Source organism: Podarcis bocagei, assembly GCF_964188305.1.
Source record: "Podarcis bocagei genome assembly, chromosome: 5".
Lineage (NCBI taxonomy): Eukaryota > Metazoa > Chordata > Lepidosauria > Squamata > Lacertidae > Podarcis > Podarcis bocagei.
In genome coordinates this window covers 18,720,488-18,792,576 of record NC_138129.1, presented here as the reverse complement: position 1 = coordinate 18,792,576, position 72,089 = coordinate 18,720,488, and the positions used below count along the sequence as shown (strand labels likewise).

At 45.1% G+C, this 72,089-nt stretch overlaps 1 long non-coding RNA gene across 1 annotated transcript; it reads left to right on the top strand.

Annotated features, from left to right (window-relative positions):
- The first annotated feature begins 48,242 nt into the window (after positions 1-48,242).
- LOC308586636 lies at positions 48,243-53,826 on the top strand. Its single transcript, XR_014007987.1, has 4 exons — positions 48,243-48,602; positions 50,991-51,059; positions 53,414-53,643; positions 53,767-53,826. It is a non-coding gene; the product is annotated as an uncharacterized lncRNA (long non-coding RNA).
- Positions 53,827-72,089: the final 18,263 nt, after the last annotated feature.

Genomic DNA, 72,089 nt, shown 5'->3' with positions numbered 1-72,089 from the left:
ACTACATGAGAGTAGGACGATCCTAACATAGCCAGCAGCCTAAAAGTTCCTTATCTCTCTTGGCTACCCTCTGAATTTAAGAACATAAGGATATAAGAAAAGCCAATGGCCCATCTAGTCGAGCATCTTATTCCCACAGCAACCACCCAGCTGCCTCTGGGAAACCTTCAAACAGGGGCCTAGCACAAGAGCGTTCTCTCCTCCTGTGGTCTTCAGCACATGGCATGCTGTGAGAATAGGATGCTGGCATAAATGGTCCACTGACTTTTCTTATGTTCTGAAGCTCAGACAGTGACCAATCCGAAACCTCGGAGTCAGTAATGCTTCAGTTTGAGAGGGCACATGAAGGACTCTCTGTAAACAGGAACCAAATGCCTACCTGAATTCCTGGTGTTCCTGCTGCTGAACTGATGTTCCCAAAATACTTTTCAGATGGGATTCAACAGAAGAAATTCAACCATGTTCATCATCACTGTTGTTTTGATTGCTTCCATTATCCCACTTGGTATGGCACTGGGTTACTTGATCGAGCAGCTTGTGCTGGTGAGCCCTCAAAGTGAGCAGTATCTGCCTGCCCTCCGTACCCCCAGAGGTAGCGCGACATGTTAAATGTGAGCCGGTAGGTATCCTTCCTTACATTTCCACAGTGGCATCTGGCCCCGTGGCAGGAAGGTACCTTTCACATCACTGTGAAAGTACGGTTCGCACGCATCTTGCTGACAAACATCCTCAGCATCATCACGTCAGCCGTAACAGCAACAAAATCAGATCGATCATTACAGGTATTCAGATTAAGTGGTGAAGAAGGCAAGAGAAGGCAATGAAGAATGCTAAGACCTCTGCAAAAATACCCATGATAAAGGGGGGAAATTGAAAATGATTCTAAGGAGTAGCAGTAGTGAGAAAAAAGAAAAAGAAATTAGGAACCGCAGGAAGAGGGGGAGGGAAGTCGAGTTTCAAAATGTTAACATGATTGTAAAATTGTTGAAATGTATAAAATTGAAAATCATAAATAAAAATTATAAAAAAGAGAAAAAAGAAAACTTGAATTGCCTGGGGTTTCCCAGGGTAGCAGTGTTGGAAAGTAGTGTTCCAACTATATAACTCAACAGGGAAAAGAATGGGGCAAACTATAATTTATTCCCTCTGCCTATCATTGTCTGGCTCCCTTCTGCCTTACCTGTCTCAGTTAGCATCAGTCGCCACTGACTAGCCATGGAAAAAACCTAGATATAAACCTTGGGATTTTTTTTTTAATAGAAAGGCCTGGTTAGTATTTATCAAAATTGGTTTTGCTATAGAAATGCTGAGGTGAGGAGTAGCAGCCTCAGCAAAAACACAGCTATATCTCTGCATCGGTGATAGATGACCCAGTCTAATAAAAGATCTTGACTTGCGTGTATGTTAACAATTAATGGGATGTATCATACACTGTATATGGGAGGTAATAAAGAGGCGCAAATGAGAATTACACTGGTTAATTGGTGTCATTAATGGCTCTTTTGTTTTGCTGGAATAGCAGTATCTTATTCTGAAGATGTCGCAGAGCTGGCTGCAGCCATCGAGCTAAAAGTGCACAGGACTCAGAAATGCCACCTTAACCGTAAATTCACTTTCAAGGAAATCTCTTGACACAAGGCCTTCCATTAGAATTTAGCATTAACTCCTTTCCGGCTTTGTGTATGCTTAAAAAAAACATTTGGCAAATTATCTACCATTTGGATCCTTCCTTGCCTGCTCGTTACACAGCAGCAGGTCATATGCAGCCAATTACGCTGCAACACCGTTTGTCGAGAAATGTCTCAATCTTCCATTGTGCAAATAAATACTTAAGATGTGGTGCAACGTTACAGGCTAGGACACAATTCTGGCGGTTTGGTTGTTAACCTGGCATTTGCAGAAAGTTTTATTGATCCAAATACTGTTGCAGTGGGGACGAATGTAAGGTCAAAAAAGATTGCCCCATTTTCTCCCAAAATACATTCTGTCCTTCCCCCCCACATACACCTGGGATGCAAGTGATGGGGGGACACATTAACCTCTTCTGGGGGTGCTTGTGGTTCAGCTAGTGGTACAAACCCATTACAGTGGTACCTCGGGTTACAGATGCTTCAGGTTACAGATGCTTCAGGTTACAGACTCTGCTAACCTGGAAGTAGTACCTCAGGTTAAGAACTTTACCTCAGGATGAGAACAGAAATCGTGCGGCGGCCCGGCAGCAGCAGGAGGCCCCATTAGCTAAAGTGGTACCTCAGCTTAAGAACAGTTTCAGGTTAAAAATGGACCTCCAGAACGAATTAAGTTCTTAACCCAAGGTACCACTGTAGAGTGGTACCTCAAGTTACAAACTCCTCAGGTTACAAACGCTTCAGGTTACAAACTCCGCTAACCTGGAAGAGTTACCTTGAGTTGAGAACTTTGCCCCAGAATGAGAATGGAGATCGTGTGCTGGCGGCACGGCGGCACAGCGGCAGCAAGAGGCCCCATGAGCAAAAGCACGTCTCTAGTTAAGAACAGTTTCAGGTTCAGAACGAACAAATTAAGTTCGTAACTAGAGGTACCACTGTACTATTGAGGATGGGGAGTCAGGCTACATTGAAGATCATGCAACAAGGTGCTGCTGCTAAGATTGGGATGCCCCAGAACATACCTGAACAAGTGAGTTAGGTGCCTGGTCTCTAGAATCCATAGCAGAACTCACACTCCATCCCTGCATCCTTGTGTGTAATGAATGCACTGTTGCGATAGCTTCCCTTCTCCAAACAGTGAGATATTCCAGGTGTGCAGTGCCTACCCGGGTTCAGATTTATGAAGAAGCTTTTGGAGTTTTGTAATATTTGAGTTTATTTAGAAATATACAGATTGAGCCTAGGTAGAGGCGCAGATTAAACACTCCAATGGTCAACCAGAGCCCATTCTTCCCACATCTAATCTCTGTAGAGTGAGCAGCCCAAATTGCTCTTAGCATACAACTCAGCTGTCTCGGTGTCTCTTTTAATCTGCCTTCATACCACTTCAAAACTGCAGCCTGTCCCATTTGTTTCCTTCTCAGGCACCTAGATTATATCATCTTTAGGTGCGGTGGGGAAAGGTCTGCTTCTGCCCCATTCAGAAGACTTAAGGAAGATCGTCTAATGATTAGTTCCCATGGAAACACATCGCCAGAATATCCTGGGCTATTAATTCTCCTTTGTCAAATCCAAATCTCTGGCCAGGTATTGCCTCAGGACAACCCACAGTATAGTCCTATTCAGAGGAACCTGATAGAAAACCTTTAACAATATATATATGCCATATGGAGATGTCTGGCTGTAAATACAAATTAGGCAGTCAGAAATGGAAGGTGCCTAAACAATGGGACCTAAACAAGTTAAAGGATATCAATCATTGCTACATTTTTTCAGAACGGACAAGGCCTTTCTTGGGGTGGGGTGGAAGTGAGGAGAAAGAGGCCTGTATTGCAAGTGTCAGGGAACTAAAGCCACGTCCCCTAAGAGATGTACCCAACAAAGGTTTCACATTTCAGTCCCCTTCAAACTGATCCATCAACCTATTCATTGACTTTCAAATGCAGATTTTGCGACCTGAAGTAGCCTGGAATTTTCATTGTTTCAAGCAATTCCCTTTCTTCTATGGGATTGTGATAAACAAACATGCTTTCGATTTGGACGAGCAATGTTCTCTTCTCTGTTTCGCTTACTGGTGTGACCTTGTTCTGTAAAGGCAGAGGAATGCTGTAATCTGTATCATGAATCATTGCGTGGACAGGCGGAGTCCCCAGATCCTGCACGGTCCCCCCGTCACGTGGAATAACGACTCAAGACAACGTGCTATGGGATTAAATTGGCCACAACTTTATTAAATTTCAAATGTGGGTAGACCTTGGCTCAGGCATTGGGTGTTCTCCCTCCCCGGTCCCCGGCCGGGGACCTAGGGAGCATCAGGGTTATCCAGTGTGTGTGGGGGGGATGGGCCAGCTCTGGAGAACATATGTTCAAGCAGAGATGGCCGCCCCCGTAACGCCGCCGCCGCAGGAGAGAGCAATGACGACCTTTCGGTGTACGGCCAAAGCCTCCCTTCATAAAACCCCTTTAACGGGGAACCCTGGTATCGCCGCCGCAAGAGGAAGATGGACAAAAGGATTCCGCCCAAGGCCTGATACCGCCAAAGTTGTGACGTTTTGCTACGGGAAAGGCGAAACCTGCCAATGCAGGGAAATTCCTTTCCGGCCCTTTAACAGCGACCTTAACGTAGCAGCGCCCGCATACCTGTGAAGAAAAGTTAACCTGCAAAACCTGTGAAGAAAAGTTAACCTGCAAAATAAGACATTAACTAAGGGTGGGTAGGGTGGGAGAAGCTCTGGAGCCAAGTGAGAATTCCTAGGTGAGATCCTCCCTCTATTGTGTGGGCAGGTAATCCCTCCCCTACCTGGCCTGGTCTCCTTGGCAACGCTTCCCCCAGGTGGGATTGGACAGCTGACTGAGGTAGGCGGAGACCTCCAGGTATCCCACCTGAGGGAAGGCAAAGCCAAGCCTATGCTGTAGGAGCCGCTCCAGATCTAGGGGCTGCGCGCGTCCACGCAAAGGGCACCCCCCGTTTAAGCGGGGAACGGTCATTGCGTGGACAGGCGGAGTCCCCAGATCCTGCACGGTCCCCCCGTCACGTGGAATAACGACTCAAGACAACGTGCTATGGGATTAAATTGGCCACAACTTTATTAAATTTCAAATGTGGGTAGACCTTGGCTCAGGCATTGGGCGTTCTCCCTCCCCGGTCCCCGGCCGGGGACCTAGGGAGCATCAGGGTTATCCAGTGTGTGTGGGGGGGATGGGCCAGCTCTGGAGAACATATGTTCAAGCAGAGATGGCCGCCCCCGTAACGCCGCCGCCGCAGGAGAGAGCAATGACGACCTTTCGGTGTACGGCCAAAGCCTCCCTTCATAAAACCCCTTTAACGGGGAACCCTGGTATCGCCGCCGCAAGAGGAACATGGACAAAAGGATTCCGCCCAAGGCCTGATACCGCCACCCGAGACCGCAAAGATTGCGGTCTCGCCGCCAAGACTACCTACATCTGAAAAACGCCTTTGCCATCCTCCAACAAGTCAATCAGGCCATGCCTGATGTCGCTCAGCCAACGCTCGTTACCAAGGTCCAATAGGTGCACGCCATCAGGCCGAAATAGCTCCTGCATGCAAACTTTAATGTTGGGGTGTTTCATGACCCGACCTCCCATGCGAGTGGTTGCAGAGCGCACTGCCCTATTGATTTTTCCACGGTGTAATTAAGTCTAGTGGGTTTGATGTTGCCACGCCAATGCCAGCGTGGCAGAAGTTCGGACCGGAAAATCGTGATATTGGGGAGAGTGGCATGTACGCTTTCCAGGTCTGCAATCACTGTTTTGATCAAAATTATGCATGTACACAGGACCAAGTCATTTACGCTGAGGTGGAGCACAACAGAGCTTGGCGGGTGGCGGAACGCAAGTTCGTGACGCAACCGAGGGAGCAGGGCATCCCACCGTGGAACGCAAGTTCGTGACGCAACCGAGGGAGCAGGGCATCCCACCGCGGAACGCAAGTTTGTGACGCAACCGAGGGAGCAGGGGATCCCACCGCCTTCCCCGTTGTCCGAACCAGGCAATGGAGATCTTTGGCTGCAGACCCAGATGTTCTCCGCCTGGACCAGTGGTGGCATGGATGGCCGCCCAATGCACTATGCTGTGGCCGAAGATCCACACATGTTTGGGGGTTGAGCCTGAAAGAAAGGATTATATGGTATCTGTCAGTGCCTGCTGGTTGTATCTAATGTAGCCTTTGAATGCAGTAGAACGCCACCGCCCCTCGGATTTTGACTTGTCAAGGTTGATATCAGCCACAGACAAGCCCCTGTGATGAGGTGACAGTGTGCCCCCAACGCACTCTCCGATACGGAGCGCACCAAAGAAGGCCAGGGAGAAGGCCGCCCTGATGAGCCTAACCTCATAGTTAGACCAGCAAATGCTGGGGAGCGCAGCCCATATCATCCGGAGGATCTCAATGGTTACTGGCCTCCTCTTATCTGGAATGGGCAGGTGGGAGCGACGCCACCCTGTAATAAGTTCCTTCCGTGGAAGGTGTTACGGGGGTCTGGGAACCAAAAAACAGTTGCTGAAGTATGAGATAGCGGCCTTGTGCAGGATGATGGTCCTAAGGGCCATGCCTCTACGCTTTAGGTGAACCAAATATTTTAGAACATCATGCTCCTTGGCAGCACGTCTGTGTCGTAAACCAAACTTATCTCTGAACCCCTTGAATTGGGGCCCTGCTCTGGTGTAGGACATGCAATGTTGATGGTGCAAGGGCGCTCAGTACTCCTGCTGTCACTTCTCTCGTCCAAGTTCCCAGAGGTCCTCCGGAAAGGCTTCTGGGAGTTGATCGGCCTTGGGTGCTAGGTCGCGAAAACGCTCCATCTGAAAGCGAGACAGGGCATCTGCAATGTCGTTATTGAGGCCGGGGATGAACCGTGCGGAAAAGGAGATGTTACCTTTCAGACATTCCAGCACGAAGAGGCGGAGCACGCGAATTACCCTGTTGGATTTTGCAGATTGCTTCGCAATGATTCTTACCACCGCCTGGTTGTCCGACCAGAAGCACCCCCTGGTGTCCTTGAGGAGGTGCCCCCAAACACGGAGAGCCACTAGGATAGGGAAGAACTCAAGAAAAGTTAAATCGCGTGTAATGCCCTCCGCGTGCCAAGATGTCGGCCACGGCTGCGCACACCAGTGACCCCTGAAGTAGACACCAAAGCCAAAGCGACCAGAGGCGTCAGAGTGCACCTGTAGCTGTTCCTTAGGCAGCAGCCAATCTTGCCAAAAGGACACCCCATTGTAACTTTCCAGGAAGGTCAGCCATATTTTGAGGTCCTCCCTTATGGTGTGGGTGACCCTGATGTGGTGATGGGGAGCAACACCACCAGCCGTGAGACGGGCTAGGCGTGCGCAAAAGGCGCGACCGGGCGAGATAACCCTGCATGCAAAATTGAGGTGCCCTAGGAGTGTCTGGACCTGACGCAATGTGGTCTTCTTCTGGGCCATCATGGTAGTTATCAATTCCCGCAGCGTGGCGAGTTTGGCCGGGGGCAGGCGAGAGGTTTGACTGACAGAATCCAGTTCAATACCCAGATATGAGATGACAGTGGTTGGACCTTCGGTCTTGTCTGCTGCCAGCGGTATGCCCAGTTCAGCCGCCAGCTGAATGAGGTATGCCAGCGCCCTAGCGCATGCGTCTGAGCCCGCTGGCTGCACCAAAAAGTAGTCATCCAGGTAATGGGAAATGCGGTGGGACCCTGACCTGCGTTTCATGGCCCATTCCACGAATGTGCTGAAGGTTTCAAATGCAGCGCATGCGATGGAACAGCCCATGGGCATAGCTTTGTCAAAGTACCATTGGTCCTGGAATTTGAAACCTAGCAACCAGAAGTCCCTGGGGTGGACTGGTAACAGACGGAAGGCTGATTCGATGTCACATTTTGCCATGAGCGCGCCCGGGCCACACTCCCTAACCAGCCTGATTGCCTGATCAAGAGATGCATATTTGACTGAGCATTGTTCTTGGGGAATGGCATCATTTACTGACCCACCCTTTGGGTAAGAAAGGTTATGTATTAATCGAAACTCACCTGGTGCCTTCTTAGGTACAATACCTAGTGGAGACACTATGAGGTTAGGAAATGGAGGTTCTGTGAAGGGACCCGCCATTCGCCCCAGCAAGCGTTCTTTGGTGATCTTCTTCTCGGCAATGTGTGGCATATCTCGGACAGACTTTTGGTTGGGGGGATTGGTGCATGAGGGGGTGCCTACCACTGGGATGCGGAAACCTTCCTTAAAGCCCTCCTCAATGTATTTTGCTGCCTCTTTATTGGGGTACTGGTGTAACAAAGGCAGCATTGCTGATAGAGATATGGGTGAGGGGGCTAGGGAAAGGAGAGCACTATTTGCGGGCATTGTTTTTGCTTTGCTGAGTGCCAGAGGAGCCTGTAGAGGCTCCGGCCTCTCTTTTGTCTTGAGATGTGCCTGCGCCTGATCCGCGGGAGCCTCGAAAAAGCTTCTTCCCCCGAAAACATTTCATGGTGGGGTGAGATCCACTACAGCGCTCGCATTCATGAGCAAAACGACATTTTTCTCTGAGGCAAGAGCCGTTGTTATACTCCCAGCAAGATCTCTTGGGGGCCTTGGATTGATATTTGGCCTGTTTCACATTGTCGGGCCCTTTCTTGAAGAACGGGGAAACCAGCTCAGACCACACGTCATCATCTTTGATATCCCATCTAACTGTGTCGTCCTCTGCCGCCCGCTCCCTAAATGCCTGGTCATAGGCGAGTGCCGCCTCCCCCCCAGACATGGCTTCAGCCTTTAGGATGATGAGTAGGTAGTTGGTCAGGTGCCAACCCCTGTCAGGGTAACTAGCGACTATAATACCCATGTAAGTGGTGTATGCAGTGAGCCAATTTCGAAAGGTACGTTCAACACTCACTTTTTTATCTTTTTTCCTCTGCTCGGCGGATTTAGATTTTTGGGCTGTCGAAGCGGCAGGGGATAGCAGATCAAACAAATCCACGAACTCCCCATTAAGGATGCGTTCCCGCAACTTCTCACGCAGGCGAATGCCTGGGGGCTGATCGGTTCTTTTGTGGTTGGATTTCCTAATTCTACCTCTGGAGTCAATGCCCTCCTCCCCACACGGCGCGATAGCACCATGTTCACGCCTGTGCCTCCGGTTGCGGCGCCGCCAGACCCAGTGCGGCAGCCCTGGGGCGTCGGGGCCTGTAACCCAATAGCCTTTGATGCTCCCCCCTTGTTCACTATCAGTGGAGCTGGACCTACCTGAGGAACTAGATGATCCAGACGAGTCCCTCTTGGACTTGTGGCCCCTCCTCCTGGATTTGTGGTGTTTCCTCCCGCGATGACGCGATCTGCACGACTCAGGGCTCTTGTCACTCCTGTACCTGTCAGAGGAGCTGGAACGGGGGGACCTACCTCTGCGCCTGGTGGATGCGGATGATGAACGTGACCCACCTTCCTGAGTACGGCGGTCAGAGGAGCTGCTACTGTGCCCTCGCCTGCGGCCGTGAGGTGACCCGGAGCTCCCTCTGCGCGAATCCCGCTGCTTCAGGCGGCGCCTCAGCCGGGCGATGGTCCTGTCCCTACTGTCTCCATGCACCAAGTGCGAGAGACTGCTACTAAGAGAGGAGCGGGTGGAGGAGGAGCTCTCTGTACGTCTCGGCTTGGCAGCCGACCCCCTGCCGGCGCGGCTTGCCAAGGCTAGTGGGCTTATGGGCCCAGAAGACCCTCTAAGTGCCGCTGCCCCCCTGGGCGCAGCTTTCTTGGGCTTGGGCTGCTCCTCCCTGGTTGCACGCGCCTTTCGCTGACCGGTTGCCTGTCTCTGGGCAGGCTTGGTGGGCGCACCCCTTACAGTGCCCCTTCTGGTGCGGGGAGGAGAAGCAGCCTGACGCTTTGGTGGCATGGTGTGGGGCTAATAGAGTGGGGTATGCTAAGGAATCCGTAAGAAGGGGGGGGCAATGATTGGTAGGAAATGCCCACTACTAATTTGCAAATACAGACTAGTGATAAAGGTAAGGGTACAATCAATGGGAGGAGAGGGGATAAGGCAAGAACTGAGTCGGAGCAGGAATCGCTACTGAAGGCTGCAAAATAAAACGAGCAATACTTTAGAAAATCACTGCACAGGTTTCAGTTGGGGTCCCTGGGTCTCCCCTTGTTGATAATGAGCGCGATGCCTGCTGTCCGCTGCACCTGCTGGCAAGCCATGATGGCGAGATGTGAAACCAATACGTACCGGATGAGGCCATAGGTGTGCCTGAGAAGCACCGAGGCATGACCGCCGCCTTGCAGCCAGATCCAGGATGGCTGCTGCCATGCAGACACCGGCACGATGGCTGCCGCCATGCGGTCGCCATTGAAATGACTGCAGACATGGAGCCACCACTAAGCAGGCCCTGCCATGGTTTATGGGGGTGTGGGGCAAGCAGAGGCCCATGCTGCCCCCCGGGGCCATCCTGGGGGGGAGGCGGATATGCCCGCCAGCTGCAGAAGTCCCCCCCTGCCGCCCAGGGGAGGTTCGAGGGTCGCCAGAGACCTGGCGTGGGCTGTGTGAGGCGGCAGGACCTCCCTGTGCCCCTAAAAGGCCGGCCAAGAGTGGGGGAAGGCCACGTGGCATGGCCTGCGGCCCCCCCACGGAACGTGGGGGAGGCAGGAAGGCCCCTGCCACCCTGGGGAGGCTCCAAGGCCGCCGAAGGCCCAACCAGGCCGCAAAACATGGCAGAGCCTCCCTGCGGCCCAGCCAGACCTCCCAGAGCCGGGGGAGGGCACGTGCCATGGCCCGCGCCCCCCCCCGGCGATCGCGGGTGTGGCGGGAAGGCCCCCGCCACCCAGGGGGAGGCTACAGGGCCACCGGAGGCCCAAGTGGGCCGCGGAACGCGGTGGAGCCTCCCCGAGGCCCAGCCAGGCCCCCCTGAGGCCCAGCCAGGCCTCTGGAGCCCAGGGAAGCCGCACGGCACGGCCCGCGGCCCCCCTAACGTTCGCAGGGGGGCGGGACGGCCCCCACCACCCAGGAGAGGCTCCAGGGCCGCCGGAGGCCTGATAAGGCCGCGAGACACGGCAAGGCCTACTTAAGGCCCAGCCAGGCCTCCCTGAGGCCCGGCTGGGCGTCCGGAGCCGGGGGAGGCCGCGCGGCGCAGCCCGCGCCCCCCCCGCCATCGCGGGGGTGGCAGGAAGGCCCCCGCCACCCAGGGGAGGCTCCAGGGCCGCGGGAGGCCCGATCAGGCCGCAAAACGCGGCGGAGCCCCCCCGAGGCCCCAGCCAGGCCTCCTCGAGGCCCAGCCGGCCTCCGGAGCTGGGGAAGGCCGCCCGGCGTGGCCCGCGGCCCCCCCAGCGATCGCGGGGGCGGCGGGAAGGCCCCCGCCGCCCAGGAAAGGCTCCCGTGCCGCCAGAGGCCTGATTAGGCCGCAAAAGGCGGCAAGGCCTCCTCGAGGCCTAGCCAGGCCTCATCGAGGCCCAGGTAGGCCTCCGGAGCCGGGGGAGGCCGCGCGCCGCAGCCCACGGCCCCCCGGCGATCGCGGGGGCGGCGGGAAGGTCCCCGCCGCCCAGGGGAGGCTCCAGGGCCGCGGGAGGCCCAACCAGGCCGCGGGACGCGGAGGAGCCCCCCCCGAGTCCCAGTAAGGCCTCACAAAAACGTGGCGGGCCTCCCTGCGGCCTAAACAAGGCCGCTTGGTTGTCTCCGAGGCCCTGGGGGGTGACCGGGGATCCCCCCGCCACCACCCGCCGTACCCCAGGGGCCGCCAGGCCTGGCGGGGGAAGGGAAGGGCCGCGTGTGGCATTGCCTCCCTCCCCCGCAGCCCACACGCACCCCGCAGGGATGGGGGGGTAGCCAGAGGAGCCCCCGTGCCACCGCCCAACACCCCGGGGCATCAGGGCCCGCCTAGGGAAAAGGATCCCCTTTAAAAAGGGTATCCTGAAATCCATTACCCCCCCCCCGCTATCCCTTGGGAACCCTGTCGCGGGGGGGGGGGGAGGCCAAAGGCCCCAGGCTTACCTTTTGGAGCGAGGAAGGCAACGTCCTTCCAGGAGAAGCTCTGGAGCCAAGTGAGAATTCCTAGGTGAGATCCTCCCTCTATTGTGTGGGCAGGTAATCCCTCCCCTACCTGGCCTGGTCTCCTTGGCAACGCTTCCCCCAGGTGGGATTGGGCAACTGACTGAGGTAGGCGGAGACCTCCAGGTATCCCACCTGAGGGAAGGCAAAGCCAAGCCTATGCTGTAGGAGCCGCTCCAGATCTAGGGGCTGCACGCGTCCACGCAAAGGGCGCCCCCCGTTTAAGCGGGGAACGGTCATTGTTCTGGTGAGTCAGAAACTGGTGCCTTAACTACCGAGCTCCTAGTTCCAGTTGCATGAAACCACCGTGTCCATTTTCACAATGCCACCCAGCTAAGCCTAGGGTTGGCTTCATGTGTCGTGAGAGCCTGCAAAATGCTAATTTGGGTTAGTGAACCAGGCCACTATCTCATGCAGAAAGACCAGGGTCCAAGCCTTCCTTCTTCAAAGGATCCCAGAAAGCAAAGCTGGGAAGAACCCTTTGATTTTTGACCTTGAACTGCTGCTTCTAGTCAGTGTTTAGACAGTACTGAGCTTGATGGGCCAATGGCCTTACTCAGTGTAAGGCAGCAAGTTGTGATATGGATGCAATCGCCCCTGCCTTGTGGTCTAATCAGGGATGGACTTAGGGGGTTAATGCCAGTGGCTCTACTCTGAGTAAACACTACCCAAAGTAGACAAATCTGTTCAAGCTGGGCCAATAGACAAGCCTGACATGGACGATTTCTTAGCTTTTGGGGAGGGAAGGATGCTGTGCAGGAAAAACATGGTAGGAGGATATTTTGACCATTACACCATGCAGCTGATCCGTAAAAACTGAGTGAATGAAGATGTGGCAACAGCCTTGTTATACGGCAACTTTGAATAGCCATGTATCCAGATTACTGTGATGCACATACTATGCAAAAGTCTTTTTGTTGCTAGAAAGTGGAAAGCCAAATTGCTGAGCCACTTACGAACGTCTCAGTCCCAAAACTATATCATTTAAAGAGAAGAGCAAAGAACTGAATCTACTTTAGCTTCCATTTTTCAAAAGTATTTTTCTTTTTCTTTTTTTTATTACTGTCCTGCTAATCTCTTGAATAGTTTGGGATGCATTAACTGTACCCTTCATCATTCTAGACATCTTTTACTTTAAAAAAATAAAAAATCTGAGCACTTCAAGTGCTTTGTTTCTCCTGAACAAGTTGTCTCTTAACAGCAAACAGATGATAGAAAATGCATTTGGAAGATCATCATTTTAAGGGGTTTCCTGAAATGTTTTTAGGGAAGCAATTATAAAAAAAGAAGAGGGTGAAAGAGAATGTGCTTTTCTCAAATGTCTGTGACAGATTCACTTTCTGTTATCTTAGTGCATTCTGAACAATCTTTATCTATCTCTCACTACATTATAAAGAGTTCTTTGGAAAGTAAACGCAAGGAACTTGTAGTGAATGCTATGAGACAGAATGCAGGTCTTTATAATCCCATAGCTGTTTTGATTCATAATCTGAGTCAAATAGAAAGTGTTTGAATTGAATTATTTAAGGCTGCACCCCTGTTCTCCTTACCTGGGAGTAAGCATCATTGAATTTTATTTATATTATTTAATGAAAATTGCATGCTGCTTGATTGCAAGAAAATCTCTGAGTGGTCTATTTAAATATATAACATAACACTGAAACAATAAGTTAAAAGCAGGTATTTAATAATATTCGAAAGATGATTAAAAACAGCAGCAGTTAAATGAAATAAAGCAGATGGAACTGCTACATATTTGGATAGGCCTGCCTAAACAAAAATGTTGTAAGAGTACAGTGAAGGTGCCTGCCTAATCTCAATAGGCAGGGAGTTCCAATGGCTGAACTCAGTTGCATTTACAAGGACAAAGCTAGCACAGTGGTACCTCAGGTTACAAACACCTCGGGTTACAAACACTTTGGGTTACAGACTCCGCTAACCCGGAAGTAGTACCTCGGGTTAAGAACTTTGCCCCAGGATGAGAACAGAAATCGCTTGCTGGCGGCAGCGGGAGGCCCCATTAGCTAAAGTGGTACCTCAGGTTAAGAATGGTTTCAGGTTAAGAATGGACCTCCGGAACGAATCATAACCCGAGGTACCACTGTAATGATAATAATGTGGAAGATTATGTTGGGTGGGATGGCACAGATTGGGAGGAAAATTGGGAGGAGATTGGAAGGAACAGAGGAGCTGATTTAGTCTGGGACCGTAGGATGATAAAATAAATGGTGCGGATAAATGATGCTGTTCCTTATGTTAAATTCTTACATTACAGTTGGACTGACCCCTTCTCCCCACAGGGCCAAATGGAATTTTTAAAAATCATTTATTTGTTTTAGTATTTCAAGACCATAACCTGCCTTTGGTGCCTTGGCAGAATGGTGTAGCAATGCGATAAAGATATAATCATAATACAACTCACATCCTCCTTGACCATAGCCCATGTTGGCTGAGGCTGATGGGAACTGGAGTCCAACTAAATCCGAAAGACCACAGATCACCCCATCCCCACATCAGTCCTTCAAAATTATCATTAAGCAACTTGGCAAGCTTGTGGAATGCCTTTCCCAGTACCCAGACGGAATCCTCTGCAGACTTAAAATGTAGCCTTGTCTAGAGCAGATGGAGGAGGCAAATACATTTAGGAGATCCTTGATTTATTTCCCTCTCTGTTTCTGTACTTGAATCCTCCTACTAATGCAAATGGGAATTGTACGGATGCAGAGAGGCTACGATGTGCCTGTATAAAATTCAGGTAATAGAGTTATCAGTATCCTCTCTAGATAGGTCTGAGTGCCCGTAATGAGGAGAAGCTCACATATTTGATCGTATGCAGATTAGTTCTGTTTCAAAATAAAGAACATCCAACTGCATAAGGCTGGGGGGGGGGAGGGGAGAACACTTGCCAAGATGAAATGGTGCTTTGTAGCTATACATGTGGAGCAAAAACAGTGTTTGTGCCAATGTACTTTTAATGGCCTGGCTCTGTGGTGGATCAAAGAGGCCTGTGCTATTAGCCTCACATACAAAGCAATGGTATCTACAGATGTCTCCAATTGTGCAGATATCCTATATATCTGAGCATCACTCTTAGATCAGTGGTTGGACCACCCTTTGTTGCAACCTCTAGGATAATCCAGGAACAGGTACAAAAATGGTATTATACACTGGTAAGGTTATATCATATTACAAAATCTGGAAGTAAGGATTGCCGAAGGAAATGTGGAGTAATGGGAAAGTACAGTCATATGTGGTGGGAATGTCCATTAGTTAATGAATTTTGGGAACAGATTGGTATAGAAACATCGGGACTTGTGGGAAGGAATGTGGAAATAACTAAATTGATGGTTCTTATTTCCCTGAGTAGTATCGAGTTAAAAACAAAAGAGGAATGCAAATGGGTAAAATTGATGGTAATTACAGCCAGACAGGTTATAGCAAGTAATTGGAAAAATGCAGAAGAGCTAGGGGTGAACCAATGGAGGAAAAAACTGAATAATAATATAATTTTAGAATACCTAACTGTGAAGATACATAGAATGAAAGGGCTTAAGGTCAGTGAGAAAGAGGAGGATTGGTTTGAGAAAATATTGAATTATTTGGGTAGGTTTGAACAATTTGGGGCAATTAAAATGTTAAAAGTTAAATAAACCTTGTGGAGAGAGAAGTCTTAAGGTATATAGAAGTGTACATATGGTTGATTTGAATATGTTATTGTTGAATATTATTGAATTTGTATATTATTGGATATTGTATACCCAATGTATCAGCCGCATGGGGGTTTTCACTGTTTGCGTTTTGGTGGTTGGTTATATCTATATCTATATCTATATCTATATCTATATCTATATCTATATCTATATCTATCTACATCTACATCTACATCTACATCTACATCTACATCTACATCTACATCTACATCTATATCTATATCTATATCTATATCTATATCTATATCTATCAGTGGTTGGTACTACTGTTAAGTAAAGCAGTGAGTCTTAGGTGCTCAAGCAGCAAGTACCTGGAGCAGAGAAAGAGGCATGTGATACAAGGAGCAGAAGCAAGCACCAGGCTGGTAGGTGATCAGTCAAGGACTACTTCCACAGAGAATGAGCCTGGTGGTCTCCCAAACTGAGGTACCGCAGCTGATCTCAGAACATTATAGAAGGAAGCAGTAAGCGATTGGCTGTCAGGCACCACATGATTCTAATGAGTATTCTGTTGATATCCCAGTTCAAAGTCTCTGCAGTTCTCTTCTCCAACCAGTAGCCGTAGTAGCACAGACCAGGACATTTTAGAGAAAGTGCCATGGGCACCAGTCACAAAAATGGCTGCCGTGGGGGTATGCCAGTTAACATAAAATGGCGGCCACATACAAAGGAGCAGGAAAAAGACAGAACAAAATGGTGCAGGGATGATTGCCCGTATGCGGTCCCATCAATGGGGTAAAGGTACCTACATCAGCCAGCACAGCACACAGTTGCAGAGATTCTATGGGGGGATTGTTTCAAAATCAGGGGGCCACCACTGAGAAGCCCTCCACCCAGGACTAACAACTGCAGTTTAATGGTGAATTTTGGACCCAAGAGAGAGGTAAAAGATTTGGATTATTATAAAAGATGCAGGAGGAAATGATTAACAACAGGACCCACAGAGGGAAATCCAGGAGATTCTTTGGAATCTTGTTTCTGTGTTGTATGTTGGGTATGTGACTGTAAAATTTTAATTTGAAAAACCAAATGTGTGTGTGAGAGAGAGAGAGTGAGAGAGTGAGAGAGAAGCCCCCCACCTATGAGCTTGATCATTGATATTTTTCAGTTATACACAGGGATATAGTGTGATATGCATTTCTTTTGACACCAAGATCCTAAACCATGCAGGACTTTGCTGGGCAAAACCAGCACTTAGAACTGAGCTCAATGAGCGCTTCAAGGACTCTGCCCTCCCTTCTTAGGTTCTTTTAATTTAAACCAGGCAGACTGGACAGAGGGGGGGGACTTCAGGCCCAGAGGTTGCATGTGGCCCTCTAAGCCTCTCTACTTGGCCCTAGGAACTCTTCCAGGGCACATCCCTTACCAACCTTGCTGTATATCCTGAGTGGTTTTGGTTGGCTGGAATTTGTCCTTGAAGATTGGTAATGCTTCTTTTGCCTGAATGGAGCACGGGGGGGGGGGGCGGTTATGTGAATGTGTGTCAATGCTAGCCTACTGTAAAAATCACCTTCGTGGCTCTGCCCACTTTAGTCTCTGGCCCCACCTACCATTGGCATGTGAGAAGGCTGCAAAGAAGGAAATGAGATCCTAGGTTCAGTATCTCAGAAATAGATGGTGCCTTCAGATAGAGGAGTGTCCTTTGTACATTTCTTTTATTTATTATTTAATTATTGGATTTATATGCCACCCTTCCTGAAAAGATGTCAGGTTCACAAGATAAAAATATAAGACGAAAACACAAATAAATAGTCCAAACAGAAACAATGAAACTACAGTCCTACCTTGGGTTACAGATGGTTGTTACAGATAGGTTGTGTTTTTTGGGGGTTATGGACCGCCGAAACCTGGAAGTACTGGAACAGGTTACTTCCGGGTTTTGGCAGCCGCGCATGCGCAGAAGCGCTAAATCGTGCTTTGCTCATGCGCAAAAGCGCCGAATCGCAACCCGCAGACGCGACGCTGCGGGTTGCGAATGTGCATCCCGCACAGATCACGTTCGCAACCTGAGCATCCACTGTATAACTCCCCCTCACACAAACACAGTTAAAAGGCTGTATCATATTATTCAGCAAAAGGCCTGGTTGAAGAGGAAACTTTTTTGCTTGGTTGCAAGGTCATCTTAGCAAAGGAGCTCCTTGGGAGGTGATATTGTTACCTGACAACGCTGGCAGGAAATCATGTTCATCTAGCACTGTACAGTACAAGAACGCCATTCAATTGTGGATATCATTGCAGAAGAGGGGGTCCCAGCAACTGCTTTTTTGTTAGGGAAGCGGTTTTCAAACTTTTTCCTCTGGGCCTCACTTTCGGGATAAAAATGTGCTCGTGCCACACCAAATTCTTTATTGATAAGAAATACATTAGAAAACAAAAAGAAACAACTTATAACTCAGAACACAACTACTTTATAATAAGATCATGGGACATCCAGAAAGTATCAAACAATGCGTCTACATAAGAACACGAATCATTCCAAAAATATAATATGGATTGTCCTTCCTTGAATCTTTCTGCTACATTTGCCATTCTCTCCTGCCACAAGAGTGTGGTACACAAACACCCTTTGAGAACCACTGTGTTGGGGTTGCTACTAGTCTCAAGGTCTTCCGTATCAGAAGTTCAGGTGTCCAGTAGCAAGGCATTTCCGGTAGCATTTCTGAGTTGGGTCTCATCATTTTGGAACCCACCCCCATCACAGAGAGTCATCAAAGTCCAATCTTGACTATTTTCCCAACGTATTTGAACAAACTCATATTATGGCTCATTTTCCAGCTTAGCAGCAGTCTTCATGCTGCTTTCTTAGAGCTGGGACGTTCCTGAGAAATGTATCAGGAATTCTTCAGGCTTTATGGCCAACATGCAAAGATTGGTTCCTCGGTGGGCAAATTGATGTGGAAAAAGCTCCACATCAAGTTTGGACGAATGGAAACCACAGTGATAGATGAAAGGCTTTTTATTGCCTATTAAATTTTTACTTATTTTAATGAGATACTTTCTATTTGCTTTATAATCTGCAATTTTACCTGCCCAGATCCGTTGTGAAGGGCTGGAATGTAGCTTCAAATAAACATGCATTTTATTCCACTGCTAACCAACCATTCCATACTTTCCTTCCACCCCCCCCCCCATCCCCTGCTGTCTGGAATAGCACACAGATAGAAGAAAAATGGCTTAAAAACATATTTCTTTCTGCCCTCGTTTCTGATTTCAGCAACAAACGATCAAGCCTTAATTGTGTACTGCATCACTCCTCTGCCCAACATATAACTTGGTTGCAAACAGATAGAAGAGGCATCTGATTGATTTAATCTCCTTGCATTTCTATTTTTATTGAGTTTTATTTTTAAACATAAAATATCTTTAAAAAGTAGTTTTATGATTTAGCCTTTATGAAAGACTAGCTTTTTAAGAGAATTGTAATTTTTTTAAGGGTATTTCGCTTCTATGAGTTATTTCTTGTAGATTCACATAATGACATTATAAATCTTTCTGTGCAGGCAATTACTAAGGCAGAAATGGCCTATTCCCCATTGGCTTTTAGGCTCAGCTTACTGACATATTACAAGCAGGCTTACCATGGTCATTAAAAACTGATCTGGGATTTATTGTGCCTCTTTAAACTCTCAGTACTTTGAAAAGTATTGAACAGAAAGGAATACAAGGTGAAGTTACAAAGAGATCCAACAAGGCAATCAAGGAGAAAATAGACTTAATTTATCCCACCAGGCCCTTCCAAAAAAAGAAACTCCAAACCTACTACAAAAAAATATTTGAAATTAAAATCTGGGTCTCTCCTACAGGAAAAAAAACATGCAATAGGTCTAGTCATAATGAACAGAATTGCTCCTAAAGAGGTTATGCAATTTAGAGGACATCCATTTCAAAACTACAGCAAAATCCTGCAAAATATGTAGCAAAATGTTCCCTTTCCCCCCATGGAATTTACACCAAATAAGTTAAAGTCTTGCCTTGTCAAGATAACTATGACAAGTGAGACAGACAAAGGCAAATAAAATATTTTTTTAAAATATGCTAATTGTTTTGTTTTTCGCCTATTATCCAAATTAATGGTCTGCCCACTGCATGTGATATCTATACAGTGGTACCTTGGGTTACATACACTTCAGGTTACAGACTCCGCTAACCCAGAAATAGTGCTTCAGGTTAAGAACTTTGCTTCAGGATGAGAACAGAAATCGTGCTCCGGTGGCGCAGCGGCAGCAGGATGCCCCATTAGCTAAAGTGGTGCTTCAGGTTAAGAACAGTTTCAGGTTAAGAACGGACCTCCGGAACGAATAAAGTACTTAACCTGAGGTACCACTGTACCTGCAATCCTGGGAACTGGAGTGAGCCCCAGTGGGTTCGGTGAGGCTTGTGTAGATATGCACAAGACTGTGCTGTAAAACGGGGGAAAGGTCTGGGTCATTTGGAAAAAAAATCACAGATGAGTTTAAGATTACAGCAGCATGCATTGGATTTCACCTGGAAGGATGCGTGCGGGCTTGGTAAATATACTGAATCTTTGTGTATGCATTCTTGTATACCACTTGAGATAAAAATCATCAGCTGGAATTTTCCTACCCCGCTTTCTCACTGGACAAGAGATCTAGTGACCACAGAAATATTGTGATAAAGGTCTCACTTGGTCAGCACCCTGACTCGCTGGTGAATTCAGGGATTATTATTCCAAGATAGCTGGTCGTGGAAACAGGCTCAGAGTAACACACATGTAATTAGAAAAGGAAAGGGAAGAAGGCAATAGTAGCCTCAGTAGAGGTTCTCTTTCTGCTCTCTGTAGTTCATGCAGAAAAGCAAGAGGCATTAGTTTGTGGAGGTTCAAGGATAATAAGAGAAGAATCTGAGCAAATGCCACAGTTTATTATTTATATTTATTTAACAAAATGTATATGCCACTTGATTTTAGGAAAAGCTCTAAACCAGGGATTAGCAAACTTTTTCAGCAGGGGGCCGGTCCATTGTCCCTCAGACATTGTGGGGGGGCCAGACTATTTTTTTGGGGGGGGGATGAATGAATTCCTATGCCCCACAAATAACCCCGAGATGTGTTTTAAATAAAAGCACCCATTCTACTCATGTAAAAACACACTGGTTCCCAGACCGTCTGAGGGTTGGATTGAGAAGGTGATTGGGCCAGATGCGGCCCCCGGGCCTTAGTTTGCCTACCCATGCTCTAAGCAGTTCACAACAAATATTATCAATAAAAACAGTTAAAAACAATTAAAAACATTTAAAGGTTATTAAAACTAACTGTACAAAAGATTAAAACATGTCTCAGTTAGGCACGCAATAGGCATTGTGCCAGTTGGGGATGAGATGAAGCCTCAGTTATTCAGGGTGAATCGTGGCAACTAAAATGTGGTTGGAAATTGGTCCCCACTTGTTAGGGGTCTGTTTGTTTGCTGAAGTGATAAAAAGTTTGTATTCTTACCATGACATGAGCAGTGGCACTTCTCACTATTGTGGCTGGCCATAGGCTCAGAAATCCCAATTAGAATTAAAAGTATTATTTTCAAATATATTTCCTCCGATGCACCCAGCCCCCCCCCCCAAGACCCTAAAGAGAATTCTAGGGTGGTGTGTCTGTCTCTGGGCAAAATACATATGCCTCACGCCAAGGGGTGTGAGGTTTCTGAAGCTATTTCATCAATCCAGCCTCCTGCTAGGCTTGGGATATCACTTGTTTCAAAAGTAGGGTCTAAAATATGAAAACAAGGAGGATGTGGGTTTCCTACAGATGCTCTTTAGAATGCTGGATCTTTGACATCTAGTGGAAACCATATTTTAACAAATTCATTACATCTAAGGATAGATGAACCTGTCAATTTTGGTTCCACTCAGTCTCTCATTGTTTGAACCTTAAATTCATTTCCCCCCATTTCCACATCAGTTTCCATAAAAAAAATAAGAATAAAAAGCTCAAGAAAATTCACCAGTATTTTAATGTGAATTTCTCCTAATATACACACTTCTGTATTCTATTTTTTTTGGGGGGGATCTAATATGCACATTCTTTACAATATATAATGTGATTTTGTATGGTATTTTCACATTTTACATCTCTATGCACTGTCTACCCTGATGCATGCATTTTGGTCTGCACTGCAAAATTCAGAAAACTGCAAAATTTGAAGAATGGCAACATTTCGGTTTGCAAGTTTTTGGAAACTGCAGATCAGGATGGAGCATCTTTAAATGCAAACTGAATCAAATTTCTCCCCCATCCCTTATTACATTTATGCCCCACTCTGCTGGAAACCATCCAAATCCCATTCAAGTAGTTTATGGGGCAAACGTATTTAACTTCAGCAGTAGAATGCCTTCAGACCATTCTGTGAACTGATCAGCCTCTAGCTAAGATGTTCCATATTCTGATGCTAAACTGTATTTTAGGAGGTTGGATTAGGTGGTCCTCAGTGTCCCTTCCAACTCTGCAATTCTATGGGTCTATGGAAGTTTCTTCACACAGCTTTCCATAAGTAACGGCTAAGCTAAGTTGCTGGACTGTATTGTAAAATACTTCTCAGAAACTTAGCTCATTGCATGGAGAGGAATGAGAACACACAGCTTTCCCCCACATACTTGGTGCACCATCCCTACTTGCACAAACGCAGAAGAAACACCCAAATGCAAGTTTTACGCATATAGTTCAACATACAAAAGTGAAAATTTGTGTGGCTTTTTCATTGCAAGGGAGGAGGCGCACATGCTCAAAAAAGAATTCAGTAACATATATATCCTATAAACAAATACATATCCTATAAGCGATAGAGCACTATTAAAAAGTATATAAGTGACCTTTTGTATTTCCAATTACAGTGGTACCTCTGGTAATTCGTTCCGGAGGTCCGTTCTTAAGCTGAAACCATTCTTATCCTGAGGCACACTTTCGCTAATGGGGCCTCCTGCTGCATGTGAGATTTCCATTTGCAACCAGGAGCAGCTACATCTGGGTTAGCGAAGCTCGTAACCTGAAGCGTTCGTAACCAGTGGTACCACTGTAGCTGAAATGATTAGATGCAGAATTTTGTGTATGTGAGCAGTCTGTGTGTGACTGCCTCATTGCACGTCCCCAGCAAGATGAAAGAATCATAAGCCATGTTGCCACACTACCACCAACGATGAAAGTTGGCAATTATTCATGTGTATCTGAATTTTCAGTTACGGATACACATCCACATTTGGGGCCTCCTACACCAGCAATCAGTGAGTCTTTGACCATTACTATAAAGCCCATATCTTTTACTCCAGATGGAGCAGATACAAATGCACTTCAAAGATCTCAGGATGCACTTCTCTCACTAATTCTACACAGGAAACACCCACTGACATCAGCGGGACTTGTGTTTGAATAATAATAATAATAATAATTTATTATTTATACCCCGCCCATCTGGCTGGGCCTCCCCAGCCACTCTGGGCGGCTTCCATAAAAACCAAAAATACAGTAAAATGTCACACGTTAAAAACTTCCCTGAACAGGGCTGCCTTAAGATGTCTCCTGAATGTCAGATAGTTGTTTATCGCTTTGACATCTGCTGGAAGGGCGTTCCACAGGGCGGGCGCCACTACCGAGAAGGCCCTCTGCCTGGTTCCCTGTAGCTTTGCTTCTCGCAGTGAGGGAACCGCCAGAAGGCCCTCGGCGCTGGACCTCAGCGTCCGGGCAGACTGATGGGGGTGGAGACGCTCCTTCAGGTATACTGGACCGAGGCCGTTTAGGGCTTTAAAGGTCAGCACCAACACTTTGAATTGTGCTCGGAAACGTACTGGGAGCCAATGCAGGTCTTTCAAGACCGGTGTTATATGGTCTCGGCGGCCGCTCCCAGTCACCAGTCTAGCTGCCGCATTCTGGATTAGTTGTAGTTTCCGCGTCACCTTCAAAGGTAGCCCCACGTAGAGCGCATTGCAGTAGTCCAAGCGGGAGATAACCAGAGCATGCACCACTCTGGCGAGACAGTCCGCAGGCAGATAGGGTCTCAGCCTACGTACCAGATGGAGCTGGTAAACAGCTGCCCTGGACACAGATTTGACCTGTGCCTCCATGGACAGCTGTGAGTCCAAAATGACTCCCAGGCTGCGCACCTGGTCCTTCAGGGGCACAGTTACCCCATTCAGGACCAGGGAATCCTCCACACCTGCCCGCCTCCTGTCCCCCAAAAACAGTACTTCTGTCTTGTCAGGATTCAACCTCAATCTGTTAGCCGCCATCCATCCTCCAACCGCCTCCAGACACTCACACAGGACCTTCACCGCCTTCACTGGTTCTGATTTAAAAGAGAGGTAGAGCTGGGTGTCATCCGCATACTGATGAACACCCAGCCCAAACCTCCTGATGATCTCTCCCAGCGGCTTCATATAGATGTTAAAAAGCATGGGGGAGAGGACAGAACCCTGAGGCACCCCACAAGTGAGGGCCCAAGGGTCTGAACACTCATCCCCCACCACCACTTTCTGAACACGGCCCAGGAGGAAGGAGCGGAACCACTGTATAACAGTGCCCCCAGCTCCCAGCCCCTCAAGACGGTCCAGAAGGATGCTATGGTCGATGGTATCAAACGCCGCTGAGAGGTCCAGCAGAACTAGGAAACAGCTCTCACCTTTGTCCCTAGCCCGCCGGAGATCATCAACCAGTGCGACCAAGGCAGTTTCAGTCCCATGATGAGGCCTGAATCCCGACTGGAAGGGATCCAAATGGTCCGCTTCTTCCAGGCGTGCCTGGAGTTGTTCAGCAACCACTCGCTCAATCACCTTGCCCAAGAATGGAAGATTTGAGACTGGGCGATAGTTGGCCATCGTGGCCGCATCTAAAGATGGTTTTTTAAGAAGCGGTTTAATAACCGCCTCTTTCAGCGGGTCTGGGAAGGCTCCCTCACGGAGGGAAGCATTCACCACCCCACGAAGCCCATCGCCCAGTCCTTCCCGGCTAGCTTTTATAAGCCAGGATGGGCAAGGATCCAGGAGACAGGTGGTTGGTTTCACTCGTCCAAGCAGCCTGTCCACATCCTCGGAGGTAACAGATTGAAACTGATCCCACTCAACTTGACTAGACAGAACTCTAGCACTCTCCCGCCCCGGCCCTGCTCCCACGGTGGAGTCTACTTCTTCCCGAATCTGGGCGATTTTATCTGCAAAAAACTTTGCAAAATCATTGCAGGAGAACATGTGGCCCGTACTGGGCCCCGATGTTGCAGGTGGTTCCGCTAAATTGTGAACCACCTGAAAAAGTCTCCTGCTGCTGTTTTCTGCAGATGCAATAGAGGCGGTGAAGAAATTCTTCTTCGCCGTCGCTATCGCCACTTGGTAGGCTCGACGTTGAGCTCTAACCTGTGTCCGGTCAGATTCGGAATGAGTTATCCGCCACCGGCGCTCTAGCCGTCTCAACGATTGTTTCATTGCCCTCAGATCCGTGGAAAACCACGGGGCTGTCCGGGCTCCATGCAATCGGAGAGGGCGCTTCGGAGCCAAACAGTCAATAGCCCTGGTTAACTCCACATTCCAGCGGGCCACCAGGGAATCGGCTGAAAGGCCATCAACATGGGATAAAGCATCCCCTACCACTCTCTGGAAACCATTTGGATCCATTAAGTGGCGGGGGCGGACCATCCGAATTGGTCCCACCTCCCTGCAGAGGGGATGGGTCGCAGAGAAGTCCAGTTGCACCAGGAAGTGATCTGACCATGGCACTTCTTTCATTTCGCTTTTACTTAGTGTCAGATCACCAACATCCATAGAGGTAAACACCAGGTCCAAGGCATGTCCACGACTATGGGTTGGGCCAGACTTATTCAGGGACAGCCCCATGGAGGCCATGCTTTCCACGAAGTCCCGAGCGGCCCCTTGTAAGGTCGTGTCGGCATGGATGTTAAAATCCCCTAGGACGACCAGGCTAGGTGTCTCCAGGAGAACATCCGCCACGACCTGAAGCAGCTCGGGCAGGGAATCCTTGGTGCAGCGGGGAGGTCGGTACACCAAAAGGAATCCTGTACTGCCCCTATTGCCCAACTTCCAGAACATGCACTCAGAAAACTGGGTCTTCCCAATAGGACGCCTGGTGCAAACTAATGACTTCCTAAAAATCACTGCAACCCCCCCTCCCCGCCCACGTGACCTGGGTTGCTGTGTGTAAGAGAAACCTGGTGGACAAGCAGCGGCAAGGACAGGCCCATCTGCTTCATCCAACCAAGTCTCTGTTACACATGCCAGGTCAAATCCTCCATCCATGATCAAGTCATGGATGGCAGTGGTCTTACGAATCATTGACCTGGCATTGCACAGCAGCACCTTCAGGTCACGTGGGTATCCCTTGCTGATTCTAGTATCCATCCGGACAGGACCAGACCCGGAGGCAGGGATAGTCCTCAGACAACGACTAAACCTGCCTCCTCTGTAATGACATGGTCTGGTCTTAGCGTAACTCCTCCTCCTACCCGTGATCACTGAGATCGGTTGTCCCAGTGCATCCCCCCCTGTGGAACATGCCCCAGCCATTTTGTGGGCTGGGGCCCACTCCCCGGCAGCCCTGAACCCTCCCCCTAAAAACAAAATAACACCTTAAACAAACAAACAAAACCAATAAAACAATACAAACAAAAAATATAAAAATTACAAAAACATCAAAATAAAAAAATAATAATTCCCCAAGCCCAACCAAACATCCATCCCACCCCCACCCCCCACATACAAAAAGTCCAAAGAAAATTTTTAAAAAACATTTTAAAAACACTCTGTGCCTCTCCGGCAGTAACAACTGTCCTAGTGAGGCCTGTCAGGCCCCGCCCCGGGCCAGGTGGTAAGTGGCAGGGAGGAGCAGGGCCCTCAGGCACTCACTCAGGGAGTCTTCCTGGGCAGCAGGCAGCAAGCAGCACGCAGTCCTTATGAGGCTTCAGGCCCCGCCCCAGGCCAGATGGTAAGTGGCAAAAGCAGGGCCCTCAGACACTCACTCAGGGAGTCTTCCTGGGCAGCAGGCAGCAAGCAGCACACAGTCCTTGTGAGGCCCCAGGCCCCGCCCCAAGCCAGATGATAAGTGGCAGGAGCAGGGCCCTCAGACACTCACTCAGGGAGTCTTCCTGGGCAGCAGGCAGCAAGCAGCACACAGTCCTTGTGAGGCCCCAGGCCCCGCCCCAAGCCAGATGATAAGTGGCAGGAGCAGGGCCCTCAGACACTCACTCAGGGAGTCTTCCTGGGCAGCAGGCCGCAAGCAGCACGCAGTCCTTGTGAGGCCCCAGGCCCCGCCCCAAGCCAGATGGTAAGTGGCAGGAGCAGGGCCCTCAGACACTCACTCAGGGAGTCTTCCTGGGCAGCAGGCAGCAAGCAGCACGCAGTCCTTATGAGGCCCCAGGCCCCGCCCCAAGCCAGATGGTAAGTGGCAAAAGCAGGGCCCACAAGCACTCACTCAGGGAGTCTTCCTGGGCAGCAGGCCGCAAGCAGCACGCAGTCCTTATGAGGCCCCAGGCCCCGCCCCAAGCCAGATGGTAAGTGGCAAAAGCAGGGCCCACAAGCACTCACTCAGGGAGTCTTCCTGGGCAGCAGGCCGCAAGCAGCACGCAGTCCTTGTGAGGCCCCAGGCCCCGCCCCAAGCCAGATGGTAAGTGGCAGGAGCAGGGCCCTCAGACACTCACTCAGGGAGTCTTCCTGGGCAGCAGGCCGCAAGCAGCACGCAGTCCTTATGAGGCCCCAGGCCCCGCCCCAAGCCAGATGGTAAGTGGCAAAAGCAGGGCCCACAAGCACTCACTCAGGGAGTCTTCCTGGGGTAGGGCTAAAGTCTTAAATCTCTAATTGTCTCTACAGAATCTGGCTCCACAAGTAATCTAAAATTCTTTTTTCCATTAAGACAAACCTCATTCAGCCTTACATTCCATTCTTGGAACATGCACACAGTGCATTGATTTACACTTTAGCAGTAATAACTTTTGGCTATTAGAGAGCTCTTATTATCCTTTTTTAAAAATTGGCTTCAAGCATTTGGAGACTCATCTCCACGCCTTGTAGAAGGGAAGGGATCCCATGGCAGAGATTTTGCATGAAGGCTAGCGTAAAGCCTTCATCACTTCCCATAACATTGCACATATTTCTATAATATACTTAGGAATACATATTACCTTAACAGCCTTGTGCTATTATTCAAAACGCCGAGACAATAAATTCTGTTCAAATTCCAGGAGTGTAATTTTGCTGTTGGAGGGATCCAAATCCTTAAGTAATATGATTGCTTTTGACTGCTAATGAAATATTATCCCAACCTTTTGGCAGGAAGGTTGCATTGTATATCTGCGTCTCTGAGATCCTTTATGGTCCTTAGCTAATGCTGTTCGGCTCAACGGGTGATATTACATCTGATTAAAAAGTGTTGTTGGTTTAAAATAAGAGGGAGGTGGCATATAGCATAGCTCTATGGGAGCATTTCAAGTTGCAAATGGGGAGTGGGAGTGGGTTGCAATGCTCCACCGTGTTATATCACACATACTAAAAACATTTGGAATGATTTTTGTCCCTGCTGTGGAATTGTTGTTGTTGTTGTTGTTGTTGTTGTTGTTGTTGTTGTTATATACCCTGCCCATCCGCATGGGTTTCCCCAGCCACTGTGGGCAGGCAGCTTACAGCACATTAAAAAATGTGGGATGTAGCATCACTGTAGCAGTCACTGTAGCATTTCCTGTTTGCCCACACAGGAGGATGTTACTGTTTGTGGACACACAGGAGGATGTTACTCCAGCCAGGAGGACTTCCTGTCACACCTGTCTGGAGCATCTTCCCCCTGCGTGTGACCAGGTAGATGGGCATGGCCCTGGGAAACACCATAAAAGGGCTGGTCACGAAGTCATCTCCTCTTTGTTTTATTCCATCTTGATGTATTTTGCTGTCTGCTGGCTCTCAGCCAGCCGCACATGGGCTCAATCCCCATATGGGATGAACTCACACTCTCTTCTGTAACTACAAGCTAAAGCCTGCCTTTCAGGATCATACTGTGAACTGAATGTAAGTAAACTTCTTATCGCTACTTTTAAAAGAAGACTGTTGTGTCTTTGTTCTATTTAAGAGGGAACAAAGGAGATTTACCAGGAACAATCCAATCTGGACAAGCCAGACTGGATTGCTTAACTCAAGAGATTCAAACAAATCTACCAACTAGCTTCCTGCAATATACAGGGGAATGTCCTCTGCTACTGACTCACTACCAGGAGTGAGGAAGGATAATATTTAATCAATATATCCTCTCCTACTGTTCACAACATTCCCACAAAAAGGAACATAGGAAGCTGCCTGAAAAAGTCAGACTATTGGTCCATCTGGCTTAGCATTGTCCACACTGACTGGCAGCAGTTCTGCTGGGTTTCAGGTGGGGTCTCCCACACCCCTACCTGCAGATGCCCAGGGATTGAACCTCAGAGCTTTCACACTCAAAGCAAATGCTGTATTTCTGAGCCACAGCCGTCCCCCAGACTATGCTGGTTTTTTGCTTACAGGAAGGTGTTTTTTAAACACACATAAGGGAGCATTCAACAATGCAATCCCTACCAACTGCAGCTTGAAATGCTACCTATCATTTTACCATTTCATTCAACCGCATCTTTAGACATCTTTAGACTAAGCCTCAGTGTGTCACCATTGGGTCTTCTCCAGTGTTATGCTTCTATGAATAAAGGAGAGTAAGTACCATGGACTGCAAGAAGATCAAACCTATCCATTCTGAAGGAAATCAGCCCTGAGTGCTCACTGGAAGGACAGATCCTGAAGCTGAGGTTCCAATACTTTGGCCACCTCATGAGAAGAGAAGACTCCCTGGAAAGGACCCTGATGTTGGGAAAGATGGAGGGCACAAGGAAAAGAGGATGACAGAGGATGAGATGGTTGGACAGTGTTCTCGAAGCTACCAGCATGAGTTTGACCAAACTGCGGGAGGCAGTGGAAGACAGGAGTGCCTGGCGTGCTCTGGTCCATGAGGTCACGAAGAGTCGGACACGACTAAACAACAACAAAGTAAATGAAGTGACCTCATTATGTCACAAATAGTTAAAGGTCAATATTTCATCAGAAATCTATACACATTTCTTAAATAAAAGATTGGCAATGACAGACAAGACTCTATGAAAGACAGCTTATCCATTCCAGTCTCCAGAGATGACTTACCCAGTAGAGCAAACAGTGTCTGAAGATGGTGCCATCTGCTCACATCCTGGCTTAAGGACCTCTTGGTTGGGGACATCTTATGCCCAGATCTGGAAGGAGGAGGAGAGGATGAAGGCTTGGTATTTTATATTGGCCTAGTGATGGACAGGGCTAACTTTTATTGTATCTATTACAGGAAGGAATTGATCTCACTTGTACATCCACATGTTTATGTTTTGCTTATTTTATGCCAAACTCTCTTTTGTCCTTTTCTGTTCTGATAAGTACAATTATTTTTATAATATTAACTGAAAATATTGGACAATTGATTTATATGCCTTAATGGCCAATGAGCAAAACAGGTCAAAGTAACACCAGCCAGGAAGGTGGTGGCGGCAGTGGCTGTATTGTCATGGCAATGGGGTCATTGCCATGGCCAGGAGATCTCAGGGAACATATTCTGTATGCCACACTGGTAAAGGGATGTGTGCATCCTAGTCACCAATGGGACTTCCAAACCTGAGGAATGGTGAACATAGTCTCTGAAGGGAGACAGCATGAGAAGACATTTTGAAGTGACCACTGTTGACGGGCTATAGTGATTTTTCCAGCAGATCAGGAACAAGGGAACCTTTTGTGTATAGGACCCAATGCAATGAAGCCAAGTACCAAGAAGAAATCTCAGCAGTAGTTCAGCAGTAACTTACTCATTCCACTGACCTATTATCAAGCTCAGTGGCAGCCCCTTCTGAAACATCCAACAATAGATGATTTAAAAAAACTTTATTTCTTTACAGGCTTTCCCAGAAGAATGAGTTAACTCACAGGCAGTATCTGATTCCTCCCTTCCTTCCTTCCTTCCTTCCTTCCTTCCTTCCTTCCTTCCTTCCGTTTAATCTGTTCTTTCTACCTGTATTTTAATCCCCCTCCCCCCGTTTTACACCTTTCTGGAATTTTGTACTGTTTAGCTGTGTATAATATTCCAAATAAAATATTTCAGAAACTAAACAGGAAAATAATAGAAAGTCAGGTTTAAGAATGGCTTCCTAAGCTCCTGTAAATTCTACCCATGATATTACAACACTAATAAAAAAAATTATTTTCTTTTTTGAAGTTCCTGGTGGAAAGAATAGGCTTAAAAACATCTCTTTGGTAAAGTTGTAGTAGGTGTTGTGTATGTGGAAAGGCCTAGTTTTTGGTTTGCAAATGTTGCATGTGTGTGACAATGCATAGTGTCTTCCATAAAATTGTGAGTCTTGCACCTTCCATTCCCTCTATCTTGTCTGAGATCTCTAGCAAAGAGATGTGAATGGGTTAAAACTTCACAGATGCTTCAGGGCAAAAGTACCCAGTTAGGTGCACAAGATGAATTGCAGTAGAGGACAAGAACATCTGTTCCCCTACCCTTCTCGGATTGGAGGGTTTAAACTCCTATGTTCATTGGCTCAGATTGCCAGTCCTTACATGGAATGTACAAAATCCCATTCAGGCAATGGAAACATGAATTTTTGATCCAATAAAAGCTTTAAATTAAAAAGCATCCCATTGTGCATAGACTGTGCATAAACACGAATAGATGGCATCCAGTGAGTTCAGATATATATTTGAATTATTTGCAAAGAAAAAGGAATATTGGAGACTGGAAAGGGTTTCAAGATTTCTTAGGAATTTTGTGTTCCCCTAGAACGCAAGATTTTGTTCCCGCCTGTTAACGCAATCAGCTAGGTGTGGACAATGTTTCCTTTTTGAATCTCTTTATTTCCCCATTTTTTCAAATGCCGTGATATTTCCAATTCCCTTAGATCCACTTCTATTTTTATATAGAGAGAGCAGAAGATTGCATCTGAAGGGTTTAAGTGAACACCCCTCCGATTGGCATACTCCACATTGGCATACTGCAGTGCCTATCAACTCTAGCCAGCATGGTCAATTATCAGGGGAAATGGGAGTTGTAGTCCGAATAACCGAAGGACATCAGATGGGAGAAAGCTCATTTAACCCCACTCTCCTTAGCTACCCTCAGCCTATTTCCAACCTGGTGCCATCCAGATACTTTGGACCATCCTCTTTTGACCTGGGCCATGATGGATGGAGCAGATGGGAGTTGGAGTTCAAGACATCCAGAGGGTAGCAGGTTGGATATGTCTGACTAAGGCCCCATCTGCACATTTAAAATTGGAACATACCACTTAAAATAGTGATGGCTTTCTCTGTGAGGGGAACAAAGGTCTCATTCTCAGTACTTTTAAACTGACATAACACTTTAAATGTATAGTGCATTTGGGCCTTTGTTGTTGTTTAGTTGTTTAGTTGTGTCCAACTCCTCGTGACCCCATGGACCAGAGCACGCCAGGCACTCCTGTCTTCCACTACCTCCCGCAGTTTGGTCAAACTCATGCTGGTAGCTTCAAGAACACTGTCCAACCATCTCGTCCTCTGTCGTACCCTTCTCCTTGTGCCCTCCATCTTTCCCAACATCAGGGTCTTTTCCAGGGAGTCTTCTCTTCTCATGAGGTAGCCAAAGTATTGGAGTCTCAGCTTTAGGATCTGTCCTTCCAGTGAGCACTCAGGGCTGATTTCCTTAAGAATGGAGAGGTTTGATCTTCTTGCAGTCCATGGGACTCTCAAGAGTCTCCTCCAGCACCATAATTCAAAAGCATCAATTCTTCGGCAATCAGCCTTCTTGATGGTCCAGCTCTCACTTCCATACATCACTACAGTGTGGACAATGCTTTTTAAGATGCTGTCTGTCTAGGTTTGTCATTGATTTGGGCCTTAGGTTTTACCAATATTCCCTAGTTCTAGGGAGTTCCTTTCTACGTGTGTGTATGTGTGTGTAAAGAATACCTAACAATACAGTGGTGCCTCGAGTTACAAACGCCTCAGGTTACAAACACTTCAGGTTACAAACTACGCTAACCTGGAAGAGTTACCTCGAGTTTAGAAATTTGCCCCAGGATGAGAACGGAAATCGTGCGCCGGTGGCACAGCGGCAGCAAGAGGCCCCATTAGCGAAAGCACGCCTCTAGTTAAGAACAGTTTCAGGTTCAGAACGGACCTCCAGAATGAATTAAGTTCGTAACTAGAGGTACCACTGTAATTGTGATTCAAATTGTAATGCTTCCTCACAATTTCTGTTTATAAAAGTGGGGTACATTTCCTAAAAGTAATGTTCTGAAAAATCATAGGTGACCTGCTCAAACACCACAAAAGGTTGTCTTCTGGAGCACTCTATAATTCACCTTGAGGAGAATAGCAATTTCAAAACCAAAGAGACCATTATAATAAGGCCCAGAAATAAAGCCCCCATAATTTCCCCACTATCTTCCCTTGCCTCCCTCTATTTAATCCATCTCTGTCAAAACTTGGACTGAAAGCTACCAAGGGAAGAACTCATGCTCTTCTGCCCAGTACTATGTGCATTGATGGTGCAATATAATAATAAAAAATACATTTTCGTGGCAATAATAGGTGGGGTTTCTTTTTGTGGGAGGTGGATGTAACAACTCTGTATATATATATATATATATTTTTGGGGGGCGACCATCTTTTATTTTCTTGATTCATTTTCACTCCTTGATGGGATGAATCTTAGGCCATCGTATTTTACACTTTAAGACACAACATGGCAGCAATAATTGAAGTACCGTAAGTGTGCCATTTTTAATCTCTGAGTTAACTTTTAGGTTTACATCAGGGCTAGGCAACTTATGGCCCTCCTCATGTTGCCGTTGTACTACATCTCCCATCATTCCTGATGATTGGTGATTCTGGGCCTGATGGGATTTGGAGGCTGGCAACATCAGGAAGGCCACTGGTTTACATTATCTAAAAAACAACAACAGAGCTCACCTTCCCAAACAAAAGCACTCAATTTGAAAGCAAACTGATCCTTTATTAGAAGAAGCAAATGACCGTTATCTGGATAACTTGTTTAAGAGATATGGGATTATGAAGCAGTCATGGGGTTGCCAAATGGGCTTTGTGAAATATGGCAGTAGTCTCTCCCCCCCCCCCAAATCGGAGGTAGGGAGATGAGGGAGACCAAAAGGTATCATTCTCATTGGTTCATGCTGAAAGAAGCTGGTTCTCAAAATTTCCACTTGAATCTGCATTAGCTCCTGGCCCTACATTTGTGAAAATGAAAGAAACCAAGGACAGTTTTCTTTGAAATGCCCGGTGCAACTAGAGAAAAGTAGCACCCGCTCTCTTTCATCATGGAATTGGTAACTTCCATTTGCTCTTAAACCCCCCCCCCCCAACACCAAACCTTTCACCCATTCAGTTTAAATTTAAACATATTAGTGGCATTTATCTGTCTGTCTGCCTTTTATTTTGTCTGTCTTCCCTCTGTTTGTGTTTTGTGTGAAATTTCAGGAGATGAATCCCATTTTCTATTAATTCAATGGCTGTCATCTCGCATTACCTCATGCAGCCCAGATCACAACAATGAGATCTTAGGGTTTTAAATTAATAATATTGCAACACATCACTCCGTTAAAGGGTTGTACTCATCCATATCACGCCTGCTCTCGGGTACCTTGCCTGCGGTCTGATGCCTTCCGCCGCTAGAATGGGTTGGAATTGCATGAATCTAGTTGCAAACAATCTATAATTGGTAACTTGAATACTTGGAGGTCTCGAGGGGGAAGGAACATTAATTTAATATGGTGTTGAGATTTTAACAAGGTGATTTTTTCTTTAAGAAAAATAAAATAGTTGGGAGGGAAAGCTTTGGGGAATTGGAGATCTGTGCTCTCTGAGTGGCGTTTTCCACACCTACAAATACATACTGACAGATAAGTGTATTGCATTGCAATTACCTTACATACAATGTCAGCTAAAAGCTACATGTAAAGTCAGATTCTCAGATCGCCGAGGCATCAGGGAGCAGGCTATGGATTCCATTAACTATTAAAAGTTGAAATTAAATTTTATAGCTGCTAATTCAGAAGAGCCAAGGGGCAGAGGGAGGAAAAACGAAATTGGTGTATGAGTAAATCATCAAAACTGCTACAAATTCAGGAAGGAATAAAACATTATGCCTAGAGGAAAATAACACACAAGATCAAAACTGCATCCTATCGAACATTTACCATTGTTATTCAGGCATCTCTCTCCTTAGTTTCTTCTTCTCGTTTCATGTTGAAACAAATGCGCTAGTGAAAATAGTCATTTTAGCTGGTGAGAACGATGTGTGTGTGTCTGTGTGAGCACGAAAAGAAATACGCCCATATTCCTAACATACGGACGGCACGACATTTAAATGATAAAAAGCAGGAGTGTCTCCTGCCTGTTTTTAATCCTTGCCTCAGAGCCCCTTTGAAACGTTCGCAATATTAATAAGACTCTTATTTATCCATAAGTCTAAGATGCATTCAGCAAACAGGCAGTGAGATTTGAATATGGGATTCATTAAGGGCGGTTGCCAATTGTCAAATTAGTTTCAGACCAACCTGCTGAGTGTAAATGCAAATTTACCACCTTTGGAGCTGCCTCATTTTACAGCAATTGATTTATATTTGAACGGGAGCTTTTTTTAGTTTTTTTTTTTAGAAAGAAAGAAAGAAAGAAAGAAAGAAAGAAAGAAAGAAAGAAAGAGGAAAAGAAGAAGTTGTCTTTTGAAGCCTTGCTATCTATGCACGGGCTCCTTTGTCCCAGTGTCTTGGGGATCTCGTGCGGCAATTTTGATCTTTGTGTTCCAAAAGCCTTGGAGAGCCAATCCAGGTAACTTAAAAGTGCGATATAATCAGAAAGGATTTGGAAATAAAGTCTTTGCCTTGTCACATTAATGCGGCCCTATCAAGTGGCAGTTTATCAAGAGGCAGCTCACAAGGTTTTAATGAGCATGCTGCCTGTTCTTGTACAATACTAATTAATCCCATTTTTTCCACACTGGTGTGATTGCTTCATGAAACCCGCATTGTTTTATGCTCAGCAGCAAAGCGGGTTCTTGCTGATTAAATCTCCTTCCCAGTGCTGCAGCCTGACAACTGAATTATACCTTGCTCAAAATAATAATGGGTATCAGCTAATAAATACGGTTTAACACACACAAAACTATGCAGCCAAAATCACACTACAAAATAGGAGTTTGACTTATAGGCACAGCAGTGTTTCATTAAACATCTGTATTATAATTCACTGGTTTTCCAACTGATGTAATAACTTAATTGATGAGAACAAAGACAAGCTTATTTATTCACCCAATTGCTTGCTTCTTGACTAACATTCTCCCCCCCCCTTCCCCCTTGGCGTTATTGTGGAAATAAATATGCAATATTCTTTTTATAGAAGTCTAATTTAGGCCCCCTTCTCCCCCCCCCACCCATCGAGGAATCAACATCACAATCTGTTTCTGACAAGTTCTTGCTACAGAGTAGCAAAGCCTCATTATGATAAGACAGCATTGTGTTGTTTACCCTAATGCTGAGGCATTCCAGCAAAGGTGAAAGAGGAGCTCTGCTTCAGGCAGTTAATAAGGAATAATTGTCTGCAACTTCCCATTCGAAGATTCAGAAAAACGAGTATTGCTTCTTTTCTTCATCCACTCATATGTTCAAGTGATTTCAGTCCTCTGGATGCTAAGCCAATGAATGGGTAACAGCCATATTCCCAGGGCAGGTAGGCAGGTGAGCATGGGGGAGAGAGAGGTCTTTTCTCTTAGCTCCAAGGATGGATACAGGTGGCTATTTTACCGAATCAGCTCCTGACACATGCCAAAATTCTCTCTACCACTTTGCAGCAAGATGCAGAGAACTAATACAGGCACCCCAGAGTGAGCGCTTTCATCTGAGCTAAGTTGGCCATTGGTATCCTCTGTCCAAGTGGCAAAATTCTATGACTCATTTAGTTACATATTATATTTATCGGGGAAAATAATTTGTATTCTGCCTTTTTTAAAAAAATATATATATTAATTTGATATCCACATGTGCAATCATGTAAAGCAACCATACAAAATCTGATTTATAAATCAATCAATCATGGAACAGAATCGTAGAACGGTTGAGTGGGAAGGTACCACAAGGGTCATCTAGTCCAACCCCCTGCAACGCAGGAATCTTTTGCCCAGCATGGGGCTCAAACCCACAACCCTGAGATGAAGAGTCTCATGTTCTACCGACTGAGCTATGGGTTTCAAGCTTCCAGAAATAAATACAGCATTGGGGGGGGGGATGATATATGTATAAATAACATCCTCAGCAATCAAAACACTGCACCTCTGAAAGTCCCTTAAAAGCCATGTTTTTTATATATACCAGAAAACAGACATTGCAGTAGACAGGCTTCTTTGAAAAGAGCCAGCCCAATATATTGGACCGCCTGAGGTGAAGCAGCAAGGTGCACAGAATATAAGAATGTAAGGTCAGATCAAAGCCTCATCTCATCCAGTATCCTGTTCTCACAGTGCTCAACCAGATGCCTATGGAAAACCCCAAAGCAGGCCCTGAGTGCAATGATATTCTCCCTACTTGTGATTCCCAGCAGCTGGTGTTCAGAAGCATACAGGCTCTGACAGCAGATAAAGAACATAGCCATTGTAGCTAGCACAAATCTGTTGAAAACCCCCTTTCATAGAATCACCCAGCCCCCCCCCCCTGCAATGCAGGAATCTCAGCTAAAGCATCCATGACAGGTGGCCTCTGCTTAAAAACCTCCAAGGATGGAAAGTCCACAACCTCTTGTTCCACTGCCAAACAACTCTTAATGTCAGAAAGTTTTTCCTGATGTTTAGTCAGAATATCCTTTCTTGCAACTTGAAGCCTTTGGTTTAGAGTCCTACCCTCCAGAGCAAGAGAAAACAGGCTTGCTCCATCTTCCATGTGACAGCCCTTAAGATATGTGAAGATGACTATCATATCTCTCTCGGTCTCCTATTTTCTAAGCTAAACATACCCAGCTCCTTCAACCGTTCCTCATAAGGCTTGGTTTCCAGAACCTTGATCATCTTGGTTGCCCTCCTCTGATGTTTTCAAAGCCATCTAAGTTGGTGGCCATCACTACACCTTATGGGAGTGAATGCCACAATTTAACTATTATCTGTTAAAGAAGCACTTTCTTTTGTCTGTTGTGAATCTTCCAACATTCGCCTTTATTGGATTTCAACAGGTTCTAGTTGCCTCTATTGGTCCAAAGGTTAACACATATTAAGATTACCATGGAAAAATTCTTTTTGGGGTTTGTGTGTGGCGAATCTTAGAGAAGATTTGCCCTTTCCCTGCCCCCCGCTGCTGGCAAACTTGGGTCTCTTATTCATAGGCCATATGCAACAAGTCCCAGTCAAAAATTATTTGGACTTATGCTTTGTGTTGCTTAAGAATCTCTCCCTTGCATGTCAACAAGGCCTTCCTGGTTGGACATGCTCCAGGGAAGCCAATAAACGAGAAAAAGCAAGCCTTAATGTTGACTGTAATAGTGATTTATACCAGGGCTGGCTTCAGATGCAATGAAAGACAGCTTTTATTCTTTAGTTCCCTCTTTCCATGATGCCAACAGCACAATAGTTGCTTCGCAATCAACGAGGATGGATAGGGACTAGAGCTGTATCAGCCCAGTGCTGCCCTGCCTCTATAGCTACTGGGACAGATTTCCCTGCCATTGGGCAATGGCGCAGCATGACCAAAGACCAATGCAATTTGTGTTTACTGCTCCTAGCAGTTTACTGGCCTGTGAGTGCTCCAGTTGGAAAACAGCCTTTACCAAAGGTGTCATGGACTTTGAAGACACTCAAACCCAGGACAAGAGGGAGAACATGCTAAGAGGAAGCAACGCTTGGCAAATCCTCAGCATGATCAACTCCCGCCTGGAAACCTATGTCCCCACTGTGGAAGGACGTGTGGATCCAGAACTGGCCTCCACAATCACTTACAGACTCACAGTTAAGACCGTATTCATGGAAGACAATCTTACTCGGCTAAGAGTGATCACCAAAGAAGAAGAAGACTCTTTAAAGCATGGACTATTAAAGGAGAGGGGAATGCTGGAACAGAAGGCAAGCCAAGTCTTGTCTGAACAATCAACAAGGAGAGGTCTTGGTAAACACAAGGAGTGCCACAAAGGAGTGGTTTGCACAGTTTATCAGGGGTCTCTGCAGCATCAAATGGTGACAACCCTCTCTCGGGTACTTGTGTGGAAAAGAATATGGCTTCTAGGCCTATGGGGGCAGGTAACTTCTTCCTCCTTAGAATTTATCCATGACTGAATTTCAGATAAAACTATCTTCTGTGCTTCCTATTAAATAAACCATAAGCAAGCAAGCAAGCAAACAAACAAACAAACAGACCCCGACATCATTAGCAGCAAAACATTTAGCTTAGTTTGGCCCTGAGTTCACTATTCGAGGGACATTGGTATTATTAGCCAGTCTACCTGGGACAACTCTTCGGGTCCTCAGACAGAGGTCTTCCACTATCCGAGCCCCTTAGCAGAAATGTCATGCACCAAATCTGGGATTTCAAGGTATGGTGATGAAAACACTGAATGATGAGATTAACTCCATTTCTGTAGCTTGGAAAGTAAACAAAATTGGGACCATTTGAGCTCGCATTGGCTTTGGGCACCGAAAAAGGAATCAAGTGGTAAAGAGCTAGTGCTTTTATGCAGTCGAAACTCACCAGAACTCAGTTCCAGCACCTCTCAGGTGGGTACCATTGTCATTGTAAGAGGACAAGGGAGGGGCTCGTGTTGAATTTCAGCATCTCTTTTTCTAGAAAAATAGCGCTGTAAAGAACTGCATGTGGTCTATATCATCCACAGAAAAATAAAAGATGGCTATTTATGCATGGATCAGGAAGAGGAAATACATCCCCGGAAAAAAGAAAGAAAGAAAGAAAGAAAGAAAGAAAGAAAGAAAGAAAGAAAGAAAGAAAGAAATACGCAGATTTGCATAAAATGTGCATTATTTTCCATCTGTGCAGTACTTTCCATCTCTAGATGCAACTTTCAAAATAATTGCAATATCTGGCAATGGGGGGGGGGGGGAGACTATGCAACCAAGTGCAATGTGTGCCTGTTCTGTCTGCCACTCAGGAACTAAATGCTGATGGACAACTTCAAGGTCCCTGCTCTTCATTCTTAAATTCCAGCCCTTCAATCAGAGCATTGTCCTCTGAAAAGTATGATACATGGCCACCTCAAAAAGAGGACTGTGCTCTATAAAGTGGGACATATGTTCACCCACCATAGAGAACAGTGTTCAGGAAGGTTAAAATGGACAGCAGGTAAAGATCCCAGCGGAGGTTTTGGTTAAGTTTCAAGTGGAATAAAGCATATTATGGTCTTAGGGGCAAAGCAATGTGAATGGTGGCTATCTGTCTGGGAAAACTGCCAGAAATGTCTTCTCTTGTGGCAGTGGGAATTAACCGACCTTCCAATATTCCAGAAATGAAAGTATGGGCATGTATATAGGGTGCTCACATGTAACATTCAAGGAGTGTACCATCTGTGTGCACAAAGAGTTGAGGTGCACAGATCACCAAGTGTACAGTCTTTCACACACTTGAACATGTGTCAGGACATGTGCCCGTGTTCAATTTAACATGTAAATAAACCTTAAGGACATCCGCAGATCAAGGATTACTGCATAACTCCCTGTTACAAACTGCTAGAGGCTTTACTCCATTTACTCTTCCATAGGCAGAGAAAGTCAGCTTGAGATTTGAGGGTCAGATCTGGGCAACTGTCATTCCAATGCCCCACAGGTACTCTGCTTTGAGTGTACCTGCTCTAAAGGGAGACCTGAATGCAGTTGGCAGTGGTGTGCCCTGCCAGGAGTGATCCACCCAAGGGTGCTGTCATTTGCTGCCAGGTCTGCTAGTAGGTCAGGAAAGCTTGTTCTGGGATATTATTACAGCTTTCACCAGAAGTATCACAATGCCCAAGGCCAGTTCTGCTCATACCCATATATAAATGCCTTCAAACTATTGGTGCACAGCTCTCTTTCTGCTTCATATAGCTTCTGCATTATTGCCTAATAATTTTAAGACTTCCCCTTCTCTTGCTAGCAAATCTAATTATTCAGTGACAGCAGTTGGCTGACTTGGGCACTGCACAACATGTCATTCTCCCCCGCCCCACCCCCAAATGCTTACCCAGAATCTCAGAAGCTGTTGGAGATTGTTTTGAAACCTGGCATACTTTTCAGTCATGCTAATTTCTGCAAGGGAGCCAAACTCGATTACATTTGGCTCAGCCACAGGCTCTTGGTGAAGTGGGAGAAACAATATAAGACAAAATTTGCTTCTGCTCTCTCTCTCTCTCTCTCTCTCTCTCTCTCTCTCTCTCTCTCTCTCCTTTTGCCTTTTAGCAAAGTGGGAAAATATAATCATGGTGGGTTTCCGTTTCAGACACTGCCTATTTCAAGGCATCTGCAACAGCATGGAATTAACCTAGCACCGTTGCGTGCAAGTTGTTTCTTGTAGATTGTAGATCTAATTCCTGTTGATTTGAAGTCATGACGATAATCCTAACTAGCACTTTGATTGGAGGAGGCCCAGGGGGACCAGAGCCCCATGACCTTTTCATAGAACCATAGAATTGTAGAGTTGGAAGGAACCCCAAGGGTCATCTAGTCCAACCCCTTGCAAGGCAGGAATCTTTTTGCCCAGCATGGGGATCAAACCTACAACCCTGAGGTCAGGAGCCGCAGACTCTACCAACTGAGCTATTTTCTTTTGTCATGCCCCAGGAAGCTCTTGCTTTTAGAAAGCTACAAGGTGACCAGGGAGAAGAGTCAGTGGAAGAAGATTGGAGGAAATTTAAAATTTATTTGCAGAAACATTGTAAATTTTTTGAATGTTGATGACATTGAAATGAATTGAAGGGGCTCTAGCAACAAGGTAAAAAGTATAAGGGGACTAATAATAGATAAACTAATAGATCAGGAATTTGCTGAACTAAATTTAAAAGGGATACAATAATGGGAGACGCGAGGAAGTCAGGAAAATAAGTCAATTTAAAGTGGAGAGATTAAGAAAGAGATAAATTTTGTTTTTTTTTCTATATGTGTTTTTTCTTTTTGTGTTTAATGTTTGTATTTTTGTATTTTGTATTTTTGTGTTTTTGTATTTTGTATTTGTTTTCCATTTGCCTTTTGTATTTTCTAAACTTTTCTACTGTCAAACCTAATAAAATAGTATATAAAAAAAATAGAAAGCTACAAGGTGATATGATGGCATGACAATGATGGTGGTAGTGAGTCAGTGAGTAGAGCTTGTGGATTTTAGTAAGAGTCCCCTGCTTGCATCTGGTTGCCCCAGATGCAAAATTTGTTAGGGGCGCAAAATTTAAGCACCAGGTGCTGCCTCAATGCAGCTACATGCTTCCATTGCTGGGCTCTGTCGAAAACAGCTTCTCCATGCGAACCTGGAAGTGACCTCGCCAGACAACGAAGCAACTCTTCTTATCTCTGCGGTTGCAATCTCCTGGGTGACATGGACGCCTTTGGCAGTTGAATATGCATGAATGGATGCGTACTCCATCTATCACCTTCCCAACCCCCTGTGAGGCCCGGGGCACTGGAAACACATGCTATGTCACTGCTTGCAATACATATGGGTGTCGGGGGCTGGGCAGAGGAGGAGGAGGAGTGGTGGAGACCGCCTCCCCATCTTGACCCTTCCAGGGAGGAGAAAGAGGAAGGCAGTATAGATTTACAACAGTGGTTTGCAGGAGGTCACAGCTCAGAGGCAGATGAGGGGAAAAGCTGGAGAAGAGGAGCAGGCAGGCAGCTGGATGACACATTGTCACTAGAAAGCATTCCAGATCCACCATCTCCCAGAACCTGGCGAGCCTTAAAAGTAGGAGAGCAAAGTGCAAAGACAGAGGGCATTTAGTGGCACCCGTAGAGGAGGAGATGATGATGATGAATGAGGAAGTGGGAGAGAAGGGGTGGGGTGGAGATTTACTTGAGTTAATACCATTATCCAAGAGGCTGGGTTCTATAGCGTCTCTCTGTTGGAAATAAAAAAGAAGTGTAAGAAACTTTTCCTTGTCTTTATACTTTCCTGGGCAACGAGCCGGGAGGCGCTGAGAGCATCCCTGGCAATAGACCACATTGGCTCTGCTGGTCCATTTACATCAGGCATGTCCAAAGTCCGGCCTGGGGGCCTAATCCGGCCCGCTGGTCAATTAAATTTGGCCCCCATGGCAGTATATTTCCTGGGGTAAAATTGTAAAAAAAGCTCTACAACTTTGGGGTTAAATCCTAAAGAAAGCTCAACAACTTCAATCTTGGAAAAAGCTCAGCAACTTTGGTTGGCCCTCGCGCATGTTCACTTCATCAAATCTGGCCCTCTTTGAAAAAAGTTTGGGCACCCCTGATTTACATCATGCCCACCTCCCTGCTGCCTCACCCCTCCCCATAATGAGCAATGACCCACCTGGTGGGAACGTAGTATAGTGGCTCTGCCTCACCTGGTCAGCCACTTTCCCCTACTTTCCATATTCTGAGCACTTGTCTGAAGCACTCCCACTGACATCTAAAGTGCCTCCTTTGCCATTTTGTCTTCAGCACCAGGACACCATAGAGGCAAGCTGCTTTTACAATCCAGCCGTGACTTGGCTCTTCAGAACTTCATTGGAGTTAAGCCATAATGTGTGCAACTAGATTATTATTTTACTTTCAAGGGGGGAAAAATCTGGGAAGGAACGGGAAAGGAAGTGGGTTTCAAGTGAAATTAGAGAGATATGCTTAACACCTGTTTGTTTGCTGGAAAGCCTTTCAGCTGTAATACTTTAGGCACAGGAAAAATTATTTGAAGGGAGGAGGGGGAAATCTGATAGGTGATAGACTGGGGCAAAATGAAAAGCGCCATTATCCAAATGTTTATGGATCCTTTTAGCTAATGGATTCAAATGTATAATTCTGCACTTGTCAACAAGGCAATTCAACAAACATGTTAGGGCTCCATAGTTTAGTTCAGTCCAAGTCTTTTAGGCCTCTGTTGTCTAAAGTAAACATATTTTTCCCACAGGTTTTTAATTTTATTTTAAGAATACTACTGGTGGTACACTATTAGTATAGTTTTCAAATTGGATTTCCCCCTCATGATATCTATGCAATTCATTTTTTCATTTGATAATTTACATGTACATTTATATATTTGGTTATACATTTTAAATGTATCAGAAGTATTATATAATGACACATGAATCCAACACATTACTTACATATATTCCCTCTTTATGTTTATACATACAATCTGGAATTACAAAACTTGAAAAATCTATCTAAAAGCATTTAAGTGCTATATATTCTCTGTTATATACACTCTTATAGTTATGACTACATTATATTTATATAATGCCTAATGCAGATCTCATGAAGAATAAATACTTATAAATCTATTTCAATATAAACTTTAAAAGCTTCTAAAAGTTTATAAAAATATACACCAAAATATAACATTTATTTTTACATAGTGCAAACTTATCAGTTAGGGCGAAGTCATGAAAATGGAACAAACTGCTATTTGGATGTAGCCAGACTATTAATAACTGCGCAAGGAATATCTGGTTTGACCATGAAAATAAAATTGCAGCAGAGGCCCTGCAAACTTTCTCTCTCTTTTTTAATTTATTTATGCATTTTCCAAAACTTGGTATATACAACTTACATTTACTTTTGTTAATCTCGTATCACAAGACTTCCATGTTCACCCCTCCATGGTTCCCTGTTTGTTCGCTATTTTGCTGCATATCCTTTTAATACCAACTGAGTCCTACAAACTTTTTCATTGTGAGCCCTGAAGGAACCCATTTGTGATTCTGGTGTGACGCTTGTGGGAATTACATTGTAACTGAACTGAGTCACGCCAGAAAGTCAGAGAGAGAGAGAGTTTGGAGCTGCATGCTATCTCATGAGAGAGGACAAATATGTGTTTAGTTTCACAGATTTGTGAGTAGAAGGAGAGGCTTGCGGAAAATTCGAACCTAATGCTTGCCCACAGCTGTTGATATTTGCAAGGCCTGCTCAGCATATGTCACCATGTGCCACAAAAGCTACTAATCATTTTACCAAGCTGCGCCAGTCCAAATAGGCAGAAGCAGAGCCCAAAATGGAGAAGGAAATTCATGCATTATTCACTGGCGTCAGGGCAGCAATAGCGCCATACCCAAACTGCAAAAAAGAAAAAAGACCAAGCTGTGTTGTTTTTCAGAGGGCCTGGGACTCTAAGAAGTAAACAACTGGATGCAGACTAAGGCCACAGTCACACCATTAATTTAAAGCACTATGATACCACTTTAAACAGCTATGGCTTCCCCCAAAGAATCCTGGGAGCTGTAGTTTGTTAAGGGTGCTGAGAGTGGTTAGGAGGCTCCTATTCTCCTCACAGAACCACGATTCCTAGAGTGTCTTAACAAATCAATCTCTCTTCACAGTTAGAAACCTTTTTAAAAAAAAAAAGAAAGAAAGAAAGAAAGAAAGAAAGAAAGAAAGAAAGAAAGAAAGAGAAAGAAAAAGAAAGAAAACTAGGGATTCTGTTGGACCACCTTGTCAGTTGGTCAAAACAATGTAAATCTGTTGAAAGCATACAGATTTTTAAGGATTTTTCCTTTAAAACCCCACACAGGCTTGGGATGGAACAGGCTTGCTGGTCTATTCAAGTGCAAGGGACTGAGACTGGATCAAGACTGCTTCAACCATCCCTAGAAGACTTTGATGCCATGGTTCCTTCTTTGCATGCAGCTACAAGCATAATATTGTTCTTTATTTTGGTATTTCCATTGTTCATTCAGTCTATTATCCTGGGATGGATTAGTCTATGAGTAACCTAAGGCATTCTGAAATACCAGCCTATATTTAGGAATGCATCTGCCACAAACATTGCAAGCAGCATGGTATGCTTCTTATCGAACACTTGAATGCCCTCCTAGAGTGCAGTGCTGAAGACCAAACTAAATGGGATGTGGGAAATCCATAATTCATTCCTTCCTTCCTTCCTTCCTTCCTTCCTTCCTTCCTTCCTTCCTTTCATTGTGGGGATGAATTAGATCAGGACTAGGATGCTAGAGTAGGAGGGCACTATCAAATTCCCCATGTCATTTTTCTGATTTGAATCACCACCAGCAGCACAATCCTTGAGCCTGCTATTTGCCCCATCAGGGAAAACATGCCCAGCTGATATGTACATTTTGTTTTGTTTTATTCCCAACCCATATAGCCTATGTTTCAGTCGGAAACAATCGTCCAGAAATGTCAAATGCACATAAACACAATCAAATGCAATAAAAGCAATTATAAAAGAACAAAACAGCAGAGGAAAATAGAAATAAAATCTGGTAAATAATTTCAGTGGAACATAGAGGCATAGAACAACATAGCTTTCTATCCTGCCTCTAAAGGTCTCCAACTGTTATGTTTTTTGCACGGTGCCAGAAGGCTTGGGGAATGTCCAAGGGGAGAGAGAGATGCAAAGTTTAAGTGTGCTAGGTCAGGTGGGGTACCTAACCTCTGAAGGGATTGGCAAGCAGAGCATCTGTGGAAGACTTAAGTAAATGGAAAGTCTTCTAAGGTAGAAGGCAGTTACTAAGGAGCTCATCCTGACTCCCATTTGAATCACACCCCGGAACATTAGAAAATTCCATTTTGCTCAGAAAGGTGAACTAAGCCAAGGCTTAAAGAACCAGAACTCTCACTCATTATGGAAAGAGGTCTGAAAATTCCTGTACATGCAGATACATAGGCCTGTCAGGAGTTCAGCCTACACTCAAGTAGGGCCCTGGCAGAGACACATGCCTGACTGGCATGTTCTCTCCCTCCTGGTCGATCGTTCGGGGGCTTCATAAGTTTTCTTTAGCCCAAACATCACAGTGACCGATGCCAACCGACACCAGCACACTTAGGGATCTGCAGAGTCTGTGCAGTTGCATAACAGAACCTCAGAAACTCAGCATTTTGGCTAAGCTACTTTATTTACACAAAAACACATACATGGAGCACAACAACATGGCTTTCTCGCTCTCTCTCTCTAGCGTCAGACAGCAAAGAGAAAAGGAACAAAGGACAATAGTCCCACTCCACGGAACACAGTGACACAAACTTCCTGTCTCTATCACTTCTCACTCTGTGGAGTCAAAACATATATGGTCATGTGATAGATATCAATCCTATGACTGCAATCATAGATCAGGAATTCTAACAAGGCCTTTCCCCACGCCGGGTGCCTAATGCAATAAAGCTGTCCAAGGCATTTCCACTAAGTGACCATCCTTGAGGCTTAATCAAGGCTCAGCTGTAACAGGACACCCTTTATACTCCTCCCTGCCCACTAGTCAGCCTGGATGTGTTGAGCCAAGCCACTGGTGAAAAATTCATCCCTGACAAATTGCCACCTGCAATTCAGTGGGTCACAACATGGGGCAGCTGCATGCAGATTGAGTGGTTCCTGACACTATAGTGCGAACGCAATTCCGAAGAGTGCAAAACAATTGAAACCAGTCAAAGTTTAGGGAGAGGCAGCCCTTGTGATGGGAGCCATTCTCCTGACACCAGTGTTGCTGCAACTTATATGGACAAGGCAGGTGTGGGGCAGGGTGGCAGTGAGGCTGGGGCTGTTTGGGCACTGTGGTAGGAGGACTAGATTGGTTCTGCCAGGGTGTCCATGCAACCCCTGATCTCATCCTGCCCCATCCCAGCCCTTTCCAGGTAAGGCACAATCATCCCAATGTCAGGAGTGTCGCTCTGCAGTTCCACCCCACCACGTGAGTTGTCACTGATTGTACAAATAGCTACAATGATGGATGCTGGAGAATTCCAGCAGAAACAGAAATGAGAATGGAACTTGCTGGGGTTTGCTTATTCAGACTATGCACAGAATGAAAATCAATCCAGCAGGAATGATCAGTATTCACTGTCGTTGCTGTTTTGAAATGGCAAAAATGGCAACATAACTGAATATGTTCCCGTCCCCACTTCCTTTGATTGGAAAAGAATTGCCTTCGCATCAAAAAGAATGGTGTGGAATAACAAAATAATGGCATAGTTACATAATTATGTAAAGTTCTGCTACTGGGGACCACAAGATGAATAACAGCTTTTGTCAGAAGCCGAACTGCAGTGGAATGGAAACACGGCTGCAGGCAACAAACATGGTTTGGGATGGAAATAGATGGCTTCTTCCATTCCTAACTGCAACTTGAATTGTGTCCCCCCCCCCTTTATGAGTGAAACTGAAAGGAATCGTGGCAACTACACCTTGATTACAGTTTGGTAGGCCCAGTGCCGTAGTGTGGGTTGTCAGCACCCGGGGCAAGGCAAGTAATTTGCGCCCCCTAACCCGTGGATTTGCACCCCCTAACCTGTGGATTTGCGCCCCCTAACCCTAACCCCCAGATGTTGCGCCCAGTGCGGCCGGGCCCCCCCTGCACCCCCCATGCTATGCCACTGGGTAGGCCCACCAAAACCAACATAAAAACAACTCCAGCAGCTAGATCATACATTAAAATAACTAAGGCTGAAATCAGTCCTATTTATCTGGGAATGCTACCCATTCAACTCAATGGGAGTTATTTCTGAGCAGACATGTGTAGGATTGAACAGGTGAGTAAGATCTCTTTATCTTCCTGTAGAGATGGTTGCTGTTTGAGATAGCCAGCTGCTGCAGCAAATTTCAAGAGAAGCCGCACCAGACCTTCATATTTGGAGTATATTTTCCATTATGTGAGCATTTGAGATGTATTTGAGCTCTCTCTCTCTCCCCCCCCCCCAACCCAACAGTAGGTTTAAAATGTGCCTGAAACTTGTGAAAGAAAGGATAAAGCAATCTGGGCGACTTTTCCCCTGTGCTCTCTGTCCACCATCCCCAAGCCACAAGTTGATAACTGCCCCGTTTTTATACCTGTGTATTATTAGCATAAGTAGGGAAGGAGAAAAGACAAAAAAATTGCTTTAATCCAGGCTGATGTGTGACTTTGCATAGCACTTTGAATGTTATTAAGTGTTTGAATTCCTTCCTGTGTCTTTTTTAGCCTCCATGACTGTCTTTCTCTTTCGCTGACAGCCTCTGCAGGACCAAATTGACAGCTCTTTAAAGCAGCCTGACGAAAAGCAGCATTAATTAAGTCATTGCCGGACTGTAATTGTGTTAAGAAGTAAAAAATCTAATATGAGAAAAGGTTAGTGAGTCCTCTCTTGTGTCAGATTTTCTACTCTCTATGAATATTAATGCCCTTAATGAAGACAATCTTTGCCTCATCAAGCCGATGCTCTGCATTCAGGTGCCAAATCTCTGCGCCATTGATTTGTTTTTAAAGAACAAATATGTCAGGGGAGAGTGACTGTCCTGTTTCTTATCAACATCATAGAGAATGCTTTTGTATTCCTGGAAAGAGTTTATAGATTTTTGTGTGTGTGCGTGTGTGTGTGCCTAGTAAGAGCCGCTCATGTGATGAGAGGGACAGAGAGAAAAATAGGGGTGTGTGATAATGGTGTTGAGGAATTGAATATACTGCTGAAGCAAGGTAAATTGCATGGGATAGTTTGTCTTTATCCTTGCCTCTGCTCTGCCATTGCTGCCTGTTGGAGCTGCTTTAGTGCATGAATTTTCACAAATGTCATCCTTCTGTTAACAAGAGGCTATGGCCACTGGAGTTAAATTGGTGGGATATGAATCATCATCAGCAAGAGTCCAAGAGCTTTAAACACTGGGATGAAGAGCTTTGTCATAAGGGGATGATCATCTTTTGCTGATTACCCCTTCCTCCTGCCAGGCTCATAATCGTAATGAAACTGATGAGTGATAATCTTTTCTTAATGCAAGGAGGCCCTTGGGAGCCAACGTCTTGCAAGCAATATTTGTGTGTGCATGCATGCGCAAGCGCATGTGTGCATCAACCTCTATCTAAAATGATTAGGTGGCCATCATTCTCTCAGCCTCAGTCTTTCCATCTGCAAAATGGGGATATTAATAGTGGCTGAACGTACAGTGCTGTTGGAAGAACAGCGGATACAATGAATGAGAAGTCTTACATTGTTAGAGTAACTGTACTGCAACAAGTATTACCAAGATACCAATATCATCATTTTAGTATGCCTTTATAGGTGTTTTGCTTCTTTAAAGCTCATCTTGTTAGCATGATGAATTTCTCATCTACTCAGATCCAAACTCTGTTTGTTTATTTAAGAGCTCCGTACTCTGCCTTTCAACATAAAAGCCTTTGAGGCAGCTTACAACAGCTTAATTTATAACAAAAAAAAAAATCATCAGTAAAATCATACAAGAAAATGGCAGACATAAACGCAACAGCAGCTAGGACAGAAAACAGGTCGAAAGGGATCCAGATTTTCTTGGCTGTCATCGTGTGGTCCAACACTTTGCTCAAAGGCTGGTGCAGGAAGTTCATGATGTGATCTCCTGGGATTTTCATTTTTACTTTTAAAAAAAAATCATAGGAAGCTCTGAATTTGATTCAGAGTTATGGGGTGAGACTTCCGGAACTAAATTGCTCTCCCCAAACTACTATCATCCCCATAATAAATAAAATAAAATAAAATACTGGTGTCTATATTTTCCCACTGCAATACTAAAAGCAGCTCAGGGTGTTAGGGATGGGTAAATCTGTCAATTTTAGTTACTCTCAGTTTTTCTCTCCCTCTCTTTTCAATCTTTAATTCATTGGGGATCGAAAGAGGAGGTACAGGAAGGCTTGCAAAGGGGTAACCCACTTGTTGTCAGTCATGTGACATTGTGGTGTCATCATGTGATTGACGAGTAAGCTGTCAAAGTTGGCCATTGGGCTGCCAAAAAGGTCCCTCACCCTACTTAATGTAGCAACAAAGGGAATGTGAAATGTGACCATGGATCTTCCATGAGGTAACAGCCAGCTGCAGTTCTACTTAGCTGTTTGAAGTCTCCGGGAGGGAATCAATGGCTTCAAGTTACTAGAAAGGAGATTCCAACTAAAAATAAAGAAAAACTTCCTGATGATAAGAGCTGTTCAACAATGGAACAGACTTCCTTGGGATCCTGTGGACTCTCCTTCCTTGGAGGTTTTTAAACAGAGGTCAGGTGGACATCTGCCATGGATGCTTTAGTTGAGATTCTTCCATTGCAGGGGGTTGGACTAGATGGCCCTCGGAGTCCCTTCAAATTCCACTATTGTGTGATTCAATGTCCCATAAAGTCAAGTCCACACTGGGCTGCACTTCTCTCACTCCCCATTCTGCAGTTATATCTACTGGGCCGACGGGACGTTAGTCCCAAGTCTTTAATCCAATTCTGGTTACATTTTTGGGAGAATATACTGAGTCTTATTTGGACTAATCTTGAACTCTGCCTTTCTGTCCTGCATTTCAAACTATTGTGGTCATTGCTGGTATTCAGCTTCCAGTAAGAACCATGAGAGTCGCATGGCCCATTATTTACCTTGTTCCTATCTAATAGATCTTTGGTATCTCACGGTATAAGCTTTTCACACACATTAGTGGCAATGTACACGAATCTCCTCTCATAATTTATGTTGCCTAATTTAGTTCCGCAAGTTTTCTCTCATTTGCTTTGACAGTTTTGACTACCGATAAAGAAGACATCTTGTTTTTCCTTCTCTTCTCAGACACAGGAAGTGCTAGGAAAGGTAAACAAGCATATGGAAGCCACCAAATTATTTGCTGATAAGTAGACATGCCTCAGCCAAAAAAGAAGGGAGGGTGATGCTAGTGTTGTCCTTCCTTTTTAAAGATGGAAATCTGCTTCAATTACTGTGAGACACATTTGTGTATTGCTGTGTCAATTTGCCTTCCTTCCATGCCAGGGTGTGGGGAACATGTGGTCCTCTGATGTTACTTGGTCCTCTGATGTTCCTTGGTCACAACTCCCATCACACCTGACCATTGGTCATACTGTCTGGGGCTGCTGGAAACTGAAGGCCAGCAACATATGGAAGGTCACAGGTTCTAACACCAAACCACCCTGAATTTTGGTAAATAAATAGATGATCACTAAGGCATCATAAATCTCCAGGGCTCTCTCTTCCTGTAAAGGCTAACAGAGTTTCCCATCACTCAGGGGAAAGGGTGTGCTTAGCATATTGACTTAGGTTGTGTGAACATTATTAAGATGCATTTGCACAACCAGGCTCTTTTAAAATTTGGTTTATGGCATGTTATCCACATGCATCTCAAGTCTGCGAGCTCCTTAATACGTGCACAGATTGCATTTGGAAACCTGGATGAGATGAGATATATACCGTATTTTTTTGTGTATAACACAACCCCATGTATAAGACGACCCCTATTTTTGGGAGCCCTCAACAGTTGCTGAGCTTCTTTTGTAAGTTCGCTGAGCTGTTGAGAAACTTTTTGATGATCGCCCGCTCGGGCTGACGGAACTGTACACTGTATACTGGCACTCACCAAATACTCTTCCTAAGCTGAGAAGAACGGCTAAGCAGCCTCCTCTCCAACATTTCCCTGCTACTGCCGCAGCAGCAGCCCTTGCTTACTTAGCACTTAGAGTGGCTGGAGAAACCCAGCCAGATGGGCGGGGTATAAATAATAGATTATTATTATTATTATTATTATTATTATTATTATTATTATTATAGCATGTTAACCCGTGTATAAGATGACCCTCAATTTATCACAAAAAGTCAGAAAAAAGGTTGTCTTATACATGGTAAAATACGGTATGTGGATACATCTAGATGCTTAGCATGAGATGTCTGCCAAAGTCACCTTATAGAAGTACAGTGGTACCTCAGGTTACATACGCTTCAGGTTACAGACTCTGCTAACCCAGAAATAGTGCTTCAGGTTAAGTACTTTGCTTCAGGATGAGAACAGAAATCATGCTCTGGCAGCGCGGCAGCAGCAGGAGGCCCCATTAGCTAAAGTGGTGCTTCAGGTTAAGAGCAGTTTCAGGTTAAGTATGGGCCTCCAGAATGAATTAAGTACTTAACCCGAGGTACCACTGTATAAACTGAGTTATTGAAATCGGTCTTTTTTTCTCCATGCCTAAAGAACTACCCAATGCCTGCAAGATTTTAGACTCATTCAGTGGGGAATAATGTTTATATATACATACATGTAAGTTTTATTTTTTAATAGACTGCAGAGGAGGAGGAGGATGCAATATTTTATGTAGGCACAATATATACTGCCTATAACTGCCTATACTGTATTATGTAAAGTTAATTCAAGTCACTTCTTTAAAGTGTGGTGACTCACTAGACTTTGGCCAATTCAGCTTAGAAAAGGGCCCTGGTTCACATGCACAGCTTTATCATTTGACAAATCCAGTGTCAAAGTGTTAGACCAGGACTAGAGAGATCTGGTTTCAAATCCCCACTTAGCACTCGGTGACCTTGGGCTGTTCACTGAATCTCAGCCTAACCTACCTCATATGACTGCTGTGAGGATATAATAGGAAGGAGAGGACCATCCAAACTAGGCTTCATCAACCTGTTGCCCTCTAGATGTTTTGGAGTAAAATTCCGATCAGTTCCTGACAGCATCTGGAAAGTACCAGGGTGACAAAGGCTGTTCTAAACTGACTTGAAGGGTGGAACAAAAAGGTGAAGATGAAATGAAATAAATAAGTCATGGAAGAGTAACTGTGCCAGAACATATCAAACACCACAGGGAGTGGTTTTCATTAGGCGCATGCAGGGAACTACATTATCCACCTTGCATCTTTGACTATAGCATTTGGAAGCAACCTAGTCAGTTTTGTATATGCTCTGTGTTGTTTCTATTGGATTTGCTATTCAGACCCAAATCTGATCTGTTAAATCTGAAGCTTTGTTTCGCCCCTATTGAGTACAACAGGGAATCTAAAACAGCTACAACTTTCCCCTGCTTTTCACTTAAGTGAATGAAATTTGCAGGCAAAGGACCATCTTCAAAGTGATTAAGTCTGCCAAATTTCAGGCTCATCCATCAGAGATTTCCCATGCAGGAACCCTTTTAATTATCTGTCTCCACATTGCAGGTGTGGTCTTCTCTTCTGAAGAGACAAAGCCTGCCAAGTTTTAGAAAGACAGGTGGAATGATTCTCCTACAAGGGCAGATTTTCCTGTTTGGAAGTAGGAAAATATAAAACAATTTCTAGTTGTTTTTTTCTAAAATGGGAAATTAATTTGAAAACTGAGGACATGACAGAGGTGCTTCTGGATAAGAAACCAGCTAAAGTTCCTAAAGTTGGGTCCATGGAATATTGAGGTAACTGATTTTACTTTTATAAGGAAAAACTGGAAAAGTCACTCTGGTTTGCCTCATTATTTTGGAGCCACAGGGAACTGATGCACACTCCTAGTTTTCATGCTTTCTCCCATTGCCTCATAGGCAGCACTTTCCTGAGGAGTCAGTTCACACATTCAGCTGTCAATCATCAAGACGAGAGAACCCACCCAAAATTTTAGTTCAATAACTAAACTTATTTTTCCATTTATAGCACTAATGTTTTGTTTGAAGCTGTTACATGACAAGCAGACAGGCACCTCTCCAACAGTATGTCATATATTCACATAACCACCTACAGCTCACAAACGTGCAAGAATGTCCATATGTACACGTCCCCCTCCTCCCGCCACCACCCATATGAAACCCAAACAGGCAGTAACTCTAATATGGGATCATCTTCCCAGTTAAATTTATGTTCCTCACACACATAAAGCATTGAATCAATGATGTGGCAGAAAGGTTTCATTTTATTCCACTTAATTTTACTGTCCATGTGTTTGAGAAAGAGAGTCAAAGGGGGGGGGGTTTGATCTGGGAGGGTATTGGATTGATTGCCCTGCAAACTAAGCCTGGCATTCTGATTTTGGAAAGACCCTATAGTAGCAGCGTAAGCATCTTGTGTTCTGCCCCAAGGAAGTGCCTTAGTCTTGACCTGGGGAGTGCACCTCTGCGGGCGTGCATGTATTCCGTACAATAAATGGGATGTTCAATAACAAGACAGGAGAAATTTAAGAGGTGTGGAAATGAAGCTTGCTACAGGATTGACCTGACTCCTTCTCTCCAATTAATTTAATTGGGAGTTTTGGTTTACTTAGCGCTTTTTATCCATCCATAGATCTAAAAGCACTTTATATGAGAATGCAAATGTCAATATCCTCATTTTGCAGATGGGAGAATAGGGGGCAGGAGAGGTTAAATGAGTTGGCCAAGGTCAGCAAGTTTAGTGCTGGAGCCAGGAGTAGATACACACACTCATAGCCTAGTGGTGCCGAAGTTTTCAAGCAGTGCTTCAAGGATCCCCCCTGGGGTTCCTCACTGAGGAGGTTACCAATGGGCAGGCAAACATTCCTGAATGACAGCTTGCATATCACTACTGATTTTCCCTTGCCATGCATAGTCATTGCGGAGTACTGGGGATGCTCTAGGGTGCAGAGCCAATGCAGAGAGCTAGGCCAGTGTGTGACTTTGGAGAAGTGTGAATTTCAAAGAAGAGCTGTGTTTCAGTTGCTGCATTATTTTGGGAAGTGGGAATTTGGAAGGTTCACATTAAAAGGCACACTGAATCAAATTTCTACCCGCTTTCTAGCAGGGTGGAACAGGACTCAGCACCATCACTAGACTCCTGCCACAGCAGAATCTGCACGTTCCTTGCACTGAGCAATAATGTGACTATAATATTTTATTGTATATACTGCCTGGCTCACGATCCCTGTAGCAAACACAATTGGCTTTCAGTTTTAAGTATTATTATGAGAGAGAGAGGGAGAGAGCCTAAGCCCAGAAGTGGAATATTTAGGGATAAGAACAGAACATGAATTTTAACAATAAAACCAGAAAGGCCGCTTGGTATATAGCATTTGGGTAACCCTCTGGGATCGACTTCTAAAGATTACCATATGTTCTGTCCCTGGGAATATGAAAAATGAAGTGAAAATATGCTTTGTGGAAAGACATTCTTTATGGCACAGGGAGAACTGTAAACTGAAATAAATACAATGCCTTCTGAGTGCTACTCAAGACGCCAGTGACCTATCAATTTCACAATTCGCGTAAAAGGGAACGAGAGGGATGACAGGTCTTTCCCAGCAGAGTAGGTGATATACTGTAAGGAGCTCTAGACCTGCTCTTGATTATTAACAGAGACTAATACAGAGTTAAGCAGGTCCTGAAAATGCCTGGAGCTAGTCTGGGAAGTCTCTTCTCTTTTTGCTATTCTGGAAACACAAGGTGGGACCCTAATATTCAGAGGGAAACCAAAATGGCCAAGGGATTGGAGCAAATTCTCCACAAGGAAAGGCTGACCTACTGTATTCAGGGCATTTTAGTTTTTTAAAAATGACAAGTGGGACCTGCACTAAAGTGTGGACTGCTCCTGTTCACGGTTTCAGCCAACCATACATTCCATGACATTCCATGACATTCCTCCTTCCACCTGGTTTTCTGTCTCCCACCCCATCTTTCAACAACCAGGCAGCATTCTGTGACTCCTGAGCATCCTCATTGGGTTGCTATTTGTTTTTAATTCCCCCAATTAGGGTCTCTTTTCCTCCCTAAGAATTTTTGTGCATTTGCAAACTAAGGCGCTCTCCCGAGTTTGCCAATACCTCTCTCTTGTTTGCGGGTTGCATCATTTTGACCAAATAAGCCCTTGCACCCATGCTGAAAAATCAGAAAAAGAAGGAAAGGTGATGAGGAGTCAAGGGATAGAAAGGATCTCCCTTCCAGACTCATTCTCCTCTGATGAAATTGGTAAGAGTACTCTCCAAATACTCTAAAACAGAGGTTCCCAATTAGCTAAATACTGCAGGCCCCCTGTTTTTTGAAAGCCAAGCCATGGACCCCCTACTTTTAAATTTTTGATATCTCTATGGTGATTTTTGCTCTGTGAATGGTGCCACGGACTCCCTGGGTGAGTCATGCAGACCCCCCCCCCCGGGGCCCGCAGATCAGCAGTGAGGAACGGCTGCCTCAAAACATTATTTCTTAAGCAGATTGGACAATGATTCCATCTTGTGCATGCAGGTGACTGTCCCTCCTACTGCAATTGCTGCTGTGCCCATGTTTGCTCATGAGAAACTGAGCTTGTTTGTTTGTTTTGCACTGATCTGAAGATAATTGTGGGAACTGTAGTTTTGCCTGGCTTTTTTCAGGAAGGGCCTTTATGGGTTTCCCCAAATGGTGGTTGCATCGTGGAGCTCGACAGATGATGGTCAAATGTCGCCTTGCACTTTGGGATTACCTCCTCTTTTAATCTTAAAGTGCTGAAACACTCGCTGGTAAAAGCAATTTATTTTCCCACCGTAACAAAAAATATTTTCTGTTTTATTCCCAAAGCACACTCAGGATTAAGGCAGCAGAAGGCAGTGAAATGGGAAATATGATGACAGGAAAATGCTCCCCCCTTTAGTGGGGTCTTTAGTAAAAAGTGTGAGAACTCCCGTGGGAGTTGTTCTATGCCCTGCGCATGAGAGTCCAATCGCTCCCATTCAATCACTCCCATGCCTTCCTGCTTTTCCAGCAGTTCTCTCCTGTGCATGAGAGCCAAACCAGTCTTCTAGCCTTGAACAGACAGCTCAGACAGACTGATGGATTAGGAGGGATCGGTGAATCGGTCAGTTTTGCTTTCTCATCTTTCCAGTCTTAAGTTCAGTTTTCCACATTTTCACATCCGCTTGCGATCCCTCCCCCCCCCCTTAAGTCCTCAGGAAAACTAATCAGCATTTCAGTGTGAATTGCTGGAAGTGCAACCGCAGGGATCATTCAATGTGCATATAAAGGGTTAATCCTGTCAGTGTTAAAGTGTTAAGGTTTGTTCAGTTTTCTCACTAAAGTATCGTCAGGATTTCTTTCCTCTCTGGACTTGGTCTGTGCTATTTGAACGACTTTGGTAACATTAATTTTCCCTAGTATGCAGTCGTACCTGATGTACATATTTTTGCAAAGCATTCCATCACCACCCCCAAGATAATGCAGTTTTGTATGCTCTTTTCGGTGGCATGTGCATTTTTGTATGCACTACTTGGCATTGCAAAATTGGGAGAAGTGCACGTTTCAAAAGGTGGCTGTGCCTCAGTTCAGTGCATTCTTTCGGAAAGTGCAAGTTAGGAGGAGGAAGCTGACAGCCAGTGCCATCGCCTAGACTGGTTGAATGTAAGGTGAGGGCAGGCAGACCAAGCTTGGTGAGCCCTTCTTGCTCTCGTGAACCAGCCTCCTCTGGGTAAATTACTGCTCAGCAAGTAGCCAAGAGTTTTCTCTTTATTTGGTCAGGACATTATTGGCTCAAGCCAACTGAGCCAAGGCTCAGATAATGGCGAAACCCCCTGTTATGTAATGGATTTAACACTTTTTATATTACAAGGCCTGGGGACACGGGTGGCACTGTGGGTTAAACCACAGAGCCTAGGACTTGCTGATCAGAAGGTCGGCGGTTCAAATCCCCGTGATGGGGTGAGCTCCCATTGCTTGGTCCCTGCTCCTGCCAACCTAGCAGTTTGAAAGCACATCAAAGTGCAAGTAGATAAACAGGTACCGCTCTGGTGGGAAGGTAAACAGCGTTTCCGTGAGCTGCTCTGGTTCGCCAGAAGCGGCTTAGTCATGCTGGCCACATGACCTGGAAGCTTTATGCTGGCTCCCTCGGCCAATAAAGCGAGATGAGCGCCGCAACCCCAGAGTCGGCCATGACTGGACCTAAATGGTCAGGGGTCCCTTTACCTATGTTACAAGGCGCGTTCTAACCAATGGTATAAGCGCTGGTAGACAAACCTCCTAATGGCAAGTAAGTGCATGCACTTTCAACTGTCAACAGTCAGTTCTTGTTGGGGCTTTTATTGTGTAGTCCTGTGAGTTCGGGGTTTTGTTTTTCCTATGAGTGAGCCATTGTCACTGACAATGTTGAATAAACATAGTTGAGGAACTTACACTGCCTTGGGCTTCTGACTTTTCCTGAACATTTAACACCCCCAATCTGACATCATATTTATCAGGGGAGAGGAACCTCGATGGTAGAGCCAGGGCTGGATTTAGGTTTGATGAGGCCCTAAGCTATTGAAGGTAATGGGGCCCTTTATATAGCGGGTGGGGACCATTACCTACATCATAGGAGCCTACACAACACAAAACACTGTTGCTGTATGTAGGTTTTATTTTATTTGTTTTTTTATCTTATATTTTGGAAATGTACATCCAGGTGTTTTTTTCTTTAATTTTTTTGGGGGCCCTAGAGAGTGGGGCCCTAAGCTATAGCTTGTTTAGCTTATACAGTGGTACCTCGGGTTATGAACTTAATTGGTTCCGGAGGTCCGTTCTTAACCTGAAACCGTTCTTAACCTGAGGCAAGCTTTCGCTAATGGGGCCTCCCACTGCCACCGCGCTGCCAGTGCACAATTTCCATTCTCATCCTGGGGCAAAGTTTGCAACCCGAGGTACCACTTCCAGGTAGTGGAGTTGTGTAACCGGAAGCGTTTGTAACCCGAGGTACCACTGTACGTAAATCCGGCACTGGGTAGAACACACACACACACACACACACACACACACACATATATTGGGCAGAGTATGGGGGGGTCATAGTTCAAGGGCAGAGAACATGTTTTGCATTCCAAGAGTTCTGAGTTCAAAGCTTCATGAAACCACTTAGAAGGATCAGTTAAGACCTCCACCTTGAGCCCTGGAGGACCCTAGCAAGAGAAGAGAATACTATTAGAATACTATTCTAGGTGAACCAATAGTCTGGCCTGGTAAAAAGCACCTTCCTATGTCCTGTGAGAGAGTAACTAACTGACCTTGATTCAGTGACATCCCCAAATGATACCTGTTTTACTCCAAAGAAATATCCTAAATTTACAGAAGGAAACAAAATATGAAAGGGGGAAATTGGGGGGGGGAGTGCTATTCATGTTAGATTTTGTAAAGCCATTCAGTTTTATGAAAAGCCTAATATCTAAGCCTAAACTAAGTAGACAGTGATCCTTTAACACCCTGCCTTTTCACACATCCCACCATTCTATTGTTTAGGGGGACTTCGGTTGCTTATTCTTTCACCTTCCAAAGTCCTTGGAGGCTAATTCCACTAGAATACTTAAATCTGCAAAATATATAGGTTTTCCCCCTTCTTCTTTTGAGGGAAATGATTGTACAGGATTCTTTTGACTCTTTAATACACATTTACACACTGCCCAAGAAATTCCTCTTTCAATTTCTATTAAATCTCTATTCATACTCCTTTCTCTGGGATCAAACTCTGCCGAGGAGTCTAGTTTAAGCTGTTCGCTGTCTTAAAGAAGAAGATCTATTAATTTAATCATTTCTATGAATCAATTCTAAATGATCTCGGCAGAGAAAATGTGTTAGCCATTTAAATCCCATCATTACATATTATATAATAATTACCACTAATTTCTACGTTGGCTGGGCCTCCATATTGCTTAACACACCTAATGTATTCAGGCTATCCACTTTACCAAATCTTTTTCTGACTTTTCATGTTAGACTTGCCACTTGCAAATGGACATAGACCAAGGTCTCAAAATAATAATTCCTGCAAAAGGTACTATATGGATAAAGTCCTTCCTCTGTGAAGGTCATCAATGATGTGGTCTTTTGGGTGCATTCTCTTGGGAAGCAGGAAGACTGTCTTTCCACACTGTATTTAGAATTCAGTTCCACAATTTTGTTTGTGACTATGGCCTGCAAGCTGCTTATTCATATGCTCTTGCACAGCAGTTATCACTTATTATTTTATTGTTTAAGTTTTCTCTAGGTCCACATACCTTGTACAGATCTTTACGAGCTCTTGGTGCTAGTGAGGAATAGTTTTATTCACCTGGGCCTTTGAATCCACAATGTGTGTTTCCGATCACTGCTGAGCCAAAGTTGCATTGAGGTGACACTTCAGCTCGAAGCTGGATGCGTACCATGCAAAAAACATAACTCCAATTTTTGTTCTTCTAGGGTTGTGTTGGTGGAAGCAAGCTGCCCCTTTCCTCCAGCTGCCACCACAGAGTGCCTAGGTGAATGGGCAGTGCTGCTACCTGACCCTTCTGGGTTGTGCTGGGACTGCCATGGTGTCAAAAGGCAGGGGAGGAACTTCTATTGCCCTGGCAAGGGAAGAACACTCTCCTTTTCCTTCCTGCACAATGGGCAAACTATCAAAGTACCCCTACCAAAACCGTAGCAAAAGGAATGGGTTGTCTACACTTCCTACAAACAAGGCTGTGAATCCAAACCCACTCACTAGACTTTAGCTTCCTGCTTCTTTAGCCGTGTTCTAAAACAGGCTTCCTCAACCTCGGCCCTCCAGATGTTTTGAGACTACAACTCCCACCATCCCTGGCCACTGGTCCTGCTAGCTAGGGATCATGGGAGTTGTAGGCCAAAAACATCTGGAGGGCCGAGGTTGAGGAAGCCTGTTCTAAAATGATTTGAATGCTGTTTTGATGGGTTCTTTCTATTTTGCATTGGTAGACTGTTATTGGCCAATTGTTTTAATGCTGAAATTGTTAGCCACCTTGAAATCTGGTAGGGCCTGAAGGCACATGAAGCCAACACCTTGTTGCAGCTAAGCAGCTCTGGATCCGGTTAGTGCCTGGATGGATAGCCAACCAGCAACTGCATGTGTGCTCCCTTGGGTTCCTTGTAGGCTTGGGTGCATATGGAAGGGGGGGGGGAAACAAAAATAAGAGGCTGATCCATGAATGAAATTGTTGCACCGTGTTATGCAGATAACCCACAAGGAGTGATTTCAAACATGACAAGAAGAATGGATACTCTGGACCAGGGGTGGCCATTTGTCTTTCAAATTTCTGGTGTGCCCAGTGTGCGCCCAAAATTTGGCACCCTCCCTGCCTCTTTCCTTCCATTCTACATGTGCACTGCAGCATAGTTGTGATGCCCTATGACACCCTTTTGGCCCAGTGTGGGGGGAACCAGTCACGCTGCCTAAATCCACTTCTGCCTGGACAATTTTTTGCGTGTGTTACTTTGAAACCCAGGAACTCCTTTTAAAATAATAATAAAAATGAAGACTAGTTAAAATCTGCTCTGGGACACATGTTTTCCCACAACTACCTTCCAGTTTTGCATTGCTCTGCCATATACCCTCTATATATTTGATGGGGGTCAGAAGCGGTCTTGATGTAGGCTGATTGAACTTGGTAGAATCACAAGAGACGTCTTTGGCCCCTGATTCTCACTTCTCCTGCATCTGAAAAAAGTGCACCACGGCTGATGTTCTGAGCCCTGAGGGTCCTGTTATGTAACCAAAATTAGTATTCCTTCCTCAAGTTTACAGCTCATTTCTGATACAGGGCTGAGCCTAATGTTAATCAATGCAGCGCTCTGCTGTCTTTGACTCTGATCTGTCAAGTTTGTGCGGCTTGTCCCATCCCTAATTTTTTGCCCTTACCAGCCACCTAGCACCTCAACGTCACACACCATGTCAGGATTAGAAACTTTTGACAGATCCGTAATCATCTTGCGCTCATCAGCACTGTGGATGTTAGTCACTTCATTTCCACAGTCTAACAGTTAATATGCCTTAATTTCTCTCACTTTGTGAATATTTAATTCCTCCCTTTTCAACATCATTTTTAGGTTGTGTGAATCATTTTCAAAGCCTCTTTTGCTATTCTCCCTCCACTATCATCTGCATATTTTATGAAATGGCACAGTTGAATCTCTGAGGGCCCTTGATAAAAATGAAACTGGCAGGCTGTTCATTAGTTGTTTACCTGGAGCTGTATGAAATCCGTAGAATGGCGGGATCCCATTTGGATTTGAATTAGGCTATTCTGACACATAAGAATAGGAAACCTTCCCTGAATGCATCCATTTCTCCCTTTTCACTTCCCAATTAATAGATTTTTATTTTTTTTTGGTAAAGCATTCTTTTGACTGGCTTAAGCAGCACTGGTACTTTGGCATCCAAACATTTCATTCTTAAAGCAAAGAGCTGTGATCTTCAGCGAATTAACATTAATGAGGAATTTGAGGAAATGCTAGAGAAGTCCTTTTTAAAGAGAGAGAGAGAGAGAGAATCAAATAATCATAGAAAACTGCTTGTGCTCTCAGTGTTTGTTCAGATGCATCTCTTCAGACCCAGCCATTCCTCACAGTAGTAGTAGATTTTCAGGCTGCAAGAACATCCCCAGTCACTCGAATAAAAACAACAGCTCTATGCAAGCAAGAGAATGTGTACATAGTATCCCTGCTTCCACTGAAGTGCATAAGAAAGCTGACTCACACAGACCTCAGTGTACACAGCAAAGCACCAGGAACATCATGTCTTCATTGCTGTCAACGGCTATCAGCCTGAAAGTGGTGAGAGCTCCGAAATTGGCATGGGGAGGGAAATCACATGGGGTAGCCATCTTTTCCCCTCCTTACAACCCCTGGAAACATTATGTTATGTAGCACAAATGTGTATAACCTGTAGCTAGCCAGATGTTCTTGGACTCCACCTCCCATCAGCCTTGGCTAGCAAGGGATGATGGGAATCGAATTCCGCCAACATCTGGAGGACCATAGGTTAGTCCCCAGCACTGTAGCACCTTTCCTGCCACCATTTTTAAAATGTGCAACCAAAGTTACAATTCCTAGCCTCCATAACCTTCAACCTGGGACATCCTTGGAATTACAGAAGCCATCCCAGCTTCTGACTTGATCCCAGAACATCCCATTTCCCCCTCCCAGCGCTGCCACTACCAAGCTCGCAGAGGAGGATGAGCTGGTGCTTGCAGCCAGCGCTGGCCCTTGAAGTGGTGCCATGCTCTCACCTGAGTCACCTGACAGGGCTGCACCAAAAGACATGCACCCCGATTTTCATCAGGAGAAAGTTGGAGGGTATGCCTTTTTGCCTCTAAGGCTGTGGTGGGGAATCACAGACCTGCGAGCCAAATGCAGCTCTTTAGGCCTCTCTGTTTGGCTCTTCACATCCTCCTTGGATGTTCTGCTTGGATGGAATGACCCCAGGTCCAACCCAATACATTTTGCTTCTTGAGGCAAAACAGGAACTTAGAACTTTGGTGTATGATTCTTACAGCATATAATGCAGGAGAAGGTCACTTTTAATTCAAATGATAGTTCCCATTCAGTTTATTTGATAAGGTGGGCACACATATTTTTTTTTTACGAGCTGGCAGGGTTTGGAAGATTCACATTATTTTTTAATAAAAAAAATTATATACTGCTATGTCATTAAATAAATATCAAAGCAGTCGACAGCAATAAAACTGTACAATAAAAACAACATTTAAAAGTTAAAAACAGACATCAGTTCACCATTGTGGAAGGGTGTGTTCTTAGTTGCCGGTACACGCCTGACAGAATAGAAATATTTTCAGCAGGTGGTTAAAAGTTGGCGCAGAACTTGTTCTGCCTGTCACCATCTTTACCCAAGGGAAATACAGTAAATGACTTTTCTCCTGGGGATGTGGCCTCTCAAATGAGAATGTAGAATATTTCCAAGATTTCTATTTGTTTATCTATTTTCTTAAGGAAGGGCAACAGGGGATTAAAATGATTTCATTTTGCACGTGGAGGGATGCATTTCAAAGCACGTTTTGCAAAAAACAAAAACCTGACTTCAAATAATCTGCAATAAAAACTCTGAACATGTCTTGTCAGAATGAACTAGTCAACATTAGGCAGTGTTGCACAATGACAGGGATGAGGTGAATTAAGACAGTCTTCCCCAACCTGGTGCCCTCCAGATGTTCTGGACAATTACCAGCAGCTCCTGCCAACATAGCCAACTCTCAGGGTTTTTGAGAATTGTAGTCAGAAACATCTGGAGGACACCAAGTTGAGGAGGGCTGACTTAAAATATGCCTTGGCATACCAAAACTGGCCTGAGCCTTTAGATTGTCCTCTCTGAAGCCCTTCTTTGGGTTCTTCCAGAAGTGAAGGAAGCCACAAGCTGTGGCTGCATGGGACTCAATGCTGATTCGTGACATTTTCGTCCCCAATTCCTTTTAAAAAATAATAATACCAAGAAGCACTCAAGCCCTGTGCTCCAAGGTAGGTCAACCCACTGTTTCAATTTCCCACAGAATGCTCCCAACATTGCATGATTTCAGGGCATGATGGGAAATGAAAATAGCAGTTTAGTTGTCTAGGAAGGCAGAGAGCATTGGTCAGAACACCATTTCTGCTGTCCACTCCTGCCGCATAAATTTTCTAGGGCTCATCAGCAGAAGGGGATGTCCACCAGAGTGTATTTTCCCCAGGGCTTTCTCAAGCTGAGAACCAGCCCTTGCTTGACCCCTTTCTCCACATATTATTTAAATTTATATTGTAAACTCATTGGGACAGGGATCTTTCACCACTGCTTTGGCTCTTAACTGTAAAGAAAATGGAAATCCTATACAAAGGAATTGTGCCACACAAATAAATAAATAGTCGATCATGGTTTTTACACATGGAAATAAAAGGCATTTTCGCTTGGCTTTCTAAGGCAAATGTTGCCTGAGCTCTATCATTTCTGCTGTAGTTTGTTGGTTACGGAAGAAGAATGGGGGAAAATGCTATTTTCCTTCCACTAGTATTCCTCTCATTCGTGTGTGTGTGTGTGTGTGTGTGTGTGCGCGGGCGCACACACACACACACACAGAGAGAGAGAGAGAGAGAGAGAGAGAGAGAGAGAGAGAGAGAGAGAGAGGCTTGATGGGAAAGGCAGACTCAGTGGTTTGCAATGTGGCATTTCCCCCCTCTTGCTAAGCAGACCAGAGACCTGACATTTGATGTTGTTTGTTTGAAATGATAAACTTAATCATGAGTGAAATGTTAGGAAGTGACAGGGCTGGACGTGGTAAGGTCACTTCGCATTTGAGCCAAGTACAACACAGCTTTCCCTTTAATTGCACTGCCAGGCTTTGCCGTCTGGAGAACCTAGGCATTTTGCAAGTAGGGAACTGAATCTGTCTTTGCGATAATTAAACCATGGACCTCTGTAAAGACTGCCAAATCTGCCATATGGTAGTTTTATGACCGAGACTGCTGTTATCTCTGGAGAAAGCAAACGTTCCTAATCTCATTTTAGTTATCTGTGATCAGAACCCATCTTTCCAGAGGGCAAAATGCAGGCTTTCCAAATTGTCACATGATCTTCTAAAGCAATGGCATATTACTCACTGTTGCGGATTAATACAATAAAGCAAAACAAAAGTGTAGAACAACAAACAACAACAACACTGCCCATTGCCGGAGCACACCATGGTCTGACGTGCTCATACCTCATACCATGAAGAAGGCCTGAGACTCCTCTTTACTCAGTGAAGAATCCATTGGTGAAAACTTTGATGGGGTTACAGTCTGCCACAATCTAGCTACCTGGCATTATAGAAATCAGGGACAGCCAACACAATGCCCTTCAGATATTGATAGACTACAATTTCCATTATCCCTGACAGTGCTGGATTTGGTGTGGTGCAGGTGGTTCCGCCGCATGGGGTACCAAGCCAAAGGGGTGCAAAACTGAGAAGATCCATAATTGAGAAGATCCATTTGGGGGCACCAAATTTTGGCCTCATGCAGGGTGCCATATTACGAAAGATTACCAAAGTCCACCCCTGTTTTTGACCATCCCTGGACATTTGGGCTGGGGCTGATAGGAATTGTGGTTCAACATTTGGATGGTTGAACCAAGGCTATCCTTGACGCAAGTGCAGAACTCAGCTCCCTCTTCAGGTGTAGAAGGGAAGAGGGCTCCAAATGACCAAGCCCCTGATTTGGTCAGGCATGGTGTAAATCTATCACTCACTCTTCAAATTTATGAATTTTAGCCCCATCCTGTAATGCAGAGCTGGATGGCCTGTGGCGCTCCAGGTTTTATTACATTACAGCTCTCATCAGCCATGACCATCAGCCATGCTGGCTGAGAATGATGATTAGTTGGAATCTTACAACATCCAGAGGGCCACAATGCTGTAATGCAGGCATCCCCAAGCTTCGGCCCTCCAGATGTTTTGGACTACAATTCCCATCATCCCTGACCACCGGTCCTGTTAGCTAGGGATCATGGGAGTTGTAGGCAAAACATCTGGAGGGCAGCAGGTTGGGGATGCCTGCTGTAATGTGTTTGAGAGCTCCATTAGAACCTACTTATCATAGAAATGCAGGTTATCGCACAGGGTTGCATTCTATCAGGACTAACCTTTCAGTGCTGCAGTTCAGCAGTGGTGGGTCCAAATTGGGTGGAACTAGAATCAAGGAAGGGACGCGGGTGGCGCTGTGGCTTAATCCACAGAGCCTAGGACTTGCCGATCAGAACGTCGGCGGTTCAAATCCCTGCAATGGGGTGAGCTCCCGTTGCTTGGTCCCTGCTCTTGCCCACCTAGCAGTTCAAAAGCACGTCAAAGTGCAAGTAGATAAATAGGTACCGCTCTGGCCGGAAGGTAAACGGCGTTTCCGTGCGTTGCTCTAGTTTGCCAGGAAGCGGCTTAGTCATGCTGGCCACATGACCCAGAAGCTGTACGCTGGTTGGCCGAGATGACAGGCAGAATCCGTGACCAAGGAAAAGAGACAGCGGAAGAAGAATGGAGAAAATTCAAAAGTTACCTTAAGGACTATTATAAACTCAATGAATGTTAGAGTGTTTTGGTTCTTAGGAACAAAGGGATACAGTGACATAAGGTTAGAATATAGAGATGACTAAGATGATTGAGGTTGGAAAGTAACAATTGGGAGTTGCTATAAAATTATGGACATTGGGATGCAGAAAGGGGGGGTATGGGGAAGTCCCAGAAAAGAGGTTTATGAAAATATGTTATGAAATTATACGTGTATGTTTGTCTTCCTAAGTGTTTGTTTGTTCTTTAAAATTTCGTAAAACCAATAAAAATCTTATATATAAAAAAAAGAAGAAGCTGTACGCTGGCTCCCTCGGCCAATAAAGCGAGATGAGCACTGCAACCCCAGAGTCAGTCACAACTGGACCTAAGGGTCAGGGGTCCCTTTACCTTTACCTAGAATCAAGGCAGGTGAGGCTAACTCCTTTCTCTCTTTTGTCTACTACGTTCTCTTTGTTTTTGTGCTACTCCTTTCTCTCTCTCTCTCTCTCTGCTACCCATTTTCTCCCCTTCCTTGTCTCCCCCACATGAAAGTACGCCGAGGGCCTTGTGAAATTGGCCCAAGGGCCACATGTGGCTCTAGGGGCATAGGTTGCCCCCCCCCAGCTGTATATCTTTAGATGAACTTTCTACATTATCATTTCCTTACAAGTTTCTGGCCTGAGTACTGATTCTAAACAGGTTTGGGGGCTGATATTCAGATGAAGTCCCATTTAACTCGTAAGTTCCCTGGGAAACCCATGACCTTCATCGTATTTATGTGGCACACAGCTACTGTTTATCAGGATATTTCAGGTCTGTGAATCTCTCTCTCTCTCTCTCACTTTCTTTTTTTAAACAGCAAAATTCTAGTTATATAAACTAGATAATGCAGTCTGCTATAAATCACCCGGGTTGTCCCTTGATATTTTGAAAACTGATGAGGCTGCCGATTCTTGCTTCTTACTTTGTATGCAAATGATGAATTATAGATGGGGAAATAGGAAAAAGAAGGTTTTTACTCATTTACTGGATTGAAAGGGACTGGATTAGTGAGTGAACACTAGTACCCTTGGACTATTTATTGTGACATTGCTCAGAAATATTCAAACTCCCAAAGCCTTCAAATCACCGGGGACATTGTTAGCCTTCTTCAGGAATTATTAACATGTACAGAAATGTATGAGCCTCACTTTATAATAATTAATCAGGAGCTGTTGATTAATAAAGCTCATTTTTTTTCATCCCGATGATTCAGGGTATTATCCAAAGGACAGTGTCCTTGTCATATTGATTAAGAAACTAGACTTTGCAGGGAAAGAAAGTGCACAAATAGCTGTGCCTCATCCTTCCTTTCAGTCTCCCCCACCTCCCATCTTGCCACCTCCCCAATAAAATAAATATTGAATGAGAATATTAACTCGTTAACCTTGACAACAATTTGTAATTTTCATAAGGGGGTAAAAAACTCGCATATTCAGCAAATAAATCGCTGTGGGGATTTCTGGGAAACAAATTGGAGGGAATGAAGAATGCTGCCATATGAATTCTGTCATTTTTATGGGCCGCTGTGATTAATTTGTTTGTTTAGGTCCCTCAATTAAGGCCACAAATACAGTAATGTGTCAGGAGCAAGCTAACTGGAACTGCTAGTGTGGGGTGACTTCTAAGGTCACCCAAGGCTTAGGTTTCCCTGTCATCCTACAGTTCTAAGTCCAAACCTACATTTCCCATTCTGCTCAAAGTCACTTGACTTCTGTCTGGCTTCCCTACAAAGATTGTTTCAGGCTCCTCGTGGTGATAAGCACGTCAAAGAGACAGTCCTGCCAAGAGACCAACACATGCTGGGGTTCCAGTTGTTGGAAACCACAGGAGGAGAAAGTGTTCTTGTGGTCAAATCCTGCTTGTGTGTTTCCCACAGGCATCTGCTTGTCCACTGTGAGAACAGGATAGTGGACTAGATGGGCTATTGCCCAGATTTATGTTCTTATATTCCTATTTCATTCTCTGCAACAACTTGATTTGATTGGTATTGCTGCTCTCATCATCTTTACAAGACTGTGTCATTATCTGACCTCATTCTAAACAGGACAGCTGCTGAACAGTAGTTAGTTTAGTTAGGAGATCTAACTTTCTTCTGCTAAGAATAGTTGAGTATGTGGAAACAGTTTGGATTGTAGTTCATGGCCCAGGGTACAATATGAAGCATGCAAGGCTTCCATCTTGCTGAACCCACATGTTGGCTCAGGATGGATAATTTTCAAAAGTTTAGCATTCTGAATTTTCAGTGTGGCTCTATCATAAATATAAGCTCTGGGCACCTAGAACCCTGGAGACTTTGCTCACATCCTTAGCCCATCCTCTAGCAATACAATGTGACAACTCTAAACCAACTGCCCACTTTTAATGGAACATTCCTGTCTTCAAATTTGTATTGAATTAGAGAGCCACTACAAATGCATCCGGTTTGTTATGCACGCCATTAGGTTTGCATGCTGCCCTTGTCTGCTTAGACACATTATCACCTACACAAGAAAATGAAAGATGCAATGTGATTGCTTAAAATTAATTTTTTTAAAGTGTCTTTTTGAATGGTAGAAATTTGTATCTTGATGGAGAAGTGAAAGGAAAATTAAATAAAGTGTTTTTAATACTTTTGAGGAGCACGCGGGAACTGCCAAGTGAGTGACAGAAATGGAAAACAAAAGAAATATACAGATTTACAGCAGGGAAGGAAGCCTTGACTGCCGGAACGAAGCATGAGACCAGGGTAAGATTGAAGATGCACTGTTCTCTGATGGGTTTGGCATTTTAAAGGATGCTGGTTGGTCCAGTATCTTTTCACTTGGATATTTCTCACACAGTGGAACCAAAGCAGCTACGAAGACTCGGGTGCATATCTGCCCTGATCTTCTGGCAGTATACCATCTACTCTTCACCAAAGTTGTTGAGAAAGGATTTGTGGGCCCCACAGCAACTATGATGCCTGCCTGCCTCTCTCTCTCTCACACACATATGTTTTGGGAACTGACCACCAGTCTTCCCTTTGTAAAGGAACTGGCATTTTCCTGGGCCAGTTCAAGAAATGGGTCACTCAAGAGCACACAAACTAACCTTCTTCTGCACTCTTTATTCTTGCAATCCTACAGCCCATAGTTTCCAGGTGTGGCAGGAAGGTCCCTCCCCGACTCCCTGAGGTATTGGCTAAATGTCCCCATAGCCTCCCTTTTCATGGGACACACATTGTCATGCCATTTAAGATTATTTTGCAAATTTCCCCTCCTTGTTCACAACTTCCATGCCCCTTTCAGCCACCCCAGCAATTCTTCCTGGTGTTATTTGCTTCAGACAGAAATTATTCTGCCTCCAACTCTCTTAGAGACCCTAGGATCTATCGGTCAACATTATGGGGATAATACTCATGCATCCAGATCTGGCGTGCTGATTTCTAGCTGAGGTCCATAAGGCCCGAGGAGGTTTTTGAATTGATGGTGTTTTCAAACTTTTGTATGTAACACTTACAGGAAGTTATTAAAATCAGGCAACAGGGGACAGACTCAAAGATGCAGTCATTCATCTGTGTTGTGTTACACGGGGTGAGGCCATCAAAAGCCCCTGTTAAAGCCTTTGTTTTTCCAAGTGTTAATAGCAAACATTTTTTTATTATTACTTTATTCAGGTCTGCAATCCTATTACTGGTGGCACCGGAACATAATCAAGTACTACCTGCAGGATAAGTCAAAAGATTAAATTAAGCTGGGATTTAAATCCCCACTAAACATGGGATCAAGGAAATATTACATTTTATGTTTTTGTTGGAGCCCAGTCTCAGATACCGATTTTTCTCCCCTTTTAAAGGCTTAATACAATATTTGCTTTGACCATTTGGCATGTTAAATAAAATGGGAGAGGCAGAGGAACAAGAGCAATTCTTGCTAATCGTTATTCAGTAACTGGTCTCTTCCCTGGTGTTCTTGAGTCTGTGGAAATCCTAGGCCACTGTTCTGATCCCCTGAGCACTGTCCGTTAGAATGTTCAGTTTTGCAGCTACCGTTGCTTGGTCTGATATTTTATGCTGCGTCTTCTAAGAGTCTAATAACCTTGTGAGATGCTTGTTCTCCCTGCCAAGTTGGCAAAGGATGCCCCATTTATCGAAACACCATTTCAGAGAGGAAAGAGCGCTGGGGAGGAAGGGAATTCCTTAGAGTTGAGGTTAGGGAGGAGTAGCAATCATGGCAGAAGCAAAAACTTTCTAGTTCCATTTAGAGATTTTAAGTTCACACTGTGCTTTGAGTGCAGGAGTCAGTTGCAATAAGTGCATATGTGTGCGTGTCAGAGAGAGTTGTTCCTAGTTTTTCACTTTGGTGAGATTTGAGGTGTGACTGTATCTCAATGGTAAAACACATGTTTTTCATGCAGTAGGTATCAGGTTCAGATCACTGGCATTTCCAGTTAAGAGAACTGGGTTAGAGTTGCTAGGAAAAACCTCTATCTGAGACTACTGCCCTTCAGAGTAGATAGACAATACAATCTCTCTCTCTCCTCCTCCTCCTCCTCCCAGTTTCAGTCCCTCTCACAGCCATGTTTTCCAGCCAGCCTTCCAAGATGACATTTACTTCACCCAACATCCCATTCAGCCCCTCTAACCTTTTTTTCACAACATGTTTGTACTGAACATGAGTGGGAAACACCTTTCTGAAACCCCACTGATTAACACTGGCCCCCCAAAAACATTTAAAATAATGACAATAACTTACAAATGTGTTACGCCACTATTAAACCAGAATACGCACGAGATCTCCCCATTGACCTAGCACAGCAAACCATTTACTGAAAGATGCAGTACAAACTGGGAAACCTCACTGAAAAGAACACCTCTGCAAAGTGCACAGAAGGAAAATTGATCCCGCCTGTAAATTTGTCAAAGTCTCTGGACAAATGCTTAACTCATTCAGACAAAGCCAGTTCATATCCTTTCTACCTCAAATCCAGTATGGGAAATCATCAAGCTTAATTCTCCTATACCTCCAAGTTTCAAATAAGTGGGATGCAGCTGATTCACCCATAACATAGGACAACATCTATGGCCCAATAATTTACCTGTAAATCAATTTTGGTTTGCATTTTGTACTCACCTGTTTTCTTGAAGAGGGGCCTCATGCT